The sequence below is a fragment of the Cervus canadensis genome, chromosome 1, assembly GCF_019320065.1.
Source record: "Cervus canadensis isolate Bull #8, Minnesota chromosome 1, ASM1932006v1, whole genome shotgun sequence".
NCBI lineage: Eukaryota > Metazoa > Chordata > Mammalia > Artiodactyla > Cervidae > Cervus > Cervus canadensis.
In genome coordinates, this window is record NC_057386.1 from 36749105 (window position 1) to 36806372 (window position 57268).

At 54.1% G+C, this 57268-nt stretch overlaps 2 protein-coding genes across 5 annotated transcripts; both read left to right on the forward strand.

The window, feature by feature from the left end:
• The first annotated feature begins 2944 nt into the window (after positions 1-2944).
• On the forward strand, positions 2945-26284 carry CCDC92B (coiled-coil domain containing 92B). Its single transcript, XM_043478017.1, has 4 exons — positions 2945-3221; positions 14639-14791; positions 19372-19419; positions 22400-26284. The coding sequence occupies exons 2-4, from the start codon at positions 14662-14664 to the stop codon at positions 22993-22995; spliced, it is 774 nt and encodes a 257-aa protein (XP_043333952.1). The 5' UTR covers positions 2945-3221; positions 14639-14661; the 3' UTR covers positions 22996-26284.
• Positions 26285-34942: 8658 nt separating this feature from the next.
• Positions 34943-56178, forward strand: CLUH (clustered mitochondria homolog). 4 transcript variants are annotated; one of them, XM_043478031.1, is made up of 26 exons: positions 34943-35171; positions 42482-42684; positions 43632-43803; positions 44792-44935; positions 45138-45262; positions 45344-45498; positions 45582-45707; positions 45975-46122; positions 46285-46377; positions 47502-48196; positions 48888-49111; positions 49216-49320; positions 49448-49548; positions 50301-50453; positions 50558-50620; positions 50701-50945; positions 51125-51209; positions 51329-51482; positions 51594-51733; positions 52548-52628; positions 52714-52839; positions 52922-53043; positions 53325-53418; positions 53499-53633; positions 53709-53782; positions 54691-56178. In XM_043478031.1, exons 1-26 carry the CDS (start codon positions 35072-35074, stop codon positions 54875-54877), a joined length of 4050 nt encoding a protein of 1349 aa, XP_043333966.1. In that variant the 5' UTR covers positions 34943-35071; the 3' UTR covers positions 54878-56178. The 4 variants fall into 4 exon arrangements, with proteins under 4 accessions (XP_043333966.1, XP_043333971.1, XP_043333963.1 ...); XM_043478036.1 differs by having other exon boundaries at positions 49219-49320; XM_043478028.1 differs by lacking the exon at positions 34943-35171 and adding an exon at positions 38565-39287 and having other exon boundaries at positions 49219-49320.
• Positions 56179-57268: the final 1090 nt, after the last annotated feature.

Consider the following 57268-nt stretch of genomic DNA (forward strand, 5'->3'; position numbering starts at 1 on the left):
CCAGGGACCGTGTCCCCTGCATTGGCAGGTGTATTTTTATCCACTGTACTACCAGGGAAGTCTTCTCTGAGAGAGAGATTATGTGGGTAAAGTCCTCAACTCAAAACTTCTGAGGCCAGAGATTCAGTTTTTATACATTTAGTTTTCTTTGACTTGGTTACAAGTTTAATTTTGAAAATAGAAATAAGATTTTTTTAAGTATTTAGTAGATGACATAGCATATAGAATATGCTTAATAAATCTTGTTATTATCAACATCATCATTTGCAACATCATCATCTCTAAGTATGTCATCATATATCTCTAAGTGTCCCCATGACATCAGATACAGGGCCATGCAGTCTGCTTTGCTCAATATTATTTTACTCTGTGTGCTGACTGACTGATTGCTAACCTCCTCCCAGGAGGAACCCCTAAGTCTCCTTGGTGTCAAGTCCAAGCCCTAACTCTGCTGGTTCATCATCTTCAGTTATTCCTTTGATGCTTTTGTGCACATCTTTTGTTGTCTCACACGTGGATCTTTTTCCAGCCAAAGATGTTGCAAGTGTCCTATGGACAGCCCTAGAGGCCCAGCTTGGAGCTTGGCCCAGGGCAGGACTCTGCCAGAAGCACTTACTGTGTCAAAGCTGGAGGCCCCCAACCCATGACCAGGCAGGGCCACCCCTCAGACAGGCATCTGGAGCAGTTTCCTCCAGCTGGTAAAAAACCAGAGTCCCAGGATCCATCTTGATACTGATCAAAGAGAAGACCATTTGGTGTCCAGTTATAACAATTCCATCTGCACACACATTAACATTACAAAACCCTTTCACTCTCACCTCATAATATTGCCCCCCACCATGATCCTGTTGGCAAAGTAGACGTTGCTTTTCCTTTTTTTATATTTGAAAGAGGAACCAGAGCTTAGAGAGGTTAAGACTTGCCCAGAATTACCCAACTAATAAGCAACAGAGCTCAGACCAGAGCCCAAGTTTTTGGGATATAAAATGTACCTTTCATCCTTCTTAGCAATATCTCAATTAGTTCATCAGAACTGATAAATCACTGGGTTAGCAGACCCATAGCCCTGCTGGAGACACACATACACACACACACACACACACGCACACAATACATGGCACAGGAATGCTGCCCCAGGAGGGATATCAAGAGATGAAGAAGCAGGACTGGGCTGGCCTTTCTGCTCCTCTCCTAAGGGTTTCCTCAAAGGAGAAGAGTTGAAGAGGGTCTACCCACAGCACAGCCGGAGGCTAGAGTTCCCACAGTGGGATTTGAGATGCCTTTGAACACTCAGATGATAAAGCATCTGACTACAATGCGGAAGACCTGGGTTCAATCCCTGGGTCAGGAAGATCTCCTGGAGAAGGAAATGGCAACCCACTCCAGTATTCTTGCCTGGAAAACCCCATCGACGGAGGAGCCTGGTAGGCTATAGTCCATGGGACTGCAAAGAGTTAGACACGACTGAGCGACTTCACTTTCTTTCTTTCTTTCTTTCTTTCTTTGAACACCACTGCCTGTCAAGCCAACTAAGAGGGTGATTTCTTCAATCACTGCTGCCAAGAGCAGCTAAAACTTTCATCTACTGACACCCAAGTCCAGTTAAGGTTTAAAAGTTGACTAGGGAGGGGGGACTTTGAGGGAGGATGGATACGTGTATATGTATGGCTGAGTCCCTTTGCTATTCACTTGAAACTATCACAGCATTATTAATTGGCTTTATCCCAATACAAAATAAAAAGTTTAGAAAATAATTTTTTTCTAAGTTTTAACGTGGACAAAAAAAAAAAAGTTGACCAGGAAGGAGATGGAGCAAAGAGATCCATAGAGAAAAGACAGGATGACCTTGAGGCCAATGATTTGTTGGAACCTGCCCCAAGGCCCTCATGCAAAGGTCCCACAATTCCAGAGACAAAGGCAGAAGATTTCTCTGGACATTTGGCCCAGGAGGGTAAGGAGGAAAGTTCTTGGCTGGCAACAGAGTGGGAAAAGCCAGATCAGCCCTTTAGTCTGAAGCCCCTCAGTCCCTTCCTCCAGTCCCTTCAGGCAGGGATGGAAATGACTTACCCAGAGACAGTTCTGAACCACCTGCTGCTCACTCATGCCACCTGGTCTCTTGCCATCATGAGAACAAATGCCTAATGAGCACTCAGCACTGTTTCAGGCACTTAACGTGTATTAACTTATTTAATCCTCACGACAACCCAAAGATCTTATGAGCTGCATAGACCATCATCATCCCATATTACAGATGAGGAGGCTGGGGCCCTGGAAGGAGGAAGGTATTGGCAGACGAGAAACAGAAGCCAAGCCATCCAGAAGCCTCCCAAGGCATAGTGAGAACGGATCAACTCCAATCTTCTGGACTCTAGGGTTTCAAAGGGATCCTCTCTCTTGGCTCTTGGGACCCGCAAATAGAGGCAAAGAGGATGTCTCATCAACTGAGGCCCAGAGAAGTGATGTGACTCACCCAAGGTCACACAGCTAGTGAGCGATCTGAAGCACAGGGTAGAAGTTTTGACCCTTGGTCAGTTCGCACTCCCCAATCCCAACCCTTCCCTGGACTGGGCGCGGGGGAGGGGTGGGGTGGGAAACTGTCTCAGGTTTCTACGCCAGCGGGTGGGCAGAGGGGCGGAGCGGATCGCGGCCTGCCGGCCTGGGCGCTGTCCACGGTGCTGATACGCCCGCCGCGCCCTTGCTCTGCAAGTGGCCGGCGGGTTCCCGGGGTTTCCCTTCCAGCTTCAGTCAAAGGCGGCTCCGAGAGTTCGGCAGCCCGCCGGGGTCCTCAGGCCTGGCTCCCGGGGCTCCCGGGACTCCCGGGATTCCCCCTCCCCCGGCCGCGCTCAGGCTTCCTCCCCTCCCCCCGCCCCGCCCACGGCCCCTCCCCGCCAGTACCAGGTCCCTCCCCTCCCCCCGTATCTCTCCCGCCCCCCGCCTTCCCCCCTACTGCTCGTTCGCCAGTTCCGGTCACGTTGCTGGGTGTTTACGCCTGGAGCCCGCCCCGGACCCCCCCTCCCCGCCCCGCGCACTCGGCGCCCGGGAGCCCCCCGGAGCCCGGGCCCGATCGCCCGGCGGCCTCGCAGCAGCTGATGGCGCCACAGCTCGGGCGGGCGCTGCGGAACCCCGGGCGCAGCTAGCGCGGGGAAGAAGAGCGCCTCCCCCCACACAGCCTGGCCCGGACTCAGGGCCCCGCTGGCCCGTCGCTCCCTCAGGTCCCGAAGGTGAGGAGGCCGGTGGGCGTGGGGCGTGGGCGCCCGGGTGGGGAACCGCACGACCCGGGCTCCTGCTCCCCCGGGAGGGCGGGCGCGGGGCTGCGTACCGCAGCGCGGGAGGCGGACAGGACCCCGCGGGCTGCTGGCAGAAGTTGTCCTCCGCCGCCCAGACTCCGACCCTTCCTGGCCCTGGCGAGGAGTCCACAGCGGCGGAGGGGGAGCCCCCGCCACCTCCTGCCCTCTGCCACCGCACACATCTTTCTTTTCGCCTGCCTTTCCCTGTCCTCCCTGGGTACCTCTCTTCCCCGTCCTCCTTAGTCTCCACATCCCCCCACTGCCTTCGCTGGGAGTCATATGCGAGGCATAAGCAGGGCAGAACAGTAAGACCGAGGGGGTGGGGGCTCCAGTTTCCCCAGGCATCCCACTCCCCGTGTCCCTGGATCTTCAGCTCCACCGAGGTCGGGGCTCCAGGGATCTTCAGAGGAGAGAGGAGCCATAGCCTAGAGGTCTGGGGGGGAGGAGGGGCCCCGGAGTGGGGACGACCACAGGACCTCCACCCCGGAACTGTGGCTCCACAACTGGCCAAGTGACCCCCACCCTGCATAGAGTCCCAGACATTTGTCAAGGGCTGACTTTCTGTTCCCAAGGCAAGTCCCCAGGAGAGCCAAGGACTTGGGGGGAGGGGGAGTAATTATTTTTTAATACGTGTACTGCCTTGGCTTGGTGAAGCCCTGTCCTCAGGAAGCTTATGGCTTAGAGCAGAAGTCAGGTTTGCACATGCATAGGAGCGCACACACACACACACACACACACAGTGAAATGTGATACAAGGCAAAATACCCGGGAACATAAGGAAGGAGAGCCAGCCTGGTGTGGTGGGCCAGGAAAGGCTCCATGGGGAAGGTAGCATTTGATCAGGGCCCTGAAGGATGGGTCAGGTTTCAGGAGGCAGCAACAGGGTGGGGGATAGTGAGGGGATGTCCATGACTAGCAGTAAGAGGTAGAATCTGAAAGAAGTGTTCAAACTGCAAATGTGGACTGTGTTTAGATTGTGAAGGGTCTTCAATGCCAGGGTGAACTCCCAGTGGGGTGCTCCCAGTTACCAGGCACTGTAGTTGTATATTTTGAGCAAACTGCTTAACTTCTCTGAGCCTCTGCTTCCTCATCTATGGAGGGGATATACTAATAAAGCCTTCAATGCAGGGTTGCTGTAAAGATCAGTGAGTTAGGGAGTTCCTTTGTGGTCTAGGGGTTAGGACTCAGTCCTGTCACTGCTGAGGGCCTGGGTTCAATCCCTGGTCAGGGAACTAAGATCCTGCAAGCCGGCGGGTACAGCCAAAAGAAAAAAGAAAAGATGATAAATAAGTTAATATTCATAAAATAAAATAAGAGCAGTGTCGCCCATTTTTCATTATTATATAGGTATTATTACCTATGCACTGATTTTTTTTTTAAACTTAGCCACATGGCTTGCATGGTTCCCCGACTGGAGAGCAAACCCAGGCCCTTTTCAGTGGAAACTCAGAGTCCTAAACGCTGGACACCAGGGAATTCCCCTGATGATTATTATAATAAATATTGTTACCTGTGCATCCATGTCTGAGGAAGATTTCTTGAGTTCCTGCTCTCCCTCCTACTCCAAACCTGAGAGTTAGGTAGTGAAGAGGAATGATGGCCAAGAAAAATAAAGAACATACTAATTCATTTATTTATCCATACATTACCATGCCTATCTTATCTAATATACCTGCCCGGACTATAAGAATGATAAACATAGTTTAACATTCTTCTCAGTTGGAAAGATCCCCTGGAGAAGGGAATGGCAACCCACTCCAGTATGCTTGCCTGGAGAATCCTATGGACAGAGGAGCCTGGCGGGCTACAATCCATGGGTTCGCAGAGAGTTGCCCATGACTAGCAACTAACACGAAACAAGAATGCATACTTAAAGAATCTGAACAAAATATGGGTATTGGAGTGTTCAGAACAGTGCAAGGTTATGTGTTGACTCAATGAATATTTTCAGTCCTAAAGAGAAAAGAAACCCCAAGTATGAAATTGAAACTGGGGCAAGAGAAACAGTCAGGGGCTGCAACGTGGCAGACAATACAAACTCCATGTAAGCAGAAAGCAAGAGGCTTCAATTCTGCTTCATTTCCCAGCCATGGTGTCTGCCTGAGGGAGAGATGGGGGCAGCAGAGACCAAGGGAAGGAGGTCTAAGGAAAGGAGGAAGTCAGCTACTCAAGGAAAAATTGGGCTGTATAAGTGGTCTTCAAACTTTTGGTTAGCGGAAGCCCTGTCTCCAATGAATTTATATGCACAAGCCCATTATATAAAGAGGAATAAATACAGCAAAGCCTCCAGTCCTGTCTTTTGCCCCCAAACCTCTTGGCAACATCTGAGATCCCTTTACAGAACTCAGGTTCTATGAGCAAAATTTGAAAAACACTGTTTGAGATGATTCTTTGAGCCCTGAGTGCTATGATTCTGTACTTTCTGTGGTTCTTGCCATTCAACAAGCTCTAAGAACTGGAGAGGAGAGAGAACTACAGTTTCTTCCTTGTCCAGTCTGTGGTAGGCAGATAGCTAAAGGAAGGTGTACCCATAAGCTCCACAAAGGTAAGCAGGAAATGAACTCATTTTCAGAGATCAGGAGACCTGGCCTTAGAAAGTTAGAATTGTGCCAAGGTCACAGAGTTCCTGGGCCTGACACTTTGTTGATGGTTGGGGACCTGAGAGATTTCTCCCACCAACTTCACCAAGAGGGAAAAATACTTGTAACTTTCAAACAGAGAAGCATGTCAAAAATACTTGGAATCTGGTGGCTCAGATGGTAAAGAATCTGCCTGCAAGGAGACCTTGGGTTCGATTCCTGGGTTGTGAAGATCTCCTGGAGAAGGGAATGACAACCCACTCCAGATTCTTGCCAGGAGAATTCCATGGACAGAGGAGCCTGGCAGGCTACAGTCCTTGGGGTTGCAAAGAGTTGGACACAACTGAGCAACTAACACTTTCACTTTTTTGACAGCCTAGTGGTTAAGACTCCATGCTTCCAGTGCAGGGGATGCGGGTTCAATCCCTGGTCAGGGAACTAAGGTCCTGCATCCTACATGATGTGGCCAAAAAAACAATTTTCCTTAATATACTACTTGGAATTAACTCTATAAAAGATGAAGCTTGTATTACAGATCCTTTTTTATTCTTGATGACAATTCTCAAAAATGAACTTTTTTTTTTTTTTTTTTAATCAAACTAGAAAATTCAAAGAAAGAACTAGGCGCACTAGGAGAAGGTGGGCAGCAGAAACCATGCAGGCCCTGAACCGGTCAGGACAGTGGACAGAGGCCAGGGACCCTTCTCACCAAGCACTTTAATCTGTGAGTTTGAGCATCTCAGGCTGGGTGTCAGGAGAAGACAGCATTGAGAAATCTAACCCTTGGTCCACTGGCCTGGACCAACTCCTCAGGCAAAACCGTCTTCTGAAACCTGGAGCTTCCAGCACTGCGTGTCTTTGCAAACATCTGACATTTTCCTGGCTTGGGCCTTCTGAAACGCCTGTGCTTCCCCAGCGACACAGCAATCTTTGTTGTCCCTGGTTCCTCCTTCCTCACCCCATCCCCTGCCCTCTCCCAAACAAACTAAACTATAAGAAAGAATATTTGCCAAGATCGTTTGTGACCCAAATATCTGCCCTGAGAAGAACAGCCTGCCTGGTTGGAAGCAAACACTCAAGTCCTTCTGGGAAGACACAGAAACTGCTGGCTGGTTCAGTCTCTCACCATGGCCAAGGTCTGGTCTCCAGGGCTATGTGGAGAGGGCTTTACCCTTCAGAAATGTTTGCATTTCAGCAGCAGGAACAGACATTTTTCTCTCTTCATCCTAAGCATAGGTCCCCACGCCTTCATCTTCCAGGTGCATGACAGTAGACAGACAGATGCAAGAAAAGCAGGAACCCCCTCAAACACACACACACACACACATGCACACATGCATGCACTCCTAGAGGCATGCATGCAGGTTCAGGTATATGTACAGACACACAGGCACACACATCACAACATAGATATACAATAGCACAGGCATAGTTCACCTTTTTCTTACCAGTTATGCACCAGATTACTGACTATCTACTTGACATCTATTTCTCCTTGTTTAAGGTCTCCTGAGCATGTCAAATCTAACATGTCTCAGGCTGAAATCTACCTTTTCTGTAAATCTGCTTCTCTATCAGTCTGTCCCAGCTCCACAAATTCACTCACTCATGGATTCTATGCATACTTACTAAGTAGCTCCTATTTGCCAGAGTCCATGCCAGGTACTGCTGCTGCTGCTGCTAAGTCGCTTCAGTCGTGTCCAACTCTGTGCGACCCCATAGATGGCAGCCCACCAGGCTCCCCGGTTCCTGGGATTCTCCAAGGCAAGAACACTGGAGTGGGTTGCCATTTCCTTCTCCAATGCATGAAAGTGAAAAGTAAAAGTGAAGTCGCTCAGTCATGTCCAACTCTTAGCGACCCCATGGACTGCAGCCTGCCAGGCTCCTCCATCCATGGGATCTTCCAGGCAAGAGTACTGGAGTGGGGTGCCATTGCCTTCTCCAATGCCAGGTACTAGGGAACAGGAAGAAACAAAATGGAGTCCTTCATCTTACAGTGCCAACGATCTGGCCAGGGAAACAGATAATAAGCAAAAATGTGATATATTCTTGTGATGGTAAGTTCATGAGAAAAAAAAATAGGGAATGGAGAGTGACAGCAGGTTGTGTTTGTTTGTTTGGGCCTCAACCCACAGCTTGTGGGGTCTTAGTTCCCCCATCAGGGATCAAACTTGGACCCTAGCAGTGCAAGTGTGGAGTCCTAACCACTGGACTGCCAGAGATTTCCCAATGGTTCTATTATATATATAAATGCTATATCATTTTATTTTCCTTTTTTTTTGACTATGTCACTCCCTATGAGAGATCCTAGTTCCCTAATCAGCAATCGAACCCACACCCACTGCAGTGGACGCTCAGAGTCTTAACCACTGAACCACCAGGGAAGTCCTGCCTTACAGTTCTGTTTTAACTCAGGTAATCAGAGATGTGGCTCAGCAGCCAATGCAGGAGACCAGAGTTCAATCCCTGTGCCAGGAAGATCTTTTGGAGAAGGAAATGGCAACCCCTTCCAGTACTCTTGCCTGGGAAATCCCATGGACAGAGGAGCCTGTCGGGCTACAGCCCATGAGGTCAAAAAGAGTCCAACGTGACTGAACAACTAAACAGCAACAAATCAGAAAAGGGCCCTGAACTAGAGTCCTGAATGCAGGGAAGGAATGTGCCCTGAGGATATCCTGGAGAAGTACATTTCTGGAAGAGGGAATAGCACTGACAAAGTCCCTGAGGCTAGAGTGTCCTGGGCAAGTTGGATAAAAAGGAAGGAAGCCAAAGTGACTGGGGTGGAGCCAGCAGGAACAGTACAGATGAGGGCAGACAGAGCCAGGGGCGATTGGCTTTCAGAAGAACTTTGGGTTTGGTTTTAAGTGAGATGGGAGGGCTTTGGTTGAGGGCAGAGAGATGTTAGATTTGCTGAAGGAGGCCATTGCAGGGATATACCAGAGGGATGGCGGGATTCTCTGGTTCCTCAGCTGGTAAAGAATCTGCCTGCAATGCAGGAGACCCCGGTTCAATTCCCGGGTCAGGAAGATCCCCTGGAGAAGGGATAGGCTACCCACTCCAGTATTCTTGGGCTTCCCTGGTGCCTCAGGTGGTAGGGAATCTGCCTGCAGTGCAGGAGACCTGGGTTTGATCCCTGGGTTGGGAAGATCCCCTGGAGGAGGGAACGGCTACCCATCCCAGTATTCTGGCCTGGAGAATTCCATGGAATTCCATGGGGTCACAGAGTTGGACATGACTGAGCGACTTTCACCAGAGGGATGGCAGGGACTGGGACTAGGGTGACAACAATGGAGACAATGAGACTTGACTGGATTTAGGATTTTTTTTTAAATATGTGTGTAGGTATTTATTTGTATGTATGGAGTGTGTGTGTGTGTGAGTCACACAGTCATGTCCAACTCTCGGCAACCCCATGGACTGTAGCCCGCCAGACTCCTGTCCATGGAATTCTCTAGGCAAGAATACCGGAGTGGGTTGTCAATTCCCTTCTCCAGGGGATCTTCCTGACTCAGGGATCAAACCTGGGTTTCCTGCATTTCAGGCAGATTCTTTACCGTCTGAGCCACCAGGGAAGCCCGTATGTGTGTATATATGGAAAAGACTTTAAATGCTGGGAGAGACTGAAGGCAAAAGGAGAAGAGGGCAGCAGAGGATGAGATGGTTAGATAGCATCACCCACTCAATGGACGTGAATCCGAGCAAACTTCAGGAGATAGTGAAGGACAGGGGAGCCTGACGTGCTGTGGTCCGTGGGGTCACAAAGAGGCAGACACAACTTAGGGAATGAACAGTGCTCTGTCACTTCAATCATGTCCAACTCCTTGTGACCCCATGGACTGTAGCCTGCCAGGCTCCTCTGTTCATGGGATTCTCCAGGCAAGAATACTAGAGTGGGTTGCCATGCCCTTCTCCAGGGAATCTTCCCAACCCAGGGATCTAACCCGCATCTCTTGTGTCTCTTGCATTGCAGGTGGGTTATTTACCCACTGAGCCACCTGGGAAGCCTCAAATAACAACAAATGTATTTGTTTATTTGACTGCCCCAGGTCTTAGTTGCAGCTTGCAAACTTTTGGTTGGGGCATATGGGATCTAGCTTCCTGACCAAACCTGGACCCCTGCATTGGGAGCATGGAGGCTAGCCACTGGACCACAAGGGAAGTCCTTAGGCTTTTTTTTTTTTTTTTGAAGGTAGAGACAATAAGATTTGCAAACAAGTTGGCTGTAAAATATAAGAAAGGAATCAAAGATGACTCCTAGGTTTTTGATCTGACCAACTGAGTTCCCTCTATCAAGATGGCAAACACCTGGTCAGAGCAGACTTGGAGGAGGAATCATAAGAGTTCAGTATTGAGACTTGAGGAATGGTCTTGAGAGTATTGGGAGTTAAGTCTGAGGGACGTATTAGACACCCAAGTGGTAGTATTAAGAGATTTAATTTAGGGGTCAGCATATAAATATTGGGTTGGCCGTAATATTTCATTCGGATTTTTTTGTTCTTTTTTTTCATTCAGTTCATTTTGATTTTTAGTAAGATGTTATGGAAAAACCTGAACCACCTCTTTGGCCTATCCAATAGCATTTACAGCCATGGGATTGAATGAGATCATGGAGGGAGTGATTATAGAAAAGGTCCAGTGGGAAAGATGAAGAAATGAGGAAAGATCCAGTAAATGTGTCTTCATACTTGAGTTTCCCAGACTGGAAAGCTGGGAGACATCCTAGACGTCCCTTTCCCCATGAGCATGATCTAATCCAGTCCATTCCCTCATCCTACCAGTTCTACCCCCTAGAATACACCTGGACCTTTCCACCTTCACCTCCATCATCAGGTCCAAGCCTGTATCATCTCTCACCTTGGCAACCGCTCCATTTCCCAGCTGACCTCCTCGAGTCTGTTTGTTCTGCCCCCTCTAATCTGCTCTCCATGATAGTCAATGGTCTTTTAAAAACACAAATCATATCATGTTCATCTCTTGCTTAAAGTCCTTTAGTAAATTCCCAATTCACTTAGCATTAATCCACAACTCTTAACATAGTTTAAAGTCCTTGGGAGATCTTTCACTTGCTAAACCTCACTTCCTGTGACTCTCCCCTAATACTTTACACTTCAAATTTCACCACCAGTAGCCATGTCTCCATTCCTCAAGACCACATAAAACACTTAAACACAAAGCTTGGGGACTTCTCCAATGTGGTCCAGTGGCTAAGACTCCTTATTCCCAATGCAGGGGGACTGGGTTCAATCCCTGGTCAAGGAACTAGATCCCACATGTTGCAACTGAGTTCTCATGCCTCAACTCAAGATCCCGCATGCCACAACCGACCCAGCACAGCCAAATAAATAAGTCAACTTTAAAAAAAAAAAAGCTTGGCATATAATAGGCACTCAATAAATGTAAGCTATCAGGATTATTCTACCTCTGGGCTCCACAGATGCTGTTCCCTGTTTGAGATGCTCTTCCCTTTACCCTTCTAACTCCTCCTCCCCCTCCAAGTTTGTGTCAGTGTTCTATTGCTGCATCAATTTATTATCTCACAGTTTCCAAGGATGGGAAGTCTGGCACATTCTACTTGGGGCCCACTCAGGGTCTCCCAAGCCTGAAATCCAGGTGGGCCTGCATCCTTCTCTGAAGACTCGTCTAGCAAAAGATCTGCTTCCAAGATCGCATCGGTTCTTGGCAGAATTTGCTTCTTTGCAGCTGTAGGACTGGAGTCCCTGTTTTCTTGCTGTCAATCAGGGACCATCCTCAGCAACTAGAAGCCTCGCTCAGGTCCTGCTGTAGCTTCCTCCACAGGCTGTCTCACAACTGGGCACTTTTTCCCTTTCTAGTGTGCATGCCTGCTCAGTCACTCAGTCGTGTCCGACTCTTTGTGACCCCATGGACTCCTCTGTCCATGGAATTTTTCAGGCAATGATACTGGAGTGGGTTGCCACTTCCTACTCCAGATCTTCCCCACCCAGGGATTGAACCTGTGTTTCTTGCATCACCTGCATTGGCAGTAGGACTCTTTACCTCTGAGCCACCTGGGAAGCCTTTTCTGCTTCTAGGCCAGCAGCCAAATATCTCTCGGGCTTCAGATCTCTTCCTACAGCAAGAGCCCTTTGAACCTGCCTCACCCAGAATAATCTGAATTTTTTTTAACTCAAAGTCAACTGATTGGAGATATCTGTAAAATCCTTCACCTTTGCCATATAACCTAATCACAGGAGTGAAAGCTGTCATATTCACAACCCCACCCACACCCAAGGAGGGGGGATAAGGTAGGAGAGTGTGTCTTCCAGGGGCTGGGAATCTTGGGGACCATCTTGGAATCCTTCTTGCCACAAGGTCTCAGCCTAAAATCATTTCCACAAGGAGACCTTCCCTGACTCCTAATTTAAACTATGTCCCACTTTATATTCTTACACGTTACTCTGCAGGTTTCTTTCATGGCTCTTACAGGTTGTCATTTTTAACTTATTTGGCTGAATTGGGTCTTATTTGTGGCAGGCAGGAACTTAGCTGCATCATATGGGATCTTTCATTGCAGTGCACAGACTCTGTGGGCTTAGTTGGTCCTTGGCATGTGGGATCTTAAGTTCCCCAACCAGGGATCAAAGCTGCATCCTTGCCATTGCAAGGCAGATTCTTAAACACTGGACCACCAGGGAAGTCCTTATTATTTGTTTGTTGCATGCACCTATTTGTTTGTTTGATTGTCTCCTCTTCACCCTGTGAGCTCCATGAGAATAGAAAGGAGGAATATCCTTTTGTTCATCACTGTGTCCCTGTACCCAGCACAGTGGTTGGTAATATTAGATCACTGAATGAATGAGTGATGAGCAAATGAGCAAATGTGGGCAGGGATTAACCTCCTCATACATTAGACAGAGAGGAGAAGGGATGAAGCATTGATTGAGCCAGGTCCTCTGCTAACTGCTCTATAATTTCTATTTTCATTTAACCCTCACAGTCATCCCAGGACTGTTACTATGAGTAGCCTCATCTTATAGAAAGGGAAAGCAAGGTTGAGAAAGGTTAACTTTCTTGCCCAAAGATACACAGCAGGGAACCGAAAGATCTAGGATTCAAACCCAGGACTGTTTTCAGTGTAAATACTGGGGAACATCTTTGGATTCAAAAGACTTGGTTGGAGAACCGGATCTGCTGTCACTTACTGGCCATGTAAACTGGCACAAGTCACTTCCATTCTGAGTCTGCTTCTTTGTGAAACGGAGGTGGTGATACCTACTGAAGGGTGGTTGGCAGAAGTAAATTAATGTGCATGACGTTCCCTAAATATAGCAGAGTGGTCAGTAAATGTAACCTGTGATTCCCACAGACCAAAGAACGCCCCCACCCAGCTGAAATGAAAGCTCACTTGGTTGGATTAGGAAAGCCCTGGAGGTACAAGGAAAAGGGGCCCCGAGAGAGGAACCTGTGAATGTGAGGTTCTCATTCTCAGTCCTGCTGGCTGTGCTTCTGCCAGTGACAGTCTGGATTTGCAGAGGCTTATCAGAAATTGGGTATGAAGGAACCGTTGCTGAACAGAGCAATCCATCAGCTGCTTTTCCTCTCTGCTGGCCAGGCATTCCTAGGGCAGGTGGAGGAAAGGCCTCCACAAGCTTTGTGAGTCCCTGGCAGAGGAGACATGAGCTCTGAGTCCTGGACATCAGAGGTCTGGGCTTCTGCCCTCTGCCTCCTGTTTTTGCCCTCTGCCTATGCTTTCCCAAGACGCTGGTCATCACAGAAGAGACTCACAGGGAAAGGGGCAGGGTCAGAAGAGGGAGTGCTGGAGAGCCAGGTCACCATTAGGATTCAGGGATGTAAGTCTTCCTCTCCCATCAGAGTGTCAGAGCTTCCACCATGGATCTACTCCTTGGGTCTCCTTATCACACTCCCCCACTCCCCTTGGGAAAAGGGCTTCTATTACCTGCCTTTAGCCCACAGAATCAGTGTGAGTGAAACATTCATCAGACCGTCCTCCTCTGACCTAGAAGAGCCCAGAGCCCTGGGTTGAGGTTAAGTCAAAGAAACGCAATTGAATTGGAGGAGGGTTGTGCTGTAACCATCAAGTACGTACTCAGGCGCTCAGTCATGTCCAACTCTTTGCAACTCCATGGACTGTAGCCTACCAGGCTCCTCTGTCCATGGGATTTTCCAGGCAAGATACTAGAGTGGGTTGCCATTTCCTCCTCCAGGGGATCTTCCTGACTCAGGGATCGAACCCGCATCTCCTGCATCTCCTGCATTAGTAGATGGGTTCTTTACCACTGAGTCACCTGGTAAGCCCTCTAACCATCAGTCCTGCCAGCTGATGGTTGCCCTTGAACTTGAGGGATGGCAGAGCTGGAGAGGGTTCAGGATTCTCCACAATCCCCTAATTTTACCCAAGAGAAAACCAAGAGCCTAGAGAAGGGGAGGGCTTGCCTGAAGTCACACAGCTGGTTAAGAAGCAGACTAGAACCCAAATCTCTGTCTCTCTTTACTGACTTTGCTGCTCTGTTGAGATATAGAAGAGGCTAAAGTTCCATGGGGGCAAGGAACTAAAGTCATTCCCTCTGAGCCTCTGGTTCTTCATCTGTTGAACAGGAGTAATGATACTTCCTGCCAACACACCCGCTTGCTTCGGAAGTTTCAGTGAGTAAATTCAGGGGACCTGACTTCAGGGGCAGAATCATCTACCTGCCACAGCAGGACCCCAGATTGAAGGAGATCATTGAAAGGATCTGAAGGTGGACAGGGTGGATGGGCCCAGAAAATGTGGGTTCACCTTGTTATCCTCCCCAGGTGGGGCCCAGGCCTGGGTTGCCATGGATACCGTGTCCCTGGAGCATCAGATCCAGAGCGTGCAGCGCCACATCAGCTTCCTGAAAAAAGAGCAGATGGCCCTGCTGCGAGACCTGCACCTGGAGATCCTGAGGCTGCAGAAGCGCTGCTCGGGTGAGGCCTGGAGGGGTGAGGGGGGTGGCTGTCAGCAGCCGCAGCACCGTCTCTGATGGGGTGTCCGCCCTCAGCCTCCCTAAGCCAGGCACGTGTTCATCACCCCTTTCTCTTGGTGAAGAAACTGAGTCTTGGGGAAGTGAGACACACGGAACGTGCAAGCACCTCCCAGCCCTAAGAAGCCCTCAGTCTTGGACTTCCCTGGTGGTTCAGTGGTTAAGAGTTCATGCTTCCACCACAACGGCCACAGGTTCGGTCCCTAGTTGGGAAACTAAGATCCCACGTGTTGTGTGTCATGATCAAGAAATAAATTTATTAAACGAGATACACAAAAAATAAAGAGGGCTGACAGTTCATAGGCAGGTTCATGCTCAGCTTGAGGCGTAAGTGATGAGGAGGCCAAGTATCCCACACTGTCCCGAGGATTAAGCACTTCCTATCCCTGAGAGCTGAGTAAGATTTAGACATGCTGAGATATTATGGGGTAATGAGAATGGAGAAAGCTTTGCAAAGGAACGGCATGGCAACATCCAGAAGGTAGGAAATCAAAAGCTCATGAAAAGTTCTGTTTGACTGGATTACCCTCTACTTAAAGCTGGTGGGATATATAGCTGGAGCCAGAACATGGAAGACCTTGACCAATATCAGGATGGCTAAGAAGTTTGGCCTGTCCTCCTGGGTAGTAGGGAGCCCCTGAAGGTTCTTGAGCAAACTCATGCTACATTAAGAAACTCAATCCAGCAGTTGTATGGCAGATGAATTGGTGGGAGAAGGAGGCAGGGGGACTAGTGACAGGTCCAGGGGAGAGATGAAGGGGGATGGAAAGGGGAGAACCAGTGGGATGCAGAGGGACCTGGCAATCAATCGGATTTGTAAGCAGGACAGAGGGAGGCGACAGGGATGATGTAAACCTCGTGCCTGACCTCTATTCTTGGACCTCAAGTCTCAGCTGTGTGGCCTTCTCAGAAGCTTGGCTCTGGCCCAGATGCTCACCCTGCATCTTCAAGTGTAGGCTTTAGAGCCAGTGATTCAGTGTCTCAGCTGGAACATCCCAGTCTCATCATTGTACAAATATGTAAACTGAAGCCCAGAGACAGAGAGTGAGAATCACAATGTATCAGAGTCAGGATTAGAACCTAGGGCGCCACACACCCAGTCGTGAAGCATCTGTGGCTTTTTTTTCTGGACACACCACGCAGCTTATGGGATCTTAGTTCTCTGACCAGGGATCGAACCCTCGCCCCCTGCAGTGGAAGCACCAGGTCTCAACCACTGGACCACCAGGGAAGTCCCCTCTGCTCCTTTCCACCCATCCTCTCCCCAGCATACTCAGATTTCCACCTCCCTTCCCTGCCCTACTCATGGGAGTCTCCTCCTTCCCCAGAAAGAAACTGAGGCTCAAAGGGCTTGAGTGACCCACTGGGCTTCTCACTCTATGGCACAAGAAGCCACCAGTCCTGACTTTCAGCCACCACAGTCCCCTCTAGCTCCATATACTGCTGTTCAGCTGCCACCTGCCAAGGCCAGACTTCTTGTCATCTCCCCCAAAGCCTGGCAGGCAGCAGAGGCCAGCCCTTGGGGGCATGGATGCCCTACACCGTCTCATTCCTGCCTGATGCCACTTTTTTACTGTAGTAATGACATTAAAGGGATATTGACACGAGTGAACCCTAAGACCCTATAGCTCTTTCTCTAATTTCTTTTTGCTTCATAATTATTCTGAAGACCTGGGTCCTTCCACGCAGGACACAGGCCAGGATCCCAGGAAAATGGGTTGCTGTCGTTCAGTCACCAAGTCATGTCCGACTCTTCACGACCCCATGGACAGCAGCATGTCAGGCTTCCCTCACCATCTCCCGGAGTTTGCCCAAGTTCATGTCCATTACATCCGTGATGCCATTCAACCATCTCATCCTCTGTAAGAAAGTGTAACAGGCAGGAACAGAGGGCCCTCAGCCCCCACCCTCCTTCTCAGACAAGTATGGGCCTGCAGCCTCTTGGTTATTGATTAAGGAGATAAAAATAACTCTGGGCTGGCCTGGAGCAGCCACTCCTGGGGCTGAAATGACTGAATAAGGCCTTCCCTCCAAGGGGTGGAGGAGAGAGGAGGAGAGGAGAGAGGACAAAGGAGATGTTTTTAAAAAGAGATTAAAGAGGGATCCAGAGAGTGGAAAAAGGATAAGAGTGAGAAGGGGCTGGAATAGGAACCAGGAGGGCAGGGCTTAGGGAAGAACCTGCCCAAGAAGGGGTGATAATTCAAAATAAAGGGGCTTGAGAGGTAGGTGGGTGTGTTCTGGTTGGGAAGGTAGCTTGGATGATAATAAGAGCTGACTCAGCTAGACTGAGTCCTTTATTTCTTTTCTCTTAGCAAAGAATCTTCCCGCAATGCCAGAGACCCAGATTCGATCCCTCGGTCAGGAAGATCCCCTGGAGAAGGAAATGGCAACCCACTCCAGTATTCTTGCCTGCAGAATCCCATGGACAGAGGAGCCTGGCGGGCTACAGTCCATGGGGTCTCAAAGAGTCAGACACGACTGAGTGATGACCACTTTCACTTTCATAGGTGAGAAGACTGAGGCACAGAGAGGTGTTGTCACTGGCCCGAGGTCACACAGCGTGTCTGACCTCACAGTGTGCGTGCCTGCTAAGTCACTTCAGTCGTGTCCGACTCTCTGTGACCTTATGCACTGTAGCCCACCGGGCTTCTCTGTCCATGGGATTCTCCAGGCAAGAATACTAGAGTGGGTTGCTGTGCCCTCCTCCAGGTGATCTTCCAGACCCAGGGATCGAACCCGCGTCTCTTGCATCCCCTGCATCGGCAGGTGGGTTCTTTACCACTAGCCGCCTGGGAAGCCGGTGCCCTCATGCATACTCATCTAAACCACCAGGACTCTGGCTGGAAGAGGAGCAAGGAGGTTTGATGGATGAGGGAGTGGAGCCCAGCTGGGATTCTGTCTCCCTTCCCCCAACTCTGGTGGTTAAAGGCTATGGAGAAACATGCCCACAGGCAGTTAGTAACAGAGCCAGAGTCCCTTAGGCTACTCCCCAGACCTAGTCCAGGGTCGCCCCTCCCCCGCCCCCCGGGGTTTACATCCCAGGGCCTCGGAGGAGGGGCCAGGTTAGCCCCGGGAAGCCCTGGGGGAGGGTCAGGCTCTGGTCACAGCAAAAGGCCCAGGCCCTCCAGGCTTTCTGTCTCCTGGAAACAGCTGGCCTCCCCAGGGAAGGCACCTCCGGTAAAGCCCCTGGTATCTAGAAGAGCCTGGTGAGGGCAGCGAGGAGGGGCGGGCGGAGGGCCCACAAGGTGAGTCTCCCTCTGTTGGTACTGCCGGACAGTGGACCCGGGGATCCGCTTCCTTCCCCCACCCCCACCTTCACACCTTCTCCCTTTGGGCACAGACAGCGTCCCTGCAGGTACACGCAGGTGCGCCTGAGAGGTGCCCTCCGTCACAGGCAGCTGCCCCTCCTGGGCTTCCTCCTGCCCCTCTCCCAGCCCTTGAGCCCTGATGGAGTTGGGATGTAGTGGAATGGGGAGTGGGCTGGAAAAACAATCAGACTCAGCAGGCTGAGGGGCGGGGCATGCTGGGCTCGAAGGGGTGGAGACTGGGGACAGGCAGGGGAGGAGACTGCTCCTGCACTAGTGCCCTTGGGGGGCCCCCTGGCTGCCCTCAGCACCAGGCTGACAGCCACGCAGGCTTTGCTTCACTAGGTGGCTCTGTCCTCCTTGAAGCTCCTCTCCCTCCCCCACGGAATGTGGCAAAACCAGGACTTAGCAAGGGCACAGCAGTACTGGCTGTGAAACCAGTGAAACACGTGTGTCCTATTGGTAAATACCCTGAGTCCCCTCTTAGTGTCCCCAGGCAGCCCACCCAGGACACTCCAACCTTCCCAGACTAATCAAACCATCACCACAGTGGGAGGTGAGAAATGTCTGTTTGTTTTGTTTGAATTGGTGGGTCTGACTCTTTGCAACCCCGTGGACTGTAGCCCACCAGGCTGCTCTGTCCATGGGATTTACCAGGCAAGAACACTGGAGTAGGTTGCCATTTCCTTCTCCAGGGGATCGTCCAGACTCAGGGATCGAACTAAAGGCTCCTGCATTGCAGGAGGATTCTTTACCGACTATGCCAAGTCGGACCCTACCCGGACCCACCAATAGACACTGAAAGGTCTGTGCCCTGGACAACAGGTGTCCCCCAGACTGGCTCTGATTGGTTGGCATGTTAAATATTTGTACATCACCTCTGGAAAGGGGCAAATACTCCCACCACCACCAGCCCCAAAAGCAAGCCTTCGTCCCACAAGGGTTGAACTAATCCCCAAATTCAGGACACAGAGTTGGAAAGATCTATTGGAAAGATATCTGGACTTAGAATCAGGCAGATCAGGTTCAGGTTGTACCTCTGACACCTCTCTTTCATTGCTTTCCCTCTGGGCTGCATTAAAATAGGTATGGGGGTGATTTCGATGGTTTCTGAGCATCCTTACTGCCACTTTTACTGGGTTGTGATTTTTAATCTCACACACATACTCTCTCTCTCTGTTTCTAACACACAACGGCCTTTTCTTATCTCTGCCCCCAGAACTGACCCATGACCTGGAGATGAGAGAGGCCCAGTCACACCAGCAAGGTAAGAGAACAACTGGTCACCATTTCCCCCCGACTTAGGACCCATGCCTTCTCCATGCCCAGCTGAGACTTGGGGATAGCCTCACATGCCCACTCCGCTGGGTGGCCTTGTGCAGTGAACAGCCAGCACCACTGTACATACACACATGCCTGGTATCCCTGTCTCCATCCAAATTGGGAAAATGAAAGCAGGAAGGAGATGGTTTCCAGGAAGTCCACGTGCCTGACTTCATTCCTTTGTGACCCACCTCCCCAGTCTTCCCATCCTTGTGCAAGTGATTCTCACGGTCAGTGTGCACACTCGTCAAGATTCAACATGATGGCAATAGGAGGTCTTTGACTTCAAGGAACTTAGTCTAGAGGTGGAGAAAAGAGACAAGTGCACATTAGCAAATTCTTCATTTTATAGAAACAGGACTTCTTGCGAGTGTAGCGGTTCCACTAAAGTGTTTGTTTATAGATTATCACTTCATCCATAAAATGGGGAGAGGTGTGGGGAGATAGCATTCAGTGAGTGTAGAGTTTCAGTTTTGCAAGAAGAAAAAATTCTAGAGATCTGTTGCACAACAATGTGAGTATATTCATAGTACTTTAGAGCTAAAAATGGAAAAGGAAATGGCAACCCACCCCAGTATTCTTGCCTGAAAAATCCCATGGACAGAGAAACCTGATGGGCTACAGTCCATGGGGTCCCAAAGAATTCAGACATGACTGACCGACCAAGCACACACATCCTTAACCATTTTTAACACACAGTTAAAAATGGTTAAGATGGTAAACTTAGCTATTTAGTTTTTTGCCACAATTAATTTTTTTAAATGGGAGGGATTGCATTGTTCAGATCTTAATCCCCAGGTAATATGACCTCTGAGAACTAGGACTGGGTGTTACCCATTGCCTTCCAGTACAAACACGTTACCTGACATAGAGAGGGACTCGGTAAGTGCTTGATTTAAAATGAACCACAAAAGTAGTATTTCTTTGACCAGAAGGGTTTTAAGAATGGACTTTTTGCCATGTGGATGTGCTGCTTATAGATCAAAAGCTACATGACCAAGAGTTAGGCACAGGAAAGGCTGGAAGGTTAAGGTAAAATGTTAGAAGCCCTACAAATTACCTGCATGTTCATGCATAAAGATCTAAATACTTATGAACTTGAACTAATTCTGCCCACTATAAGTGGCAGTTGTGGGCAACCTCTTGGTGCCTAGTGCTTGGAGGAAGGGGAGGTGCATTCCCGGATATCAGGAAAGAACAGTTGTGTGAAAACAGTAGCTTTGGGGGCCTCCCAGGTGGCTCGGGGTAAAGAATCTGCCTGCCAATTCAGGAGACGCAAGAGACACAGGTTTGATCCTTGTGTTGGGAAGATCCCCTGGAGAAGGAAATGACAACCCACTCCAGTATTCCTGCCTGGAAAATCCCATGGACAGAGGAGCCTGGCAGACTACAGTCCGTGGGATCGCAAGGAGTCAGACACGACTGAGCATGCACTCATAGTAGTAACTTTTACTGTACCTACTGTCCTTCCTCTGAAACGGCTTTGGGGATCATCTGGACCCCCGTGCCTTGGGTTGTTGCTTTTTTTTTTTTTTTTTTAAATAAATATTATTATCTGGCAGCACTGGGTGTTAGTTGCATGCAAGACTTTTTTTTTTTAAGTTGCAGCATGCAGGATCTAGTTCCATGACCAGGGATCGAACCCTGGCCCCCTGCATTAGGAGCAAAAGAGTCTTACCCACTGGACCACCAGGGAAGAGTCCGCAGTGCCCTGGTTTTTATCCTCTCTCTCACTGGGCCTAAGAGCTAGTTTTCTGTGTTCTCATTTTCTATGAAAATCACTTGGGGATTCTCCTATCCCCTCTAGAGTCACTTTTTACCTTCCCTTAGTCACCTTTCGGCTACTGATATCCCCATACTCACTCACATGTGCCAGTCTTGGGATACAGTCCTGGCTGAGATGGAGCTTATGATTCAGGGAGCAGGAGTCCTCAACCGTGGGGGTGTATTAGAATCACCAGGGAAGATTTAAGAAGCACCAGTGTGCTGGTCCAACCCGGGGAGAGTCTGATTCAGTCTGAATTTGTTAGGGCCCAGGAAACTATTTTTTTAAACTCTCTAGGGAATTCCCTGGTGGTCCAGTGGTTAGGACTCTGCGCTCACACTGCCAAGGGCCCAGGCTGGATCCCTGGTCAGGGAACTAAAATCTCACAAGCTACAGTTTCAAAGGTCAAAATAAATTAAACAACGCTTTCTGGATGTTTCCAGTGTACATCCAGGTTTGAAACCGAGTGCAGTGGGCAAAGACAAACAATGAACAAGTAAAACGTGTAATAAATGCTCTCTTTATGAAGGAAGCAAGGTTCACAGCACAGATTCACCTTTTCCGCTCACACTCCCAGTTCTTTCAGTCCCTTGTTCCTGTGTGTCTCTCCTGCCACAGGGCTTTTACACAAGCTCTTCCTTCCGTGGGAAGCATCCTTCTCTTCTCTGTTCACTACTTAATTCCCATTCATCTGTCAGATCCTAGCCTCGTCATTTCTCTGCTGAGAAGCCTTCTCCGATTAGGTCACAGTCTCCTGTGACAGTCGTGGTGTTGGCAGGTGTCACACATGCACCTACACATTCTTTTGTGATTATGTACCGTACATCTCCCACTGTGCTTACTGAGAGCTTCGTGAGGAATTATCCACCCTATCCGCAATCCCCAACACGACGCACAGAGTCAGGGCTCAACAAATTGTCGTGGAGTGAATAATTGGTCTGGGAAGGGTTTGCTCGTAAGGGCTGGACGGAAGAGTTTAGAGGCTCGGCCAAGCAGGAGGCAAGAGCTGGGAGGGGGGAAAAGGTAGGCGAGCAGGAGTGAGCCCGAGCTTGCGGGACCTGCAATCGGGGAGGTGCGGGGCTTCGCTCTGAAGATTGGTGAGCTGCGCAGGTCCGGCCAGGCGGGGACCCTCACTCTCCCCTCCCTCTCCCCTGCCCAGAGTTGGCGTCCCGGGAGCTGGAGAGCAAGTGCCGCGCGTTGGAGTCGCAGCTGGCCGAGCGAGCAGCGGCCAACGCGGAGCTGCGGCGGGAGGTGGCGCAGCGCGAGGCGCTGGTGTCGGCGCTGCGCTGCAGCCTGCGCGCGGAGGAGCGCCGCTTCCTGGAGGAGCTGCGTCGCCGCAGCCACCGAGCCACCGTGCTGAGCACGGAGCTGCAGAAGCACACCGAGGCGGCCGCCTACCTCTCCTGCCAGCTGCATGCGGCGCGCCAGAAACTGCAGACTCCGCGCCCGGGGCCCGGCACCGCCGCCGCCACCGCCGAGCCCCGGATCCGCCGGCGCGCACAGCGGGCCCGCCGCCAGCCCGCAGCCGAGGCCGCCACCAAGGGCCCCGGCCGGGACTGGGCCGCCTGGGAGCGTGCGGCCGGCGTCCCGGACGACCTCGATGCCATGCCCGACCCCGCGCTCTTCCTCTACGCCCGGAGGCCCCAGCGGCCCGGTGGCCGCAGCCCACGTCAGCCGCCTCCCCAGGAACCCCCGGACCAAGCCGGCTCTCCGGCCGCGCCCCGCCCACCCAGTGCGCCCGCGGACCCGGAGTAGGCGCGGGGCGGGCGAGCGGGCGGGGAGCCAGGAAAGGCTGGCCCGGGTTTCGACTCAGCTCGGGCCTGGGCGGATAGGGTTGGGGCGGGTCCCTGGGGCCGAGGGAGCCAGTCCCTCCCGCAGGGAGCGGGCGGAGGCGGCCCCTGCTCCCCCGCGCGTTCCAGCCGCCCCGGCCTTTTGTATTTCCCGAGGCTTTGAGCTGTCGCCGCAGCTTTGAGCTCTCCTCTCCCGCCGGGGAGCTCCTCCGCCGGGCCCAGCGAAGGCACTTTTTTTTTCCTTGGAGAGGACTCACAGTACCGATCCTTATCTGGTCCCCACCCTGCCACTGGGAGGGGACGGGGCGGGAGTCACGCCCTGACCCAGGAAAGTGACAATCGTTTGGCCATAGCGGGGAGGCCGGGCTGGCCTACGGAAAGGAACCCGAGTGGCCCTTAGCATCCTTAGGCCTTCCAGCTCCCCGCTGCGGCCTCCCCCAGACCTGCACGGCCGCCCTTCCTTCCCAGCCTGCCTCCGAGGGGCGGTTCGGGCTGGGGGCTAGAGGCTGGACCTTCTCCCCCACATTCCCTCTCTCCCCCAACCTGCTAATAGATCCTTACAGGTGAGCACGGAACACTTTAGAAGACGCCTCCCCCCCAGCCTCTGGTGGGGGGAGTATGGACTTACGGAAGTTTGAACTTCTAGAAATTAGCACCCATAGACCCTTAGAGAAGATTACAGAATGGGTTTGGTGGCAGATAACTGTCTCCAATTCTCAGTTCTTCCCGGGTATGTAGATTCCAAGGACACGCCAGAGTCGGGCTGATGGAAGGGTGGGTTAGAAACTGTTTTCAGGAGGTAGCTGGGAACCTGAAGGCTGCCCTGGGAGTTTCCCTAGTCCTGTTTATTGGTGCTAATTTTGCCCAGCTTCCTAATTAGCTGGTTGCACCCAGAGGCAGGAAGAGGGGCCCTGCTTCTTGGAAGTGGCAGCTGTTGATAGAAGTTTGAGTGTGCTGGGGGCTGTGGGTGGGGGGATGGTGGGAACGCAGGTTAGGCCCAGCCTCACCCTCGCCAGGACTGCCCCCATCCTGTCAGACCTGACAGCAGCCGGTGTTCAGTGCCCTTTGTCTAGGTTGGGGAGTGGCAGACGGGAAGACTACTGCCCCACCTCCTAGCGCGTTTCTCCCCAGCTCCCCCTCACAACCAAAGGCGGGAAGTCCAGCTCCAGCCCGATTCATGGCGCCCACCTGAGTCCAGCCTGGAAAGACAAATCCCTAGAACCCTGTCTTCTCGTGCCATCCCTCTTTTATTGGTCGTGCATCAAGTCCGAAGTGCCTGTGAGGTCTTCCAGGGGCCACCAAGGGAGGACATGGGGCAGGAAGAGGCCTTGACCTCACTCACGATGCCCCATCCCAGCAGGTCCTGACCCTCTGCCTGGGGCTGAGACTTCTGCTTGACGCCCAGAGGTCTGGGAGGTCTCCAGGGGGCGATGAACCCTTTTCCCATTACGGCCCCATGAAGAAAAGGGGGACAGATCCCCAATTACACCCCCTTCCACTGTATACGTTAGAGGGAGCAGGACACGGGTGAGCACACAAACGTGCAGCCCCCCTCCCCGCTCAGGGCTGCTGAGACCACTGAGCAATAAGCAGGCCCGGTCTGTGTCCGCCACTGGGGCGCCCTGGGGACGGACAGTGCTGTCCAGTCTAAAGGGCCGCGGGAGTGGCCTAGGGTCCTTGCTCTGCCTGCTCCCACCTCTCCGCTCCCCAGTCTCTGTGGTTGTACCTCTGCCCTCTGTCTCCCCTCAGGTGTGGGTGACTCACGACCCCTTGACCCTTGACCCGCTGCCTGCCTTTTCAGAACATGTCCCAGGAGGCCTCTCTCTCTCTGCTCGGGGCTGTGCTCACTTGAAGGGGCCTATGACCCTGGGAAGGAGGAGGGAAAGGGGGTCTTTCTGGAGGCACCCACCCAAACTCTCATCTTCCACAACCATACTTTCGGGGTGAACTGGGTGACTTTGTGAGGTCAGTTCTTCTACAGAGATGGTGAAGTACTCTATCCACCCACCCACCCACTAAAAGCCATAGCTCCACCCAGCTGGCCTCCCCCGGCTCTATAGCAATAGCCCTCTTCCTCCCTCCCTCTGTACCCGAGGAGCCCGGCTGGGGGCCACCACAACACCCCTGCCCCACCATCCTCGCTGGTGGCCTGCCTGCCTCTCCCCAAGTGACGCATCAGCACGTCCCGTGTTGTCCCCCTTCCAGCAATCAGAGATGACTCTTGTTCCTGAGCTACTTGGAGATCCCGGCTCCCCGCCCCCCATGAAAGGTCCGGAGTGCTGGGGCGGCTGACTCACTGACTCTCAGCTGAGGTGTGGGGGTGCCTGGGAAAGGAAACGCAACCATCCCTCCCCCCTCCACTCAGCAGGCTGGGGGAAGGTCCAAAGCAAATACAGGGTTCCAATTTTAACAGAAATGCCCCCTCCCCATCCCTCTCCTGGAAATAATAGATGAGAAGCTTTCCTCCTCCAGAACCCTCAGGGCGCTAAATCAAATGAATAAGACTGGGAGTCAGTGGTCTGCCCTTGGCCTCAGTGGCAGGGAACTCCCCAGCCTTGCCCTCAGCTTCTGGCCCTCCCCCTCTCCTAGCCTGGGGGACCCACCCTACCAAAGGAGAGACCCCCCTCCTCGAGCCCCTGAAAAGTTTGGGTGACTAGAAAGGACATTGCCTTCCCTCTCCCTGTCCCCCCCCTGCCCCCCGCCTCTCCACTCTCCCCTCTTTGCTGCACGAATCCCACTGGGGGAGGGGTGTGTTGACATGGACACTCAGGGGCCCTAGTTGCAGTCAGGAGCTGCAGGTGGGGACCCCTCCCCATTCTGGAAGCCAGCCAGGGACCTGTGGGCAATACAGCGTGAGGCTTTGTGCCCCTGCCCCCCGCTCACAGTGGCCTGCAATTTGGGGGACCAGTCCAGGGCTGAAATGGGGTAGCCCTCCCCCAAAACAAGCAGCAGACTAGAGGTCCCCCTGATGGAGCAGAAGGAGGCCAAGAGGGTGTGGAGCAGCACCGCCTCTTGGTGGGGAGCCAGCATCCTCTAAGGAGCGGCCAGCCTTGAGCAGGGGACCTGCGAGTCTTCAGAAACACCAGGCAGGAGCCCCACAGGCACGGCAGACGGATCCGGCTCCAAGTTCTCTGTTGGCTGCGCTTTTTAATCCAATGCTTTTCAGAGAGTATTCACTCATCTACAGAAATAGAGCCCTGTGCTTTAGGGGTGACTGTCATATGCCTTATTCTTAATAAAATACCTGAAAAACACAGAAGTCAAACTTTTTTCTATGAGCACTCCACCCCACCCCCCACCACCTGATGGGGCTGGTCTGTGGAAAGGACGTGGAGGAGACAGGATGGTTTGGGAGTTAGCCCGTTGGGGGGAGGAGGTGATGAGACTGGGAGCTGAGACTCCCGAGTCCCTTCTATGGATAACCCTCACATAAGGCACAAGGCTCTCATCTGAGATGTCCTGAGGCTCAAGCTAGCCCTGTCTCCATACCACCCCAACCCAAGGGAACAAGCAAGACCTTAGATCAGAGGCTCCTGGCTAGGGTTGGCAGGGATAGATGGGAAGGGTTTTATGCCTGGAATTGCCCATTGTTCTGGCCCAGAAGCAACCCTGGGCTTCTGGACATCTTTGGCAATGTTGGTTCTCCTTCCCTGACACCCATCTCCATCTGATGCAGCTACGAGAAGCCCAGCGTCCCAGAGAAGAGCCCTAATCTTATCCTCCACTCCTGAGCGCTGTCCTGGGACTGCCGTTTGGGAGCTAGCACACTCAGCACCTTCAGGCTCGCACATCTTCAGTGTAGGCCTGGAGAAAAAGCACGGCTCTGCAGTCTAAGGATGCCGAGGACATATGGGTTTTGCCTGCAACCTTTCTTCTGATAACAGTACCTTCTCCCATGTTAGTCCATGGGCTTCCCAGGTGGTTCTAGTGGTAAAGAACTTGCCTGCCAATACAGGAGATAGAGAGAGTGTTGGATCCCTGGGTTGAGAAGTTCCCGTGGAGAAGAAGATGACAACCTACTCCAGTATTCTTGCCTGGAGACTCTCTAGGACAGAGGAACCTAGGGGGGCTACAGTCCATGGAGTTGCAGAGTCAGACGTCTGTAGCAACTTAGCATGAAGGCATGTTAATGCATGTGTTGGGGGCGGGGACTATCCCCACCCATGTGACCCAGGTCACACTAACTGGGTTAGAGGTGGGCATGCAACTCTAAGCCGATGAGAACCCACGCTGTAACCTTTCATTTAACACACAAGTTAGGTGTAGGGATACAGCAGGGAAACAAACAGGACTACTGCAGGACCAGTTCTTAGGTGGCTAAAATGGCAGAACATCATCCTGGAAGACTGACCATTTGCCCCAGGGATGGAGCTACCCGAGTATGAGGCTCCACAAAAAAGTAAAACCAAGAGAGATGGAGACACGGACTTCTCCTGCAGTCCAGTGTTTAAGACTCTGCACTTACAATGCAGGAGGATGTGGGTCTGATCCCTGGTAGAAGGAATTAAGATCTGCATGCCATTCCACATGCCATGCAGCCAAAAGTTAAAAAGAGAGAGAGAACTCCATTTTTTTTTTGTCATGAATGTTTAATTCTACCTTTTAAAAAATTTTATTGAAATACATTTGATTTACAATGTTGTTGTATTAATAATTGCTATTCAGCAAAGTGATTGAAATATATATGTGTGTATATATAACCTTGCCTATTCTTTTCCATTATGGTTTATCACATAATATTGAATGTAGTTCCCTCTACTGTTCAGTAGGAACCTTGTTGTTGGACAATTCCTGACAATTAAGTTGCCTGGACCCAGCTGTGCCTGCAACCCATATACTAGTGCCCTTTTCAACTATATAGACCAATAAGCTCCTCTTCCACTTTTGTTTTTAAATGATCAGCATTAATTTGTGGGGTTTTTATACTTTTTATTTTAACTTAATTTTAGACATAGAGAAAAGTTGCAATAATGATACAGATTTCCTGTATGTCTCTCACCGAGCTTCTCCTAAAGTTAACATCTTATTTTATCATAGTGCAATTATCCAAACCAAGAAATTAACACTAGTACATGGCATTATGTGAATCATGAAATTCCAGATGTTCAAGCTGCTTTTGGAAAAGGCAGGGGAATCAGAGATCAAATTGCCAACATCCGCTGGATCATCGAAAAAGCAAGAGAATTCCAGAAAAACATCTATTTCTGCATTATTGATTATGCCAAAGCCTTTGACTGTGTGGATCACAATAAACTGTGGAAAATTCGGAAAGATATGGGAATACCAGACCACCTGACCTGCCTCTTGAGAAATCTGTATGAAGGGCAGGAAGCAACAGTTAGAACTGGACATGGAACAACAGCCTGGTTCCAAATAGGGAAAAGAGTACATCAAGGCTGTGTGTTGTCACCCTGCTTATTTAACTTATATGCAGAGTTCATCATGAGAAATGCTGGGCTGTATGAAGCACAAACTGGAATCAAGATTGCTGGGAGAAATATCAGTAACTTTAGATATGCAGATGATACCACCCTTATGGCAGAAAGCAAAGAGGAATTAAAGAGCCTCTTGATGAAAGTGCAAGAGGAGAGTGAAAAAGTTGGCTTAAAGCTCAACATTCGGAAAAGTAAGATCATGGCATCTGGTCCCATCATTTCATGGCAAATAGATGGGGAAACAGTGGCTGACTTTATTTTTCTGGGCTTCAAAATCACTGCAGATGGTGACTGCAAGCCATGAAATTAAAAGATGATTTACTCCTTGGAAGAAAAGTTATGACCAACCTAGATAGCATATTAAAAAGCAGAGACATTACTTTGCCAACAAAGGTCTGTCTAATCAAGGCTATGGTTTTTCCAGTAGTCATGTATGGATGTGAGAGTAGGACTATAAAGAAAGCTGAGCGCTGAAGAATTGATGCTTTTGAACTGTGGTGTTGGAAAAGACTCTTGAGAGTCCCTTGGACTGCAAGGAGATCCAACCAGTCCACCCTAAAGGAGATCAGTCCTGAGTGTTCATTGGAAGGACTGATGTTGAAGCTGAAACTCCAATACTCTGGCCACCTGATGTGATGAGCGGACTCATTTGAAAAGACCCTGATGCTGGGAAAGATTGAGGGCAGGAGGAGAAGGGGACGACAGAGGATGAGATGGTTGGATGGCATCACCGACTCAATGGATATGAGTTTGGGTAAGCTCCAGGAGTTGGTGATGGACAGGGAGGCCTGGTGCGCTGCAGTTCATGGGGTCGCAAAGAGTCGGACACGACTGAGCGACTGAACTGAACTGACATGGCTATTAACTAAACCATAAACTTTATTTGAATTTCATTAGGTTTTCCCCCAGGGTTTTTTTTTTTTCTGTTCCAGAATCCCATCTGGGGTCTCACTGCATTTAGTTATTTTTTTCTTAGCCTCCTCCAATCCGGAGCACACTTTTAAAAGCCATTTTGAGTTGGATTTTAGTGCTTTGTGAACTCCGTGAGTGGGCTTCCCAGGTGCCTCAGTGGTAAAGAATTCACCTGCTAATGCAAGAGACATGGGTTTGATCCCCAGGTCGAGAAGATCCCCTGGAGAAGGGAATGGCAACCCACTCCAGTCTTCTTGCCTGGAGAATCCCATTGACACAGGAGCCTGGCGGGCTACAGTCCATAGAGTCACAAAAGAGTTGGATGTGACTTAGCAAATAAACCAACAACAACAAATCCCATGCATCCTGACAATATCCAAGAGCAATCACTGGGGGGGAAACAAGTGGACCCCAACTAATAAAGTACACTGAATGAAATATTTGCAGAACTCTGGGGAGGGGGTGGGGAGTGACTGCTTCCAGCTATCAGGACCGAAAAGTAGTTTAACAGACTCAGTGGTACCTGAGCTTGATTTCACAAACCTGGGACTTTCGCCTCTTTTCCCAGGATGCTTCTCCCACAGAAGTTGGCACTGAGAGAAGGTAAGTAACTTATTCAAGATCACATAGTGAAAGAGTCAGGGATGGAGATAAACCAGGTCACATATAGTCACACACAGGGGATTGGTTCCAGGACACTCCCCCAAACTCCATCCACTCCCCCCCTGCAGATACCAAATCTGAGGTTACTCAAGTCCCTGATAAAAAATGACATCGTATTGGGAATTTCCTGGTGGTCCAGTGGTTAGGACTCTGCAATTCCACTGCTGGGGGCCCAGGTTTGATCCCTGATTGAGGAACTAATCCCTCAAGCCCTATGGTGAGGCTGAAAAAAAAAAAAAAAAAGCCACAGTATTTGCACATTGTGAGCTTACACTGTGGGCTTTCCTGGTGGCTCAGATAGTAAAGAATCTGCCTGCAGTACAGGAGACTCAGGTTTGTGCCCTAGGTTGGGAAGATCCCCTGGAGAAGCGAATGGCCACTCACTCCAGTATTCTTGCCTGGAGAATCCCATGGAGAGAAGCCTGGGCTAAGAGTCATGGGGTCACAAAGAGTCAGACACGACTGGGCAACTTTTGCTTTTTCACTTTCCCTTATGCTGGATTTATCTATTTCTATTTATTCTTGGCCACACTGATGTAGGAGATAGATGGGCTCCAGGTTAGATATTTACAACTAGCCTCTTGTTAGCATTTCCTGAGACAAGAGATGGCTGGGCTCCAGTTAAGGCATTTACAATCAGCCTCCTGTTTGTCCTCCAAAATGGAAGTAACAACAGAAACAGGGTAAACAGCCAGTGTTTGTCTCTAGTAAAACACCTTAAGGTAATAGTCATGGCAAGGACAAAGAGGGGCAAAACCCTATTTGAGTAAAGGATTAAGGGATGTCCAGTCCCTCGTCTTTTGGGACAAGGGAGACACTACACATGCACAAAAAGCCTCCTTGTGGGTCAAAAGTCAAGGGATAACGCCAGGCCATCTTGAGTCTTGCTCCTCCCAGAAGCCTTCACTTCAAGACCCAACTTGGCTGAGGGGTGCATGTGCACCCCAGCGGAGGGTCCCAGGGTAGGTCAGGTGTGGGGAAAAAAGCCAGATAATTGGCCTGAAGGAAGACATAGACTCAGAAGAACTGACTTCTATAAATGTGACCTCACTGCCTCTTTACTTTGCTGTTCCTCCTGACAAGGGGGAATACCCACACACTTTCTCTCCCTCTGTGCATCTCTGCCTTGCTCCTATCTCAACTGAACAAACCGTTTCTCCGTGTGCTCACCCACTAGTTGTGCTGTTTCTCATAATAAACTGTACCTGCATTAACAGTTTCCGCCTCTACGATAAATGCGTTTTTCACTGGGGGCAAGGATCCAGGGAAAATTAGCTTCTAGCTCCTAGCCTGGTCTGGTGGCTAAGATTCCTGGTTTTCATCCAGGCTACCCAGATTCAATACCTGGGTAGGGAATTAGATCTCACTTCACACCACAGCTCACTGGTGCCTCACCAAGATCAGCACCATTCAGCTTGGGGGAACTTAGTTCCCTGAACTGGGATCCAACTCAGGCCCCTGGCAGTGAGAGCTCAGAGTCCTAACCACTGGACTGCTGGGAATACTCAGTCCTGCCCAATACTTTAAACCATCTCTAGATTATAATAATTCCTAATACAATGTGAAATGCTACCTAAAGAGTTCTAAATACAAAGTAAATGTTGTGAAAATAATTGCAAATACAAAGTAAATGTTGTGTAAATAGTTATAAATACAATGTAAATACTATGTAAGTAGTTGCCAGTGCAGCAAATTCAAGCTATGCCTTTTGGAAGTTTCTGGAATATTTTTAAAATACATATATTTTGAAGAGTTCTCTGGAGTTCCCTGGTGGTCTGGACCTCCCTGGTGGCTCAGACGGTGAAGAATCTGCCTGCAATACAGGAGACCAGCGTTTGATCCCTGGATCAGGAAGATCCCCTGGAGAAGGAAATGACTACCCACTCTAGTAATCTTGCCTGGGAAATCCCATGAACAGAGGAACCTGGCAGGCTACTGTCCATGACACGACTGAGCGACTTTCGCTGGTGGTCTAGTGGTTAGTGTTTGTAGCTTCATAGCTGCGGTTCAATCCCTGCTCTGGGAATTCCCTCAAACCTCGTGGTACCCCCCCAAAAAATTTTATTTATTTATTTATTTTTGATCCACAGTTGGTTGAACCTGCCTGTGTGGAGAGCCTACCTGCATATTGATTCCTACCCAGTGTATCCCGGTTGGGGAGACAGGCAGCCCTGGCCACCCCATCTCAGTTCCTAGCTCCAGCCTCTGGGGATCTGATTTGAGCCCAGGATGAGCTAAGATCAGACCGGTAATAAGTCCAGGAAGTATGGCCCAAGCCTCTGTTTGTCCCTGGCCTTTTATCTCCCCAGGCAGCTGGGGAAGGGACGGCCCCCCACTGTGTAAACATCTACCCAGGACTCAGGGATCCCCATGTTCAAGTAGAGAAAAAGGAGAGAGGAAGAGGAAGGTGGAGAGGGATTGGCCTTAGGGGCCTCCTAGACTCCTCTGGGGCTGCTGGGCTGAGCTCAGAGTCAAACCGCAGAGCAGAGATGTGCAGTGTCAGCACCAGATAAGTCCCAGATCATTTTTTCAATCCTTTCATTTCATAGGTCTGGAGACTGACTGTCACCCCTTTCCTCCAGGCAGCTCTGCCCGCACAGGCTGGGGTTAAGGGAGGTGGAGCATTTCCTCTCTTATGGGTTCCTAGAATCAGGCCATTGAGCTAGGGGACTCCTTCCTGCAATCCAGTGGGGTTGGGTTCCAGCTCACCTCTCCACCCCCTTGGGAACTCTGAAAATGAGGGGGGGAAGTAGCTTTGCCCAGCTGAAAGGGCCCATCCATTTTACAATAATTAGGGAGGTGGGAAGCTTCAAACAGATTAATTATACAGGCTAGATCTCAACCTTGATAAACCTCCCTTTGTATTTACTTAGCATCTTTACCCAGGGGCCATAAAGACAGAGACAGGGAGTGCCACCCGGGCAGGCAGCCTTGAGGATGGAGAGGGAGTTAACAGGAGCCTGCCAGGGAAACAGGAAGAGAATTCATTAGAGCCAAGTTGCAGGTTCTCAGGCTGCCGGGACTGCTTAGTCACTAGGCCCCTGGACTGACTGGTCATTAGCGCTCTCACTGACAGCAGGCACTCACAGACCTTGATCATAAGGAGGACACAGGAGTAAGGCTAGGGCAAGGTAGAGGCTGGTGCTCTGCCTGGTGGGTCTCAGCTAGGCACCATAGAAACAGTTTGAAGCTCTGGATACAAAGGTCAAAGCATATAGCATATAAAAGGAATATCTGCACGGAAAGCCCAGATATTATAAATAATGATGGGGTCGAAGGTGAAACCCCATGGAGGCCTCTAAAGGATGGCTTGACTCTGCCTATACCCAGGTCCTCCATTTAACTAACTACTGTGGATTAAACACTTACTATGTAGCAAGCTCTGGGGAGATGCTGGGGATACCCAGATAAATAAAGTACAGTCCTTGACTTCAAGAAGTCCCCTGGTCTGGTTCATCTCTGATCTTCCTGCAGCACTGAGCTCTCGAAAGCTTCGCTTAAAAGACAGAGTGAATCACCAAGTATTTTACACTATCTAAAGTGCTTTGATGACCATTATCTCCTCCCAACAACTAGGTGAGAGTCTAAACAAATGGATGTTCTTATTTGACAGAGGAAGCTCCTGCAATTCAGAGGCGTGAAAGTCAAGTGACTTGCTCAAGTTTTCTAGAAGAGAGAGGGCAGAGGTTGCAGGATGCAGATCGCCAATCCAACTCTGTGTCAGGTTCATGTACCACCTGACTGTGCACCTTCCGTGTGGTGGGCTGTAGTCAGGTCTTGCTTTTATTTCCAGCCTTCTTGTGTAATAGTCCAAACTCATCTCCCTCTTTCTAGCTCAGTGCCCCTTATCTCTCACACAGCAACCAAAGCATTTCTCATCTTCCTTTCTCTTGCTTAAATGCTTAATGCCTCTCACTGGTTCCCCTTCCCATCACCAGTACTCCAGGACAAAGTCCACTTTCCTTTGCAATTTTTATGAGGCCCTAGGCCTGCCCGAGCCCACCTCTGCAGCTGCAGTTTCCCAATTCCCATTAGTTCTGGAATATGTCTTAAAGTCTTCCCCCATGGCTTCCTGGCCCTGTGCAAGGAAGACCCTTCCACTTTCTACTTGAAGAACTTCAACTCACTGGCAAGACCTGGTAAAATGTCACTGGGCAGCATTCTTTGACCTAACTTCTCAGTCCCCACGAGGCTGCAAACATCTGAAAACATGAACGACTGTAAAATGTCCAGGCTGTGGATTTAGCCTAGCCCAGCTAGTCTTTCTCTCCGTGTGACCTTGATCTTAGCTTCCTCCACTCAAAACTGGGGATGAGTACCAGCCCAGATGTGAGGACTCGTCTGGTGGACGGAGGGGGGGCGTCCAGGCTCCTGAGCCGTTGTGGCTCAGCACAAAGTTCCGTGGGCCCTGACACTTCAGTTAGCCACCTAACACCTTGCCTTTTGTCACCATGCCTTAGGCTACCTTCCACGCCCTCCTCCAGAAACCTTGGGTACCCCAATCCCACCCCTTCAAGGGACTACGGGAGGCTCGGTGAGGGGTCGCTGAGGGTCAGGTTACCACTGCAGATTACAGACCGCGTGGTCATTTGGCAGACTTGCAACAGGAAACCATTGGGGGAGGAGACAGTATGCAATAGCAGTCCTAGACTAGTCTCCACCCAAGGTCAAGGCGCCCGCCCGACGGGCGGCGAACCGCAAGGACGCCTCTCCGTAGCCCCGCCCCTCGAGGGCTCCCGAAGCCTATTTCTCGCCAAAGCCAGGGCGCGTTCCCTTTAAGGCGTTCCAGAAAGTCACGGCGTTGGTACACAGAGAACGAGGCGTGGCATATTTTGTCCCTCGCGGGCCTTCGTGGGCCGGGCCGGGCGCGAGGGCGGGGCAGAGAAGCGGCGGTGGGGTCAAAGGCTACAGCGCGCACCACGTGGGCCGGTGACTCCGTCCTTCCCGCAGCGGCAGCGGCGCGCAGGGCACTTGGGTTAGTGGCGCGGCGGGCGGCGCGGATAGCCGAGGCGAACGCCGGCTCCCGCCGCCATGGTCATCAAAACGGACGAGTTGCCGGCGGCAGCCCCGGCGGACAGCGCTCGGGAGCCCAGCTCGCAGGCCGGTGGCAAGGGGCGGCCAGGAGCGGCGGGTGAGTGGGGCCGGGGCCAAGGGGCAGCCGGGCGGGAGGCTGGACCGGGCCGAGTGCGCGGGTGGGTTTGGGGTGGCGCGGGGACCGCCGCCTTTTCTCCGCGCCTGACCGGGCGCATCTCGCCGAGCCCTCCACCGGGCGCCCCCGCCCTGAAGGTCACCTTCACTGTCGCCCCCGGCTGCGGCCCGGACTTCACACACGTGGGATCCCGGGGAGGGCAGCGGCGGCGAACACACGCGTGCCAGATCGCGGGGACACGTGCGCGCACACGCGGTTTCGGGGTGCGCCGGCTCCGCAGATCGGTGGACTCGGCGGCCCCACCCCCTACTCGCCTGGGCTTGGGGAACTCCCCCGACTGGGGTCACTTGACACTTGCTCCGTCTAGCACCCCCTTGCCGTCAGGATCCCTAGCGTTCCCTGTGCACCCGGCTGCAGCCTTGCGAGTTCGGCATAGCTTGGGACTTCTCACGCTTGGTCTGTGGGAAGATCTCAAGTTGAGGGTGTGTGTTTTGAGAAGGGCTTTCTGTGGTTCATTCCCAGAGGCAAGGCTTTAACCCCTGTTATGCAGACTCTGATCTCCGCCCTGTTAGATGTCAGCCTGGTGGGCAGACTTGGAGCGGGGGATGTCTACCTATATATGGGGGCAAAGCCAAGCTCCTTGGCAGGAGGTAGTGTTTGTGCCAGAACTTGATCATTAACCCGTCTTATTGCGAAAAGTGGGTCAGCCCAGAGTTGCTGTTTTTAAGGCAAAGGTCGTCAGCATGGAGTTGATCTCCCAGCTCTTCCCCGTGGGGACTGTGTGGCATTGACTTTGGGAGTGGCTGCAGTTTTTTCTGGTGGGGACTGCCTCTCTCCCGGGCTTCCTCTGTTCCTTCCATCACATCTTTGACTGCAGCCCTGAGGTCCGGGAGCCCCTTCCCAGCCCCTGGGCTGTCTTCTTCAAATCTTTCTTAGAGCCTCAGGGCTGGGATATGTTCCTCTCTGCCCTGGGTGGCCGTGGGAGTACGGAACTAACCTTGCCTTCCGCTCCCACAACTCTCCTCAAAAGACACTTGTCATCTTCAACTCCCTCCCCAGCTTCAGTGAGTCAGGATCAGAGCAGGGCTAGATGGGCTCTCTGGCCCTGTAACGGGCCACAGCCAGGTTCGTTGGTGGTGGGGCATAGGTACTGTGGCAGCCTTGCTGATTGCCTGAAGAAGGCCAAGGTTTGGGCACAGTGACAAATGCTGATGACTCCAACCTGCCAGGCTTCACCCCAGTGAGGCTCTGTCTGAATCAGTGGAGCAGGCTAGATAAGAGCAAGCTGATTTCCTTTCCAGCAGAGAGACCCGAAGAGATGAAGCGACTTGCCCAAGGTCACACAGCCATTTAGCATTTGGATTTCCATCTCCTGGCCAGATTGCCAAGGCTGCCTTAGCCTGTCCCAGAGGAGGCTGGGAGAGGCATGTGGGCTGGGCTGGGATGCTGAGAACTCAGGGTTCGGGAGAGAGGAGAGTTGGAGAATTTCTCTGAGGGACTCTGTTTGGGGCAACCTGGGTCAGGGGCACATCCAGCTAGCTGTTCATTTGGGGGAAACTGGAAGCCTACTAGCAGGTGGAACATGGGCTCTCGAACCCTCTGGGAAGCTTGTATAGAGCCAGAACTTGAATTCCAGCCAGCCTGAATTTATTCAAAGGAGGATGGGGCTTTTATGGAGACTCTTCCCAACAGACCCTCATCCAGGTTTCTGACCTCAGAACCCAGCTCTGGAAGACTCTTTAGCCTCCTTGAGGAAGTGATTGAGGCCTTTTGTGGAGGGAGCAGGGGGGACCAAGGGTCAGTTGCCTTCTTGGGAATAAAGCTGCTTTTAGGGGTTAAGAGAACAGGCAGGTTTTTCAAGTTCACGGTGGTGTGTCCAGTTCCTTCTTCCTAGGGGAGGATTGCTTGGAGTCAAGGCCGGGAGTGGAGAGGCAGGGGGCTGGCAGACTGGAGAGGAGCTTGGGGGCTTACAGGAGCTACTGGATGGTACCCCCCAGAGCTCTTCTTTTGGGTGGGCCTGAGCAGAGTAGCTCATGGAACACTAGATCCTTCCCAGGCCCTGCAGACCTGATTCTGACCTGGGTGGGGATGGGAAGGAGGCAAGCAGATGCCTACTTCCTTGGGGCCCTCCTTAGACTGCCTGCCCCCACCCCTTTCTCTTGAAGCCCCAGGTTCCTGGGATGGAATGATCCCTTATGAGGCCTTACTTCCTGCCCAGAGCCTCACCTGCGGAGGTTTTGACTGGGGCGGGGCCTGGCCCTGGCACAGTCTACCGAGTGAGGCCATGCCAGGCTGGAGAATGCACACAGGGGCCACTTGGGATGGCTTACATTTCTTTTCTAACTCCTCTCTGCTGCCCATTGGATCCGTTTTCTTCCAGGCTGGGGCAGGGCTGTGCTTTATGTCTTCATTCTGGTCTGGCCAGTGAAGACTTGGGGTGGGGGGTGTGCCATGCAACCCCTTCCCCTTCTGCAGAGGATCACTCTTCTCCTTCCCTACAGCCCACATCCTCAGGGGTGTCCCCCTGGGGTAAGAGGACATGGGTGTGGAGGCTTGGCTATGGATGGAGGAAGGGGATCCTGTTAACCTGGTGGGTGCTACAGCCCAGGGGGTGGCGCTCAGGGCTGGGCTTGGACAGCTGACAGACCTGGTCTTTTCTTGACCTGACCTGGCTGCCTGTTGCCTCTGCAACCTTGGGCAGCCTGCTCTCACTCAACATTCTGGAGTCTCAGTTTATCCTCAGGTGAGATGGGCTGGTCGAGCTGATGGAGGGACCTGCTGTGAACCGGGCCTAGAGTGAGCCTTGGCTCTGTGGTAACCAGGATGGGGGTGGTGGAAGCAGCTCCTCAGGGGTCATTGCCAGGCTGCCCCACCCCGCCCTCCTCTCCAGAGGGTTAGGGCGTGTTTGGGGAGGGTAGTGGGAGCAGAGGGGCCCTGCCTGGCGCTCTGTACCTTCCGCTCAGGGTGTGCGAGCCAGAAACCCTTGGTGGGGGCTGCAGCGATCTGGGGGCCTGCTGCGTGCCAGCCCTTCAGGGCTGTCTGGACAGGACTGGAGGGGAGGGAAGGGGCCCGAAGAGGCCTGGCTCCCCGCCCCCACCCTGGTTAGTATGGATGCCGGAGCAGCCCTGCCTGGGCCCTGGCAACAAGTCAGAGGCCCTGGGAAGGCGCCCTGGCGAGGCTGGGCATGTTCCTTCTCCACCGCCGCACGGCCTTCGGTCTCTTGCTGCCAGCTCTGTTTTCCCCAGGGGAGAGACTTGGTTTTCTCCCGGCAGCGCAGGGGCTGCTGGGAAGGGAATTCGGAGCCTGCCAGCTCCTTGGTGGAGCTGGAGGCCGGGCCCCGGTGCAGTTGTCCTCTGGGAGTCTGGGGGCCCCTCGGCCCTCCCCCCAGAACTGGTGTCTCTCAGGAAGGGGAGAGCTGCCAGGTCACCTGCAGGGGGCAGCGTGAGCCAGAGGCCCCCGCCGGTCACTTGACCCGGGAGGAGGCAGGCAGGGCACTCAGCGGCTGCCAGTGGACAGGGGGCGGCTACCTCATGGCCTGGGCCCGGGTCTGCGCCAGCTGTTGCCGGCAGCTGGCAGAAGCAGTCCTGCCCACCCCCACTGGGGTTGGGGCAGAGGAGAGGACCCCCTTGCTGGGCCCTACTCCTGCCAGCCAGTCACCAGGGCCCTCGATCTGGAGGGTCCCAGGTAGCCCAGACGCTGGGTTCTCCCGCCCCACAAACTGCTTCACCAGCAGTGACCCCCTTTGGGGGGGATCCAGGAAAGCAGGCCTGAGCCCTGGTGGCAGCTTTACCCGGGGTCCTGGAGCCTCCAGGGCCTCTTGGCCCACAGCCGTCCTTCTGGCCGACCTTGAGCAGGATGCAAGGCAGGGGGAGTGTGCCCTTCCCAGGGCCGCCCCGGCAGGCCTGGCCCCGCTGAAACCCGAAGCCAACCAGAGCTCCAGCCCAGGGCTGACCAGCTGCATGGGGGCCAGGCTGGAGGCACAGCCCGGAACGAGGGACACGGGCAGTGCCGGGCCTGAGCCGCAGAGCGGGGGGCCTCGCTGCCATGGAGGTCCCGTGAGTCCAGAACCCAGGAGGGGGCGGCGGCCGACCACACCAGGTGGGCTGTGGGGGCAGTGAGCCAGTCTCTTGTGGGGAGGTCACTGGGCCTTGATCCGGCTATAGGGAGACCCTCAGGGTCCTTTGGAGGAAAGAGGAAGGGCAGGACGGGCTGTCCTTAGGGGAGTGGAGGCCCCTGGAAACCAGCCACATGCCTTTGAAATCTGGTAGGGCATTGCGTGCCCCCTGGGGGGCAACCTGGTGTATGGCGCCTGCCTCCTGGGCAGGGTCCCTGGGCCAGGGAAGGGGAGCGGGAGCTATGACAGCCCTGGCCCTCCTCTGTCCTCCCGACCCGGACTCAGAGAGCACAGGATGCCTGTCTGGGCCCAGGTCTCTGCCTTCCCACTTTTGGGGTCTCAGACCTCGAAGCGGCTGTGCCATGCTGGGCTGGGGGCCCCCTCATCCTGAAGGCTGTCAGCCAGCACAGCCTTTCTCAGGGACTCAGTGGGGGGAAGGCCGCCTCAAGCCTGTCACGTCTCTTGCTGCATTTTGAAAACTGACCAACCACCACCCATCTCCCACCCCCCTGTTCTGTCTGCATTGTCACAGAGGTGGCCAGGTTCTCCCTTCCGGGCTGGCTGCTCACTTTCCGGGTGCTGGGAGTCACCGTGCCTGGGGCTGTGGGTTCACTCAGAGGAGAGGTTCTTGTGGTTCTTTGGGGGAGGAGGATGGGACTGTATCTGAGTGCCTGGCGGTTCTGTTTATCACTAAGTTGAGGGGACGCGGTAAGAGGGAGTGGCTTTTCTCCACGTCAGCACCCCCCCCACCCCCACCTCGTGTGCCCTTGTGTGCCAGGCTTATCTGGACTTTCTACCCTTTCCCGAGGCGCTGGTGGGTCTGGGTAGAGCCCACACAGCTCTGTGGAGATGTGCCCCATCCCTGCTCCTCACGGCAGGGTAGGGATGAGGAGGTGGAGTCCAGAGGGGATCGCTGGGGTCCGGAGCAGACCCAGGGGAACAGGTCTATCTGGAGCTCAGAGATAAGCGCGGGGCCAGTGTGGCTGCAAGGTGGACCCGGGAGGGAAGGCCCCGCGGGCTGACGGGGCACCCAGGCAGGCCTCTGTTGTGCTGGAGGGCTTCTGTGAGTTCCTTCTCTGCTCCCCAGGGTCCGGGTAGGGGGTCTCCTCTGTTCCCCCTAGTTCCTGGGGGAGAAATGGAAGGTGTGGTCACCTGCTCCTCTTCTCCCCACATGTGAGTCCATTGCTAGTCACAGATGTTAGGCTTTTACAGTAATTAATTCATTAGTTCAGTGCCTTTCTGTTGAGAGGGCAGGAAAGGAGGAGGGAGACAGAGCTGCTAGTGTGAACAGCCACCCCAAGTGCCGTGGGACACTGTTGTCAGGAGTCACTGGTCGGACTTCCAGGAAGGAGGTTTATTTCACCTGGGCCTTGACGGATGAGTAGGAGCCTGCCAGACGGAGTGGCATGTATGGGGCAGCACACCAAAGCACAGGTAGGAGGCAAGATGTGTGGCCTGTTCTGAGATTCCTGAGTAGTTTGGGGTAGCTGTACCTTGATGGAGAACGCAGGAGCTGAGAGGGACTTTACACCCAAGACGTTTGGATCCTGTAAACAGTGGAGAGTGTTAGGACATTCTAAGTGGTACCTTTTTATTGTTTTTGAAAGCATCAAAATGGCTGTGTTTATTTGATTCTGTGGGTTTTCATTTACTCATATTAACCATTAATTATGCAGGTTTACCATTAATTGAAACATTTTATGTTTTTACTATGGTCACATTTAACATCAACTTAAAAAGCACTTTATTTCAAAAAGCGATTATCTCTAGTGACCAGAATTTCATTCGTGGAAGCACAAGTGTTGTCTTTGGATCACATTTAAGCTACTCATCTAAGGATATAGTCATACCATGAAAATGAAGATTACTAGTTGATTTCGAATATAAAATATGAACAGTTTACAAAGTTGCTTGGAGAATTTGCTCCCTACAGTCTCAGGGTCCTAGTTTTCTCAAAAAGCTCCTCATACGTTTTTTTTTCTAAATCATACCCTAAAATAAACACTAGTTAAGCAGTTGTGTCATACAGTAAGGAAAGTACAGACTTATAAGGAAAAGGTTAAATCACTTAATCCTGCTCAAGGAAAGCCACTGAATCCTGGGTCTTTTAGTCTTTCCACTGGCAAAGATGTAAATGTGCATATACACACATAGTTAGGACTAGTACATATACGAGGTGTTTTTGTTTTTGTTTTTTAAGTACAGTTGACTTTCAGTGTTAAGGGTTTAAAAAAAAATTTTTTTTTATTGCACTGGGTCTTCATTGCTGCTCGCAGGCTTTATCTGACATAATATGTAGCAGGCTTTATCTTATAGGCAGGGGCTACTCTTCATTGTGTTGCACGGGCTTCTCACTGTGTTAGCTTCTCTTGTTAGTGGAGCACAGGCTCTAGACGCACAAACTTCAGTAGCTGCAGCTCACGGCCTCAGTGTTGTGGAACACGGGCTTAGCTGTTCCGCAGCGTGTGGAATCTTCCGAGACCAGGGGTTGAACCCGTGTTGCCTGCATTGGCAGGCGGATTCTTATCCACTGCATGACCAGGGAAGTCCCTGCGATTAGGCTGGAGCGTGGTGGGGGGCATTTGCAGAGCAGGGGCTGGTTTGTGGAAGATGGTAAGTTCCACACTGATGAGATGAGTCTGGCGAGGCCTTGGGGATGGCCACACATTGAAAACCTGGATGGAAGCCTGGATGGGTCACATGAGCCGTGAGGTGGGAGGGCATTTGGAAGCACAGATAAGGGTGAGATGGAGATGAGGAGTAGCTGGGGCCCGGGACACCCACAGCGGGACTGCAGGAGAAGTCGAGCTGGACAGGAAGGGACCAGAGTGTCCATCAGGGAAGAGGGGGGAGTGAATGTGGGGAGGGTTGTTGAAGCCACTTGCATTGGTAACTCTGGGAGAGTCGACTGGGGGGCCTAATTACATGGATGCCAGACGGGGGTCCTGAGGAGAGATGGGAAGCAAGTGCCCGGGTTGTGGAGGGCACAGGCAGGAGCCTGCAGGTGGCCAGAGAGGGGTTGCCGGGAGGAGTGGTGTGCCTGGGGTATGGTGGGCCTGGCACAGGGCCAGGTCTGGGGCGGACAGGCAGACACCATTCTGTAGGGCGGTGCCCACTCTGGCTGGACGCCGACCTCACCAGCAAGGCCCATCTGACTCAGCCCCCTTGTCCCCTGCAGAGCTGCCTTCAGTCATGCTGTTGAATGGGGACTGCCCAGAGAGCCTGAAGAAGGAAGAAGGGGCTGCGGAACCGCCCCGGGAAAACGGGCTCGATGAGAACGAGCCAGGAGAAGAGACCACCGGACAGGAAGTCATCGTCATTCAGGACACAGGCTTTTCAGTGAAGATCCTAGCTCCTGGGATCGAGCCCTTCTCCCTCCAGGTAAGATAGCGGAGGGGTGCGGGGGGCCGGGGCCTGTGAGGGGGGATGAGGATGGGGTCACAGGCAGGAAACTGAGGGTCCTCTGCCTTCCAAGGTCACTCACGTGGTAGACATGGGAGTCCAGGTTCAAACTGTCACCCCACTGCTAGGGGCTAGATCCCAGCTGGAACTGCCAGCCATGTCTAGGGAGGGATACAGTGGCTGGGTAGTGCTGGGGTCCCAGGGCTCCCCAGCCTTGGGTACGTCAACTCTCTGGCTGGAGTTTGACTATCTGCTTGAGAAGAGGAGAGGTTTCCCTGGTGGTTCAGGGTTAAATCTGCCTGCAATGCAAGAGACCCTGGTTTGATCCCCTGGAGAAGGGAATGGTTGTCCACTCCATTATTTTTGCCTGGAGAATTCCATGGACAGAGGACCCTGGAGGGCTACAGTCCATGCGGTTGCAAAGAGTCAGACACAGCTGAGCAACGAACACTTTTACTTTGGGAGGAGAGAGGTATTGGGCGTCTCCAAGAGCAGAGCCTCCCCAGAAGTCTTGCAAACTGACTCATTGGGGAACCAGATGAGGCCTCTTGCATCTTCTAGACCCACAGGCTTGAGCCCCAGGCTATACCTTCCTGAAAGGGGAAGTCATAGGGAGGAGGCAAGGTGGCTGTTTTCCTTTCCTTGTTCTTACACCTCTGCTCTGTTCAGAGTCTGCAGGAATAGTTGAAGCCTGTGGGTAATGAGTCCAGGCTCTGTCCTGCACATGTATGTACACCCTGCACACACACACACACACGCACACAGGTGCAGGTGGGCACAGTACTTAGGGGCAGGGCCTGGACTTTAAAATAAAAGCCACAAAGGGGAAAACGGTATTTGAAGCATTGATTTTAGGGACCCAGGTACTTTGGGCTGGGAAAACCGGTATGTTTTCACCAGGGTGGTGGGGGCCTTCTCCCTGGCAGGTATCCCCCCAGGAGATGGTGCAGGAGATCCACCAGGTGCTCATGGACCGTGAAGACACATGTCACCGCACCTGCTTCTCATTGCACCTGGACGGCAACATGCTGGACCACTTCTCAGAGCTGCGCAGTGTGGAGGGGCTGCAGGAGGGCTCGGTGCTACGCGTGGTGGAAGGTTTGTCTGGAAGTCAAGCAGCTCCCCAAGGAGGGGACGGGACACGAGGAGGCGGGGCCAGGTGGCACTCTCCCCATCCCGCCCCTCCCGCTGGCATCTTGGTATCTCTGTGTCATGGATGAGCATGTAGAGGCTTGGGGCAGTGTTGGACTTGTGGCGACAGGACAGGAGCAGAGGTCTGCTTCTCTGGTCCTCTCCGGCACACCCTCCAGCTTCAGGGGTTAAATATCAGAGTCATGATTTAAAAAAAAACAAAAAAACAGTAGCAAGCAAGTGCTTGAAATCTGCCCATACAAATTTTATAGCGATAAAAGTTCAGTCTCTTAAGGAAACTGAAGTTTCATGGTTCGTGAGTAGGAAAGTCAGGCCCCATGTGGAGCAATCAGCTGGCATGATGAGGCTGGTCTATTTGTTAAAATAAAAAAGAAAAGATCCCGTAAACTTGGGTTACCTGGGGAGAGTGGCACAGAGGTTCCAGGCATGTCACCCAAAGTTCGAATGTGGGGGAAAAGTAACTCGGCTGTGCCCAGACTTATCCAATTACGGGTCCTCCCACCTGTCTCTGAAGAGCCTTCATTATGATTTCCTGAAACGTGAGTTGGGGAGCAAGGTTGAGTCCTGTAAATCCTCTGGCTGCCCTGGGGGAGGGCTGCACCGGGAGAACTGGACTGAGCCTGTGGGGACAACCTAGCCACGGTGACACTTGTGGACAGAGAATTGGGGCTTCTGTGGGCTACCGTGGCCTGTGTGCACTTCCAGAGGTACTTCTTGTGCCCTTTGGCAGAAGGTTCTTTGCAAACAAGGATCCCTGCTGATAGACAGATATGTGTGTGGAAAGCAGATTTCCAGCCTAGGTGTTCAAAAGGGAATCTGCAAGTGAAAGCCTAAAATTGAAAATCAATGCTACCCCTGCTTGTGCTCAGGCCGACTGCTCTCTGCTGGGGAGGCTGTTGCCCTGGTAACGCCCTGCCCCTCCGCCTCCTGACAGAGCCGTACACAGTGCGAGAAGCCCGCATCCACGTGCGCCACGTTCGAGACCTGCTCAAGAGCCTGGACCCCTCCGATGCCTTCAATGGGGTTGACTGCAACTCCTTGTCCTTCCTGAGCGTCTTTACCGATGGCGACCTGGGAGGTGCAGGAGGCGTTGGGGATGGCGGTTGGGCAGAGGGGCTGGGAGCAAGTTGAATTAGGGTGGGTGAAGGGGGCTGGGGGCCTCAGCCTTCCCACCGGAGGGAGGTGGGGCCGGAGGCACCCAGGCCCGGGCCACTTGAGCTGGGGAGGGTGTTGGCCCCCCTGGGCCGTTGTGTGCTGACCACCAGCCTCGGGTCCCTCAGACAGCGGGAAGCGGAAGAAGGGCTTGGAGATGGACCCCATCGACTGCACACCGCCCGAATACATCCTTCCTGGGAGCCGGGAGCGGCCGTTGTGTCCTCTGCAGCCCCAGAACCGGGACTGGAAGGTGGGAGCTGGTCTCTGGGGATGGGGGCAGGGGACCACCCACCAGGAAGCATGGCCTGCTCACGCTCAGCCATTGCCGCAGCCCCTGCAGTGCCTGAAGGTGCTCACCATGAGCGGCTGGAACCCGCCCCCTGGGAACCGCAGGATGCACGGGGACCTCATGTACCTGTTCGTGATCACAGCTGAGGACCGGCAAGTCAGCATCACGGCTTCCACCCGGGGATTTTACCTGAACCAGTGAGTACCTGTGCAAGCCCATGGGGAGTCTGTGGGCAGCCGCCTGGGGGGCACGTGGCACAGTGATCACCCTCTCTCTGCAGGTCCACGGCGTACCACTTCAACCCCAAGCCTGCCAGCCCCCGCTTCCTCAGCCATTCCCTGGTGGAGCTGCTCAACCAGATCAGCCCAACCTTCAAAAAAAACTTTGCTGCCCTGCAGAAGAAAAGGTAGTGCCTCGGCCTGTCGGTCCCTCATCTCCCAGGGTGGGTGACCTGGACGGCCTGGAATCTAGCACTTCTGCCCTAAGAAGCTGGGCCCCCAGCATTTCAGAGCCTCCCACCCGAGGCAGCAGTCCTGGGACAGGTGGCTGTGCGCCCCTGCTGGACTCTCCAGGGACAGAGCCTTAGTGAGGAGATGGTGTGGCCTCGAAGAAGGGGCCCAGGGCAGAGCTCTGGGCTCATTGCGCCACCCCATGTCCCCTCTGCTTGCTGCAGGGTCCAGCGCCACCCCTTCGAGAGGATCGCCACCCCATTCCAGGTGTATAGCTGGACAGCGCCCCAGGCGGAGCACGCCATGGACTGCGTGCGGGCGGAGGATGCCTACACCTCCCGGCTGGGCTACGAGGAGCACATTCCCGGACAGGTGCCTGCGGCCATCCCCGACTCCTCTGTCCCTTCCCCTGTGGGGCCCAGGCTGGGTTCTCGGTGCCTGTGGGGCTGCACAGGGTGGCAGGGGGCAGGACTGCCCCCCGCAGGTGGTGGGGGCTCAGGCTGAGCTGGCCTGTCCCTCCTGGTCCCTCTGCAGACCCGGGACTGGAACGAGGAGCTGCAGACCACACGGGAGCTGCCTCGGAAAAACCTGCCTGAGCGACTGCTGCGAGAAAGAGCCATATTCAAGGTGCCCGTGGCCCCTGAGACCTGACCAGCAGCCTCAGGCCCTCCTGCCACCTCCCCACTGGTTTTCTGTGGTTAAGAGGGAAGCTGGATCAGGGCTTCTGTGGATAAGGGCCTTCAGAGACCTTCCAGGTCATTCTGCCACTTTCTGCCTCCCAGCAGACAACCCCAGCTCCTTTTTCTGGCCTCTCTGAGATTTAGAGTCTGGGGGTGGGGGTTGGGGGCAGGGAGCCACCTCCAGGATGGGCTAAGTGATGCCCACTTTACTCCCAACACAGCCATTTGGGGACCTGGGCACACGTGTCTTCCTGTGATGTTCTCAGTGCTTTTGCTGACAGAGATGAGGAAAAAGCAGTACTTTCGGGGGGGGGGTGGGGTGGGGAAAAAGCTTTAAAGTCTCCCATAATTTTACTAGAGATGATAATGGTAAAGAAATATAAATGTTCTGGGTGCTCACTTTGCCAGAAGCTGGGCCAGGTGCCGTGTAGGCTTGTAATTTCCCGGACACCTTATAAAGGACGATGGCTTTTTTTTGGCTGCACTGCTAGGCGTATGGGATCTGAGTTCTCCGACCAGGAATGGAACCCATGCTCCCTGGAGTGGAAGCGTGGACTCTTAACCACTGGACCACCAGGGAAGGCCCCTGAAGGTTGATACTTTTATGTCATCTATAGACATGAAGAAGGATGTGACAGGTGATCCAGCAGAGATCACCTGGCACATAGTTGGTGGGTCCCAGACCCACGCAAGTCCTCCTGCCCCCTGTAATCACTGAGCTCTGCTGTCTCTCCGAGTATTTGATCAAAGTGAAAGTCGCTCAGTCATGCCCAACTCTATACAGCCCATGGAATTCTCCAGGCCGGAATACTGGAGTGGGTAACTTTCCTTCTTCAGGGGATCTTCCCAACCCGGGGATCGAACCCAGGTCTCCTGCATTGCAGGCGGATTCTTTACCAGCTGAGCCATCAGGGAAGTCATAAATGTTACATTTTTTCCGAACTGGGGTTTCTGGCGCTTTTCCAAGCCTGAGAAAACTTCGTCCCGCTTACCTCCGCCAACCCCGGGTGAGCTTGGCCAGGCGAGATGAACGCACAACGGCTCCCTCACCCTCTGACCTCCGACCCCCAGGTGCACAGTGACTTCACGGCGGCAGCCACGCGGGGCGCCATGGCGGTCATCGACGGCAACGTGATGGCCATCAACCCCAGCGAGGAGACCAAGATGCAGATGTTCATCTGGAACAACATCTTCTTCAGCCTGGGCTTCGATGTTCGTGACCACTACAAGGACTTCGGCGGGGACGTGGCGGCCTACGTGGCGCCCACCAACGACCTGAACGGCGTGCGCACGTACAACGCGGTGGACGTGGAGGGGCTATACACGCTGGGCACGGTGGTGGTGGATTACCGCGGCTACCGGGTCACAGCCCAGTCCATCATCCCCGGCATCCTGGAGCGGGACCAGGAGCAGAGTGTCATCTACGGCTCCATTGACTTCGGCAAGACGGTGGTGTCGCACCCGCGGTACCTGGAGCTGCTGGAGCGCACGAGCCGGCCCCTCAAGATCCTGAGGCACCGGGTGCTCAACGACCGGGACGAGGAGGTGGAGCTCTGCTCCTCCGTGGAGTGCAAGGGCATCATCGGCAACGACGGGCGCCACTACATCCTGGACCTGCTGCGCACCTTCCCCCCCGACCTCAACTTCCTGCCCGTGCCGGGCGAGGCGCTGCCGGAGGAGTGCACCCGCGCCGGCTTCCCCCGCGCACACCGCCACAAGCTGTGCTGTCTGCGCCAGGAGCTGGTGGACGCCTTCGTGGAACACAGGTGGGGCCGGGCCGGCGGCTGCAGCCTCGGGCAGGGAGGGCGGTGGTGGCGTCTGACCCCAGCCGGGGGAGGCTTTGGGAAGTGAAGAGGAATGATCTCTGGGCCCATCACTGTGGCATCCAGCTCCCCCACACAGACACCCAAGAGCTTCATGTAGATGAGAAACTAGCGAGACTGGTGGCTTTCTACTGAAGTGGTGCTGTTTCCTCGAGAAGCATGTGGACATCTGCTTAGGAGTTTTCGAACCTCCCAGTGCCATGGCCCTGGGGTGGGGGAATACAGGTGGGGTCCCTGCTGTTGGCGGTCAGTGCTTAGGGGTCAGCCCGTCAAAAATGTCCCATGCCAGGAATAACTCTCCCTCTCAAAATGCTAGTGGGGTCCCTGGTGTGCTCAGGAGCCCTGGCCTGCGTGGTGAGCCAGCCCCCCACCCCCACATACACACCCAACTGTCTTCCTATCTAGGAAGATCCCTATTTTTGCTGTGACCTGCCGAAACCTGGTAGAATGGCTGGGCTGGCACGCATGCATGGACACTTGCTCCTTGGACAGGACAGGACGTGTCCCTGGCACCAACATCCTTAACCCCAGCAGGGCAGGAGCTGGGGCCTGGCTCAGGTCCTCCCACAGCCAGCAGGAAGCTCCTAGACGCTCCTCTCCCATCCCCTGCTCCACCCCACCCACTGTACCCCAGGTATCTGCTCTTCATGAAGCTGGCAGCCCTACAGCTGATGCAGCAGAAGGCCAGCAAGATGGAGAGCCCCACGTCACTGGAGAACGGCGACGCCCCATCCTCGGAGTCCAAGCCTGAAGACCCTCCAGCCCCCGAGGCGGGAGGCGAGGAGGAGGGCAGCAGTGCTAGTGGCCTGGCCAAGGTCAAGGAGCTGGCGGAGACCATTGCCTCGGACGACGGGACAGGTGGGGCTGCTGGGGGAGCCCCAGGCCAAGGGAGGCTCAGGCTGCTACCCAGCCCCCATCCATGGGGGAGGCAGAGCAGCCCCTAACAGGCTTTGTCTTCACAGCAGACCCTCGGAGTCGGGAGGTGATCCGCAACGCATGCAAGGCGGTGGGTTCCATCAGTAGCACGGCCTTCGACGTCCGCTTCAACCCTGACATCTTCTCGCCGGGTGAGTGGTCCTCAGGGACCCCGGTGCTGGGGGCCTACTTGCCTCCCTGAGTGCTGCTGTCTGTCTGTCTGTGTGGTGCCTGCCTCTCTTCTGCTGGCTCACACCTCCTTGCTCTCCCCGCCTGCAGGAGTGCGCTTCCCCGAGTCCTGCCAGGAGGAGGTTCGGGACCAGAAGCAGCTGCTGAAAGACGCTGCTGCCTTCCTGCTCTCCTGCCAGATACCTGGCTTGGTGAGGGTGGGGTGGGGCAGGGGGGCACCGGGGGCGGGGGCGGCGGGGGTCACAGGCTCTGGGGCCTCATTCGCCTCTGGGAGCTCATGGAGCCTTTGCAGGAGTGACCTACGCCTCCTGACCTGCGAGGCAGACAGTTCTCGTTCCCAGCAGAGGGCCAGTGACACAAAGGGGCCAAGGCAGGCATCAGTTGTGCCCTGGGTGCCCTCCCTTGGGGGCTGGCAGCGGGGGTCTGGTCCTCCAATGTCCCCGTGTGAGGGGATGGCAGACAGGGCGTGGGAGCATCTTTACCCGCCCCCACCCCCCAACAAGCTTGGTTCGGAGTCCCTGTGTGTGTCCAGAGGGCTTGCTCCCCGCCGAGGCAGCCCTGAACTCAGGTGTTGTGCTTGTCCCCCGATCTCTGAGCTGAGCCTGCCGTGCCCACTGCTCCAGGGCTCACGAGGCAAGGCTCGTGACCCTGCTCCTTCCCGTGCCATCACAGGGGAGCCTTGCTGCCCCCTCATTGCTGCTCCCCGCTGGTGGTCCCAGCAGTCACAGGGGTGACAGTGGCCTGAGCAGAAGGCCGGGGATGAGAGCTCACATCCTTACTGCTTGCATCCTTTCTCTCCTTTCCTCTCCCTGACTGGGAGCAGGGAGTCTTAGTCCCTTCCTTTCTCAGGGCCCCAGAATAGCAGGAGCCCCCATGGGAAGACCCAGGGCAGGAGGAGGTGGAGGGCCTGGGCTGGGGGGGCCTGACCTGCTGCAGCCCGCAGGTAAAGGACTTCACAGACCACGCGGTGCTGCCCATGGACGGGGCCACGCTGGCCGAGGTGATGCGCCAGCGTGGCATCAACATGCGCTACCTGGGCAAGGTGCTGGACCTGGTGATGCGGAGCCCGGCCCGCGACCAGCTGGACCACATCTACGTGAGTGCTGCCCGGGGCGGCTGAGAGACAGGGGGGGGCAGGGGGCTGGGCTGGAGGCCTGGAGCCCAACCCAGACACCCCCCTTTTTCTTTGAACCCATGCAGAAAATTGGCATCGGAGAGCTCATCACCCGCTCTGCCAAGCACATCTTCAAGACGTACCTACAGGTACTGCTGCTCCCCCCAGCCCGGCTCAGGGAGGTGTCCGGGGAGCCCGGGTGATGACAGTGGTCACACCTCCCTTGCAGGGGGTCGAGCTCTCGGGGCTCTCAGCCGCCATCAGCCACTTCCTGAACTGCTTCCTGAGCTCCTACCCCAACCCCGTGGCCCACCTGCCCGCCGACGAGCTCATCTCCAAGAAGAGGAACAGGAGGAGGCGAAACCGGCCTCCAGGGGCAGCAGATAACACAGCCTGGGCCGTCATGACCCCCCAGGAGCTTTGGAAGAACATCTGCCAGGAGGCCAAGAACTACTTTGACTTCAGCCTCGAGTGGTACGTGAGCGGGTGTGGCACTACAGGTCTCCGGCGGAGGAATGGGAGAAGAGAAAGGGGCAGCTGCGGGAGACCACTTGCTTGGGGAATTGGGAGAGGGGGCCCAGTGCCTAGGGGCTCGGGTGGAGGCGGGCAGACGGGTGCTGGGCTGCTCGGGCCCACCCTCCGCTCCTCCCCAGTGAGACAGTGGACCAGGCTGTGGAGACCTATGGGCTGCAGAAGATCACGCTGCTGCGGGAGATCTCCCTGAAAACTGGCATCCAGGTGGGCCGGGTTTGGAGCATCCTGCAGGGTCCCCGGGGCCTCGGGTGAAGCTGGTGGGGCAGTGCTGGCCACGTGAGCCTGGGCTGAGGCTCCCTGTGGGTGTCGGGCGGGGCCCCCAGATCCTGCTGAAGGAATACAGCTTCGACAGCCGCCACAAACCCGCCTTCACGGAGGAGGACGTGCTCAACATCTTCCCCGTGGTCAAGCACGTCAACCCCAAGGCCTCGGACGCCTTCCACTTCTTTCAGAGCGGGCAGGCCAAAGTACAGCAGGGTGCGTGCCAGGTGCGGCCGGCAGGGGGTGGGGGTCGGGGGGGGGGTGGAGAGGGCCCCCCCAGCTCAAACCCAGGCCAGCCCTGACCTTCCGCCCCCGGGTGCCCTGCAGGCTTCCTAAAGGAGGGCTGTGAGCTTATCAATGAGGCCCTGAACCTGTTTAACAACGTGTACGGGGCCATGCACGTGGAAATCTGTGCCTGCCTGCGCCTGCTTGCCCGCCTCCACTACATCATGGGCGACTACGCCGAGGTGGGCTTGTGCACCTTCTGGGGGGTGGTCAGCTGGGCCCCGGGTTGTGTTCTCATCCTCCTGGCCCAGCAGGATGAGGGGGTCCAGGCAGGTGGAAGTGGAGCCCTGTCATCCCAGAAATGCTGCTTACCTCCGGGCCCCCCCAGGAGGAGCAGGTGGAAACCCTGGGATTTGCTTGCTCTGCCTGTACATCCCTCCCCCACCCCCCAGTTCCGCCTGCCCCAACAACTGTGTCCTGCGGAGAGCTGCGGTGCCCGTGGACACAGTGGGAGTGATGCCAGGGCCTTCCTTCCCTTCACAGGGACAAGCAAGGGGCACATTCTCACTCAGTACCTTGTAAGCGCCCTGGAAGCCGCTCAGGGACTGTGCTGTTGGCTGTACTGTCCTGGGGCCTGGTCGTGTTCACCTGCCTTGTTAGCCCCGGGGTTTGAGGCTGCCTCCGGTGCGGGCACACTGCAGGTGCTCCACTCGTCTCCAGCCATAGGACTCCTTTTTTTTTTTTCACCTGTATATGCCTCCTTGTCTTAGTATGAATATTTTATTTTTAGTAACTTTAGATTTGTATGCATATGTTTGCATAGACTAAGACAAGTGTTTTAAAATGTGAAGCAGCCTCGGGGTGGGGTGTAGACTTCCCTGGTCACAGCAGCTGGATTTTGACCACTTCTTTGCCTCCTTGGTGCAAAGTAAAAATAGAAATTGCAGGCAGAGATGAAGAGGCCTGAGCTGCCGAGGAGGCTCATGGGCGAGACAGACAGACAGACGGGGTGTGGGGCGGTGCCACCTGGGGATGACAGCCCCCCACCTCTCCCAGGCCCTCAGTAATCAGCAGAAGGCCGTGCTAATGAGCGAGCGAGTGATGGGCATCGAGCACCCCAACACCATCCAGGAATACGTGAGTCGCCGCCGGGGGCGGGGGCGGGGCCGGCGCGGGGGGCGGGGCCGGCGGCCGCCGTGACCCGACTGCTCTGCCCCGGCAGATGCACCTGGCGCTCTACTGTTTCGCCAGTAGCCAGCTGTCCACCGCCTTGAGCCTGCTGTACCGCGCCCGCTACCTCACACTGCTCGTGTTCGGGGAGGACCACCCTGAGATGGCGCTGCTGGACGTGAGTGCTGGGGAGGGGCAGCGGGACTAGCCTCCATCCCAGGGGAGTGGGAGCTGACCAGGGCCCTCCCGACTGCCCCCAGAACAACATCGGGCTGGTGCTGCACGGAGTGATGGAGTATGACCTATCGCTGCGCTTCCTGGAGAATGCGCTGGCCGTCAGCACCAAGTACCACGGGCCCAAGTCCCTCAAGGTGGCCCTCAGGTGAGGCTGTGCTGGGTCAGGGGGCAGGGAGACCCCGGGCCACAGGGTCCCAGAAAGCACTTGAATCGAGGGCGGGCGCGGGATGCAGCACTCTGCCATCCATCTGACTCCTGAGGAACTTTCTCTCACCTTCCATCTCTTCTCTGAGCCCTGGACGTGGCTCTTACCCCTGGAGAGGTCCCGGAGTGGGATCTCGAGCAGCCCGCACACGCCCCCATCAGTGCCCACCGGCCCGTTCACGTCCCTCCCTCGCCCCCACCCTGCGCCCTGCCGCCCTGCAGCCACCACCTGGTCGCCCGGGTCTATGAGAGCAAAGCCGAGTTCCGCTCCGCGCTGCAGCACGAGAAGGAAGGCTACACCATCTACAAGACGCAGGTGGGCCAGGGCCGGGCGTGAGGCGGGGTCGGGGGCGGGGCTGAGGGCGGCCCTCATCTCTTCCCGCCCGCCCCTCGCAGCTTGGCGAGGACCACGAGAAGACCAAGGAGAGCTCCGAGTACCTCAAGTGCCTGACCCAGCAGGCCGTGGCCCTGCAGCGCACCATGAACGAGATCTACCGCAACGGCTCCAGCGCCAACATCCCGCCCCTCAAGGTGGGTCTCCGAGTGGGGCTGGGTGGGCTCCCCCACTCCCCGGCCTCGGTGGCTCATGCTCCCCGCGCCCCTCAGTTCACAGCCCCCAGCATGGCCAGCGTCTTGGAGCAGCTGAACGTCATCAACGGCATCCTCTTCATTCCTCTCAGGTGAGGCCCCATTTGGACGTTGGCCATTACTTTCTTGGTTTGTTAACTACAGGATTGAGGTGGCTCATACTGAGAAGTATAGCCCTCAGTGACTCCTTCCAGAAATACTCTGCATTATGTCGCAAACACAGATCTGTCATCTTTTTTCCCCCCTTAAGGCACAAAATTGTAGCAAACCTGGCACATAGGTATTTTTCTCCTGCACTTAATCAATCTTGGCGATCATCTCATGTCAGTATGTAAAGAGCTAATGGTAAAGAACCCACCTGCTAATGCAGGAGACTTTAAAGAAATGCTGGTTCAGTCCCTGGGTTGGGAAGATCTCCTGGAGAAGGGCATGGAAACCCACTCCAGTGTTCTTACCTGGAGAATCCCATGGACAGAGGAACCTGGGGGGCTACAGTTCATAGGGTTGCAGAGTTGGCCACCACTGAAGCTACTCAGCAGGCATGCAAAGAGCAACTTCATTCTTTCTCTGAGCTCCTGCTCTGTCAGTAGGGACGTGCCTCAGCGCTGAGCCCTGGAGGGGTCCCTGTGCAGCTCTTACACAAGCAGCAACAACCCTGCCCTCGAAAGCCCCTTGTCCCATCTCCCTCTCACCTGTATGGGGCCTGGGTTTGGTCTGGTCAGCTTTAGGGCATTTACAGCAGACCTGCTCCACATTGCAGCTGTGTTCTGGGTGTGATCGGCGATGGGAGCGGCCAGAGTGCACAGGGTTTAGGCTGGGTGTGAAGGCTGGATGGGAGCCAGGCCTTCGCTGGAGGCTGGCAGGTGTGTGGAGTTCTTACTTTCACTGCAGAAAGTGCAGAGCCTAATCTTGTCCTAAGTTGAAGCAAAGCCAGGAAGGTGACGGAGGGAGGGCCTAGGCCCACCCTGATGCCCACCCTCCGCCCCATCCTTTTACTCAGCCAAAAAGACTTGGAGAATCTGAAAGCTGAAGTGGCGCGGCGGCAGCAGCTCCAGGAGGCCAGCAGGAACAGGGATAAGGCCGAGGAGCCCATGGCCACTGAGCCGGAGCCCGCGGGGGCCTCAGAGGATGCGGCCGCCCAGCCCCCAGCTGCCAAGGACCCTTCCTCCCCGAGCTTGCAGGGGTAGAAAGGGAGAGACAGACGGACAGTCAGTCAGCTGCCCCCAGTGATCCGGACTCCAGGAGAAGGTGGCACGCCCTGCACATCAGGAGAGGAGTCAAGTCCCTCTTCCTCCACGTTTCCAACCCCATCCCCACCCCCAGCATCCTCCTGGGACCCAGGCCTGCCTGAACCCCGAGATGTTCTTGCACTGGTTCAACGAATACACGCTGCAGAGGCTTCATGGAAGACATGCGAGCGGAGTGTGTGGGCATCAGTTCCCAGCTGGGGGACAGGTGCCTCTGCGGGTCCCCGTCCTCGAGCAGGTGTGTGCGAGTACGTCCGTGCCCGCGAGTGCCCTGACCCGTCCTTTCTGACTTGTACATAGCCCCGAGCCGGTCCCCAGTGCGTGATGCGCAGATGGGCTTTCTCAGGTCATTTGTACGTGTGACATTAAGGCTGCTGCTTCTGCCACTGCCCCTGGGGCCGACGCGGCTCAAAGTCCAGGTCCGAAGCCAAAAAGAGGGGCGCTTTCCTGCGTCCCGGGATTGAGGGGGCGGCCTGAGCTCTGTGGCAGGGCTGGAGGCCTGGGGAGCACTTTAGCTTCATGGCGGGGTGAGGGCCGCAGCAGCTTTACTGATCGTGGTTGGGGCCTGGCCTGGCTGTGCTGGGGGTGGGGAAAGGGGTGGGCAGGGGCAGTTCCCCAGACACCCCTGTGCCCAGCCCTGGCTTGTCGGCCCCCGGCCACAGCAGGAGGTGCTGCCTCCCGCTCCCTGCACCCCAGCTGGGGCTAACCTTGGGGTCTAGTCTGAATGTATTCTCCCTGTTGAACCTCAGCTGCCTAACGCACAGTGGGGGTGGGGGTGGGGGGCTAGGGGAATTAGGGCTGAATCATGGATCCTGGCGGAAGAGTTACAAATACAGGAGTGATTACTTGGTGGTGGAGCCTAGCTCCTTACCTGGACCTCGGCCACACTGGCACCTTTGACAGAGAGGAGCCCTGGGGGTGGCAGGGAGGGCCCTGCTGAAGGCTGCGGCCCCCATGGGCCCCAGCTCCCCCTCTGCCGCTGGCCTGTGCTGCTTCTCGGCTGGCTGGGGGAGACGGCCATCCTTCTGAACTGGAGGGAGCTGTCCCCGCGCTGGGGCCTTTGCTTGGTGGCTTGGTGGGGAGCTGCTTATGGGAATGGTCTGTCCGAACACCTTGTTTCAAAGGGAGTGGGTGAGAGCTAGCAAGCGAGGCATCCCCACGGCTGATCAAGAACTTTTTCTTGTTTTTAAACCATCACGTCTTCATTTCACATTGGAATAAAGTGAGTTTTTGAAACCTGCTGTCCCAGCCTCTCCTGCGTGTTCTGTACCAGTCTTGTTCGATGGTGAAGATTATTGCCAGAAGCAGTACCTAGTAAAAAGAGTTGAAAGCTCTTTAGGTCAAATTCAGGGTTTTCCTTATAATGTCACTTAAGTGGGAGGAAGGGGGTGGACAGAGCCACAGGCGCCCAGCTGGGGCTTGCCAGTCTGCTGGTGACTAGACCTATGGCAAGGGCACATGGATGAACATCAGAAAGGCAACAAGGAGACTGTCTCCTCTAAAGAACTCTGTGGTGCTGGCTGGGGTGAGGGGCATTTCCAGGTGAGGCCCCAGGCCCTGATAGGCTGTTGCACACCTAACTGGGCATCACCCTTGTCCCTGCGCTTGTCAGGAGGACTGGGCGCCAACCCCAGAGGACTGGAGTAGAGGGATGTCTGAAGTTTGCCATCCTATGTAGGCCCTTTAGATCTAATGTCCTGGGGGGAGCAGAGCCGGACCTAGGTGGGCTTGAGGGACAGGACCTGTGAAGAGGAGGGAAGGGTTGTGGGGAGACCTGTCTCTAGATATCTACAGCCGTAGTTCTGAGCAGACAGGCGCGCAGCCTCATGTGGAACTCGAATGCCTCTTTGAATACGTGGAGACTGCTTTGTATGTGACATTATGGAAACAAAAATTCCGGTCTGGATGTCTGTTAGTTTTCTTGAGCCAGCTGGAGGACATCCATGAGATTTCCTCCTAAGCGCTGCTTAGCGATGCTCCCTCCCTCCCGCTTCCCACCCCTTTACAGTCTCCTGGTTGTGTTCTAAACATGCGCCCCTTCTTGTAGCCTTCATCCTGTGAACACTAGTCATGTGTCTCACAGCAGGTGAACGTGGGGGCATCAGCTTGTAAAAGCTGAGAAGGGATCAGGTTTAATTATTGTTGTCCAGTCACCTGAGAGGCCCATTTTTCATGGTTGATCCCTTAAGCTTATTAGCGATGGCCAGTACCTTTGAGAACACAAATGACAAGGGGCTGTTTTATACAGGACAGAGAGGTGTGGAATCCACCCTTTCTCCTACTGGTTGACAGTGATTTTTTGAGAAAGGGTGAACAGTGGCATCCAGGAAG

What these genes read in the sequence shown, in the direction of transcription:
- CLUH (XM_043478024.1), top strand. Translation starts at nt 38,720, where the DNA reads ATGGCCTGGGCCCGGGTCTGCGCCAGCTGTTGCCGGCAGCTGGCAGAA. An exon ending in TCGAGCCCTTCTCCCTCCAG is followed by an intron (nt 42,685 to 43,631) that starts GTAAGATAGCGG and finishes TCTCCCTGGCAG; the next exon opens with GTATCCCCCCAGGAGATGGT. An exon ending in CCTGCCAGATACCTGGCTTG is followed by an intron (nt 49,549 to 50,300) that starts GTGAGGGTGGGG and finishes TGCAGCCCGCAG; the next exon opens with GTAAAGGACTTCACAGACCA.
- CCDC92B (XM_043478017.1), top strand. Translation starts at nt 14,662, where the DNA reads ATGGATACCGTGTCCCTGGAGCATCAGATCCAGAGCGTGCAGCGCCAC. An exon ending in GCTGCAGAAGCGCTGCTCGG is followed by an intron (nt 14,792 to 19,371) that starts GTGAGGCCTGGA and finishes CTCTGCCCCCAG; the next exon opens with AACTGACCCATGACCTGGAG. An exon ending in GGCCCAGTCACACCAGCAAG is followed by an intron (nt 19,420 to 22,399) that starts GTAAGAGAACAA and finishes TCCCCTGCCCAG; the next exon opens with AGTTGGCGTCCCGGGAGCTG.